General features: G+C 37.7%; 3 pseudogenes; all 3 read right to left on the bottom strand.

The window, feature by feature from the left end:
• Positions 1-30,265: 30,265 nt before the first annotated feature.
• LOC125845841 (bi-functional coumaroyl CoA and feruloyl CoA ortho-hydroxylase F6H2-1-1-like) lies at positions 30,266-32,114 on the bottom strand (annotated as a pseudogene).
• A 1,909-nt stretch (positions 32,115-34,023) lies between these two features.
• Positions 34,024-38,827, bottom strand: LOC125845840 (bi-functional coumaroyl CoA and feruloyl CoA ortho-hydroxylase F6H2-1-8-like; annotated as a pseudogene).
• Positions 38,828-42,506: 3,679 nt separating this feature from the next.
• Positions 42,507-45,800, bottom strand: LOC125845839 (feruloyl CoA ortho-hydroxylase F6H1-1-like; annotated as a pseudogene).
• Between the last annotated feature and the right edge of the window lie 26,289 nt (positions 45,801-72,089).

Genomic DNA, 72,089 nt, shown 5'->3' with positions numbered 1-72,089 from the left:
TTCTGATGGACCTCTAGTCTTACCCATTTGCCTCTGGGGTATACATTTCTGGTAACCAGTAGCTTAATGCAGATGCTTACAGCGAGGGGCTTGTTCTTAGGGTTGCCATCGGAGGACCCACATGCTCACATAGCCAAGATAAGGGTGGTCTGCAAGAGCTGTGTATGTCGACCAGACTTGGATATGGATGTCATCGGATTGCGAGTATTTCCTCTATCACTGACAGGCGATGCTGCTATATGGTTCACTGAGCTTCCTTATAAGTCAATCTATACATGGAACCAACTGAGAGATGTGTTCCTAGCAAGGTATTATCCAGTGTCCAAGAAGCTCAATAAAAAAGATAGGGTCAATAACTTTGTAGCATTACCTGGAGAGTCTGCGAGTAGCTCATGGGACAGATTCACTTCGTTTATAAGAGGTGTCCTAGATCACCGTATTGATGATGAGTCGCTGAAGGAATATTTTTATCGAGGTCAAGATGACAACAATAAAGCAGTACTTGATACTATTGCTGGAGGATCATATGGTGAATGCACATATGCGCAGATTGCAGAAAAATTGGAGAAGATCTCTAGCAACAATAAAGCATGGAGCACTAGGAGGTCGGATACTAGGAGAAACACATTTGCCATTCATGCTACGAATAATCAGTTTGCAGAGGAGATTCGTGAGGAGATGGCTCAGATGAGGACCGAGTTGGGGTTGGTATTGAAGCATCTGAGCGGAGGTGTAGAGAAGGTAAATGCTGTGAATTACTTGACTAGAAAGTCACCACCAGTTGAAGAGTATTACTATGAAGAGGATGCTTATGCAGTGAATGATCAGACGGGGGGTTTTCGACCTAATGCTTAAGGATCCAACACGGAAAATTGGCGTCAAGGTCAAGGAAACCAAGGTCGGAAATATGGAAATTACAACCGAGAGGGTCAATATGCCCGGGATGGAAACTTCAATCGCGACAACAACTACAATCGGAACAACTATGGCAACAGAAATGATCAGGTTAGACCTTATGTTCCCCCTCAAAATTGGAAATACGGTGCTAATGAAGCTGGAGGCAATCTGGCGCGTATTCAAGATATGATGCATAAAATGATGAGAAGGTTTGATGCAACTGATAAAAAAGTGAAGGAGATAAGAAACGACTTGTTTGGTATTGGTCAAAAGGTTGATGCCCATGTAGTGTCAATAAAGCATCTCGAGCAGCAGATGACTCAGTTGTCTACTACTGTGAACCCACGTCAACCTGTCACTCTTCCTAGCAACACCATTCAGAATCCAAAGAATGATGGTCATTGTATGGCAGTTACTACTCGAGGGGGTAAGCAAACCATAGATCCACCTATGCCGTCTATGGCCGATGTTGAGATTAGAAAAGAAAATAATGTGGTAGAGGTTAGAGAAAAGTCTGAGACTGTGACAGAGCAAGAAGCGGAGATATCTCAGAAAGTGATCCCCATACCTAGACCTCCACCACCTTTTCCACAGAGGTTAGTGAAGAAGACTGAAGATGGTAAATATCGCAGGTTTATTACTATGTTGAAGCAACTTTCTATCAATGTTCCTTTGACAGAAGCTTTGGAGCAAATGCCTGGGTATGCGAAGTTTATGAAAGACATGGTGACAAAGAAAAGGTCTATGAGTTTTGAAGATAATGATAGATTGCAGCATTGTAGCGCTATTGCTACAAGATCTCTTGTGCAGAAGAAGGAAGACCCTGGTGCTTTCATGATCCCATGCACTATAGGGTTGTTACACTTCTCTAAGGCATTGTGTGATCTTGGTGCTATCATCAATCTCATGCCATTATCAATCTATAAGAAGTTGGGCCTAGGGGACCCAAAGTCCACTACAATGCGGTTACTAATGGCCGATCGAACTGTGAAGAGGCCCATTGGTGTACTCCATGATGTGCTAGTAAAAGTGGAGTCTTTCATTTTTCCGACAGATTTTGTGATTCTTGACTATGAGGTTGATTTTGAGGTTCCCATCATCCTTAGGAGACCATTTCTTGCCACAGGGCGTGCATTGGTTGATATGGAAAAGGGACAGATAAAGTGCAGACTGAACAATAAAGAAGCAACTTTCAATATTTGTAGGTCCATGAAGCAGAGTGGTGAGCTTCAAACAGTATCTGCTATAACTTATAGAGTGGAGAGTGGGACAGAAGTGCAAATTGAAGAGCGACTAGGTGTTGAGGCATTAGCAGCAATTATGATGAATTTCGATAGTGATGGTATTGAAGAGTATGATGAGTTGGTAGCCGCACTCGATAGGTGTGAATATCGGTCCAAACCAATGAAATATGAGTTAGACATGAAGAATCGCGATTCCCCACCCGCAAGACAATCTATTGTGGAGGCACCGAAATCGGAGCTTAAGGCTCTACCACCGCATTTTAAGTATGTATACTTGGGCAGAGAGAATACTTTGCCGATCATCATTGCGGCAGATTTGAATGCGAGACAAGTAGAGTGCTTGGTGACTGTGTTGAAGAGGTTCAAGCGAGCTATTGGGTTGACTATTGCGGATATTATTGGGATTCCTCCCGGTATTTACTCTCACAAAATCCAACTCATGCCAGATCATAAACCCAGTATCGAGCACCAGAGAAGATTAAAACCACCTATGCAAGAGGTAGTTAAAAAAGAGATCATCAAGTGGCTGGATGCGCGAGTTATTTACACCATTGCAGATAGTAGTTGGGTATGTCCTGTGCAGTGCGTCCCCAAAAAGGGTGGTATTACAGTGGTTCCAAACGAAAGAAATGAGCTCGTTCCAATGAGGCCCATTACTGGATAGAGAGTTTGTATGGATTACCGAAAGCTAAATGCGTAGACAGAAAATGACCATTTTCCTATGCCGTTCATAGACCAGATGATGGATAGACTCGCAGGAAAGGGTTGGTATTGTTTTCTTGATGGGTATTCAGGCTACAATAAAATTTTTATAGCTCTAGAAGATCAAGAGAAGACCATATTCACTTGCCATTTTGGGACTTTTGCGTTCAAACGGATGCCATTTGGGTTGTGCAATGCTCCAACAACCTTCCAGCGCTGTATGATGTCTATATTTTCTGATATGGTGGAAGACACTATTGAAGTGTTCATGGATTGATTTTCAGTTGTAGGTGATTCTTTTGATCATTGTCTGGATCATTTGGCCGAGGTGCTTAAAAGGTGTGACGACTGCAACTTGGTGCTGAATTGGGAGAAGTGTCATTTTATGGTTAAAGAAGGTATAGTGTTGGGTCATCGAATTTTAGACAAAGGTATTGAGGTTGATAGAGCTAAAGTTGAAGTAATAGAAAAGCTTCCGCCACCCATTTCTGTAAAAGGTGTTAGAAGTTTTCTTGGGCATGCAGGTTTTTATAGGAGATTCATCAAAGATTTCTCAAAAATTGCACATCCATTGTGCAAACTGCTTGAGAAGGAGGGTAAGTTATATTTTGATGATGCTTGTCTTAGAGCATTTGGAGAGTTGAAGGAGAAGTTAATTACTGCACCTATCATTATTTCACCGGATTGTGGACAACCGTTTGAGGTAATGTGCGATGCGAGTGGAGTGGCGCTTGGTGTAGTATTGGGACAAAGGCGAGAGAAAATTCTTCACCCTATTACTATGCTAGCAAAGCTCTAAATGTGGCCCAGAAGAATTATACTGTGACCGAACAAGAACTTTCTGTGGTGGTTTTTGCATTCGAGAAATTTTGATCCTACTTGCTTGGTACTAAGGTCATAGGGCATACTGACCATTCTGCATTGAGGTATTTGATGGGGAAACAAGATGCAAAACCCAGATTGATTAGATGGGTATTGTTGCTGCAAGAGTTTGATTTTGTGGTGAAAGATAGAAAGGGGACCGAAAATCAAGTTGCCGATCACTTGTCCAGATTAGAGGAAGAGGCTATGCTAAAGCTTGGAGATGAGGCTGAAATTAATGATGTTTTTCCAGATGAATAGGTATTGGCTGCTTCTCATGAATTGATTCCTTGGTTTGCGGACTTTGCTAATTATGTGGCAAGCGATATTGTGCCTCTTGATTTGTCTTTTCACCAAAGGAAAAAGTTTATGCATGATGTGAAAAAATTATTTTTGGATGAGCCATACTTGTATCATAGTTGTACTGATGGGATTATTCGTCGTTGTGGGCCCGAAGTTAAGATGTTGAGTGTACCTGAAGCATGTCATTCGTCGCCTATTGGTGGGCATCATAGTGGTATTCGAACTGCACATAAGATTTTGTAGTGTGAGTACTACTGGCCTACCATCCACCAAGATACTCATGATTTCGCCAAGTCCTGTGATCGTTGCCAAAGAGAAGGTGGGATTTCAAAGAGGCAAGAGCTGCCTATGAATCCTATATTGGTGATAGAGTTGTTTGATGTATGTGGCATTGATTTTATCGGTCCATTTGTGAGTTCATATGGGATGAAGTATATTCTTGTTGCGGTTGATTATGTATCGAAGTGGGTGGAAGCAGTTGCGCTCCCCAACAATGAGGGCAAAAGTGTCACCGCATTCTTGAAAAAGAATATCTTCTCCAGATTTGGTACACCGAGGGCTATTATTAGCGATGGAGGTTCTCACTTTTGTAATAAGTTGTTCAAGGCACTATTTGACAAATATGGTGTCCGCCACAATGTAGCCACTCCTTACCATCCACAGACTAGTGGGCAAGTGGAAGTGTCCAACAGAGAAATTAAACAGATTTTGGCAAAGACTGTAAATGCTAATAAAACGGATTGGTCAAGGAAGCTTGATGATGCTCTATGGGCCTATCGCACTGCATACAAGACCCCCATAGGTATGTCTCCTTACCAACTTATATATGGGAAGTCTTGTCATTTACCGATAGAGCTAGAGCATAAGGCGATGTGGGCAATGAAGAAGCTAAATTTGGATTGGGGTGTCGCTTCAAATCAAAGAATGAATGACCTGAACATGTTTGATGAGTTTCGCCTAAAAGCTTACGAAAGTTCAGCCTTGTACAAAGAGAAGATGAAGCGGTATCATGATCAAAGAATTGAAAAGCGTGAATTTGTGGTTGGCGATCTTGTGCTTTTATTCAACTCTAGTTTGCACTTGTTTCCATGCAAACTCAAGTCCAAATGGACTGGGACATTTTTGCTCACAAAAGTGCTCCCCATGGAACGGTTGAGCTTGAGAATAGTGAAGGAACAAGGTTTATGGTAAATGGGCAAAGGATCAAGATCTATCTGGGAAATGCTGAAAGTGTGCAAGAAGTGATTGAGGCCTACAATCTTGATGAAGTCTGAGTAATCAAGAAACTTGCGTTGTGCCACGACGTTAAATCAAGAGCTGGTTAGGAGGCAACCCAAGATGTACACTCTAGCCAACGATAGGTTTCTGTTTTCAATTTAGTAGTTTTCTTTGCTTAATTGCGTCTCTATATCAACTTAGATAGGTGCTTTAGTTTTTTTTTTAGTGTTGGCTAGAATTAACATAGAGTCTGTGTCTAAAAAAATGTCCAGAAAATATAAAAAGAATAGCCTATTGGTTGCTACATGTGCAGGTACACCATGAAAAATCTGCAGAAAATGGTCTGGTGCATAGGTCTACAGACCCCGTCGACGGTCCGTCGTTCAATCCACGGACCGTGGATGGTGTCCGTAGACCCCAGGTAAGCTTCTAAATTTTTCTAAGTGTAAGAGTGATCAACGGTCCTAATCTACGGACCGTAGATGGACTCATGGACCGTAGAAGGGGTCTCGTGAGTCCAAACCCTAGTTCTGTCTGACCCGACCCGGACCCCCTCATTTAAAAACTCCCCTAATTTAAAATCACTTCCACTTCCCTCCATTCACTCTCCAACCATTTCACCATCCCATAACCTCCCTAAATCACTCCATAACTCCCCCATAAAATCATCCCTTCCATTCCCCCATAATTCCCACAATTCCTTTCCATTTACGAATACAACTCATTCCATATTCCACAGAAAGGGTCCGGTGTTGGGTTAGTAACGAAGAGGTGATTCCTTGGTCTTGCTAAAGCTTAGTGTCGTCACGCAATCACCCCACTCCTCGTTGCTTGTAAGGTAATATACTTTCCACTCACTTTGAATTTCGGTTCATAGATTGAATACAGAAAGTTGAGAGTTGGGTCTTGACCTTGGGTACTTGTTAGATGAAATTGCATGATAAAATTGGAATTTACAATACCCTTGGAACGATAGATAGTGATTGTTGCCTTTTTGTATGTGATTATAAGTCTACATGTAAGTTTTGACTTAGGGTTCCAAAAGTTTGTCTTAAATACTTGTTGAAATGATTAATCGAAATCCTGAAAATGCCAAACTAGCATGTTTCAATGTTGAAATGCATGGTTAGACTAGGATATTGTTGAAAATGGTCTAAGATGTGGACTTGCAAATAACGATTGGATGAAACCTGACACAGATTACATCCACGATACCCCATCTACGGACCGTAGATCAATCTACGGACTGTAGATTGGGTTCGTGGGTTGATGCACTTGAAAATATCACCGAGTGTGAAACCACGAATGTGGACTACGGTCTGTAGATCAATCTACGGATCGTTCTTTACATCCATGGTTTCCATCTGCGACTAATATTGTTGGCCCTCTGATCCACGGAATGGGTCAACGGATCGTAGACCGATCCACGGAGCGTAGGTCTCTTCCGTGGATAACCACTGTAGCATCTGTCTGAATTTTTTTTCTGGGTCTTTATTACTATTTGCTTTTAGTTCTAAAGTTTTTGTTTTAGTGTGTTCTTAGTAAGTTTTAGTACTAATATCTCTTTCACATGTACGATGACACCCAAGAAGCTTGTCACCTACTCAAAGCAGGGTAAGTCAAAATCTATTGCCCCTAGCTTCACATTGATCGATGAGGACACGAACACAAAAATAGATCCAACATACAGTCCTCCCAACACAAGGACTTCTCGCACTGCACCCCGAGCCACAAGAGGCACCCCCCGGAAGGTGATTCCCGACGTAGCCACTGTCTCCAGTCTGATGAGGAGCACACACTAATCAGGTCACCAACTGGGGCTGCTTCCAGTTCAGCTACTGGGTCTGCATCTGGCTCTGAGTCCAGCCATGCTTCAGAGTCCGAGTCCGCTCATGCTTCGGGGTCCAATGCTCAGTCAGCCACAAGGTCCAGCCAAAATGAACAAACTGCCTCATCTGATGAGGCCACTTGCTCAGAATCAGTACCCATACCAAGGAATGAGAACCCTACTCCAGTGGTTGGTGAGCCAAACAGATGGTGTGTTGAGGGCCAATGGCAAATCTATCGGGATGCCAAGATGATTAATGACAAAGATAAGATGGTCTGCATTGTTACAGAGGAGCGCAGAGTCCTCACAGGGAGCTTGCACACTGTCCCCGACATCCACCTTTTTAACCTTCATAAGTGCGACTGGATGGCTCGGGACCTAACTACTTATAATGAAGATATGGTACGGGAGTTCTACGCCTCCTATGCCGCCACTCTCCGTGGTTCGATTTCCAAGCGGTCAAAGCACACAGCCCAGGACCCTCTCACTTCCACTATGGTCCGGGGTTGTCCGGTGGACATATCACATGCCACCATCAACCGCTTTCTCTATCGACCCACCACAGGTCACTCTTGGTCACTAAACGCAACAGAGTTTGAGTATAGATGGGACATCGTGCAGAGCGGCGCTTTCCAGAGGAATGCTGATCAGCGAAAGCCAATAATACTATGGTTGGCTAAGTACATTGCTGCAGATGGCGAGCGTGCAGAGTGGGTCGCCGCACTTCGGTTAGGTATCCGAAAGGCCACATTGAATTTTGTGGCCAAGTTCTTTTGGTTGTTGGTGCGTAACAGGGTGTCGCCGACAAAGGCTGACAACCAACTCACATCGGACAGAGCGGTCATGGTTGCAACACTAGTAGCAGGAGTGGAGATTGAATTTGCCCGCATACTGCTGGAAGGGATTCACGAGAGCGCATTCAAGACCTCCACTACTTACCACTTTCCATGTTTGATTTTCCAATTGTGCAGGGACTCTGGAGTGCCGATCTGGCATTGTGATAAGTTAATCCACCCTACAAGGACTTTGGATATAGGCCTCATTAGAGATGAGGCAAATGTGGCAACACCTCGCAGAGAGCCCCAGGTTGACGTACCTCCCTTGGGCGCAGATCTTGCAGACACGGTGGGGTAGGCACAGGGCGGTGATCCCGTTATATAAGATCATTCTGATACTATCCTGACTTCCTCTTCCCAGGCCGCTAGTATTGCTCCTAGTTCATCTCGGTCCACACCACAGTTAGGAGCTACTGCTGTCCCATTGGCCAGAGTACAAAAATTAGAGGCTCAGATGGCCAGACTGCTGCATCACATCTAGCCGTGGATGCAAAAGTCAATAGCCGAGTCCGAGGGTAGAATGGAGAGAAGGATGGAGGGCATGATGGACCGGAAGGTCCAGGCTGTTAATAAGCGTCTTGATGCCTTTGAACTGCGAGTCCTCGAGCGATCAGACCCTACCATAGATCTATCTGCAAAGCAGGCTGAATTAGCTAGTCTCCGGACCGACGTAGATGCCATTCTTGCCGCCCCTACAGTTGACCCTCAGGCTGCACCTACTGCACTGGCTGACGACATAGTGTTGGATGCTTTATTCAGTGGGACCTCCCAGGAGGGGCTTGAGCCTACACATGCCAAAGGTTAGTGGCACCGTTCTAGTCGCACTAAGGAGGAGAAAGCTCAAAATAGACAGCGTAAGCAGGAGAAGGAGGCCATGAAGGCTTTGATTTTAGATGAAGAATTACGCCAGCGTAGGGTGTGTGAGAGTACTGCAGGGGCATCGAGTTCTGCCCTAGTTGTAGAGGTCCCGCTTGTTGTGAGGGACGTTGTGAGCACCACTGATGGTGCTATGATGGATGATGTTGGCACTACTAAGGGTGACCCTACTATTGTTCCAGCGGGCTGCAGGAAACCGGACCCACCCGCTTGTTCATGAGTCTTCGTCGCTATGCGCCACAGGTTTGCTTCACCCAATCTACTATATTTTACTGTTCTTGTATGCATTGGGGACAATCGCATCTATTTTTGTTGGGGGTAGGGTAAATGGATTATGAGTGATGAGGTGAAGTCTGAGTAACCCAACTCATAAATCCTCTCTTGGGGTTTTCTTGCCTATGTTCTTTTCCCAAAAATACTGTTTAATTTCTATTGAACCGGCATGTGTTAGGAATGTATGTATAGAAACATGAAAAATAATGAAGCATGATGGCTTATGAAAGCTATACCCGTCCAAATTTTGTGATGTGTGCTAGACTTGGTAGGCTAACACAAGTTGAATGTGTTGGCTTTGAGTATGACATGACAATGAATCAACTTGATGACATGAATTAAGCTGAAACTTGAACTGGGTAATCTGATAATCTGATAATGAAACTAAGTGTCAAGTGTGTGTGAGAATAGTGATTGTTCAAACAGTTACTGTGAAAAACTAGAACTTGCCCAATTAGTCCTGCTAAGACAATTCACTCTAGAAGCTAGGAGTTGATCATAGGCCCTTGTTCTGATAAGTCCACATATTGCCTATATAAGAAATCCAACCAGATGAAATAAATGCTCCCTTTGATCCAAATGCTTTGAGCCTAAAATTAGACCATTTCTTTCTAAACCCCAAACTCACCTTCCCAAGAATATACTATGTTGGCCCCGGTCCCTCCTTGGACATGTGCACCTTGACTTAGGTCAGAACCCTAAGTTGAGGGTGGCTAATGTAAAAGGTAACTTAAATCTTGGCCCTGACCCGATATTGGGCATTTTGCACCTCGACCAATGGAAAATCCATAAGTTGAGGGTGGCTATGAAAGAGGAAACTGAAAGAAAAATGGGTATGAAAAGAGTTTGATGCTGAGAAAAGAGAGGAATGGATGTGACTTGTGAAAACTAAAGAAAAAGCATAAAACGCAAGAAAAAAAGAAAAAAAAGTGAAAAATAGAAGGATCTACAAAACCTAAAGTCACATCCATGGTTGAAGAAAATCAAGGGAAAGAAGGTAAAACGGTAGGAGGACAAAAATAGGGCAGAAAGATGTTGAAAGCCAATTGTAATATCAAGGAGGGTAGAAAGTCACTAAGAAGTACCCAAATGTACCACACCTGACCCTGAGCCTACGTTACAAGGCAAGAAAGTCCTATAGTGATCCTAGAGTCTAATGTGGGGAGTCTAAGCAATGAAAATAAGGGCAAGACTATGGTATTGAGCACTAACTGTACTTGAAGTTGTTTCTGAGTGTGAGTGTTGAATGAATTCCTGTACTCAAAGTCATAGTCATTGTGTGAAGGAAAATAGATTTCTATTGAAGTAAGGGCACTAGTTGCATTTTTGGAAAATTGGTACTTTGGTGATAGTAAAACAGTGTATGTTGTGTGTTGGTTGGTCAATTGTTGTCATGGTTTGATCCACATGAATTAGCTTGTCGAGTCTAAGAGAACAAGTTATGCACCCAGAAAGTGAGTGGGATAGAGAGCTATATGATTGCTTGTGCTTGAAATGCTTACTTCTATACAAGTGTCATTTAGAGTCTTAGTGTGTCGCTCTAGGACAAACAACGAATTTAAGTTGAGGGTGTTGATATACCGTGCTTCACTCACAAGTTGTGTGTGTCTAGGGCCTTTCTGTATTAGTTTTCATGTGTTTTTATCATATTTTGTAGGAAAGATGTTCAGGCATGGAATGAAAGAGACAACTAATAGAAATACAGAAAAGGGCATCTACGGAGGGCATCTATGGACCGTAGGTCCATTGACGCTCCGTAGATGGTAGTCGTAGATCAGCAGCGAAGGCATAGAAGGAAAATCAGGGAAATCTGACCAAGTGTGGAACCATGGTGCCCATTGACGGTCCGTAGATTGATCTACGGACCGTACTGTTGATCCGTAGATATATCCAGCGAGGGTTCTAGTACCTGATTTTTGAAGATTCCAAGTGTGGAGCTATGGAAGGGAATTGACGGACCATAGATCGATCTACGGTCCGTACTGCAGTTTCGTCGTTGGCTTCAGAAAATCTGATTTTTGGAAGCTGAAATATTTTCTGAGTCTTGGCTGACGGAAGGGACTCACGGACCGTAGATCCATTGACGGTTCGTGAGTTAGTCTCGTGGAATGAAGACGCGTACCTGTGACAGACTTTCCTTATTTTTATTTCCCTTTTAATTTAGGACTTGTTTTCTATAAATAGGGAATGTAAACCTCGTTTTTAGGGGTTAGAGATTATTATGCTATTCTAGTTCTTGACTTGGGAGATTAACTTGCAACTTTAGCAATTATTAATTTCCTTAGATCGTTTTGAAGATTTTGGAGTTGCAATTCAAGTTGAATTTCTGGGTTTATTACACTTGTTATGTAGGTTTATAATTCTTTCATCTAAAACAATAAATTGTAGTCATATGATTATGGGTAACTAAACTCCACAACTAGGGTTGTGGGAACCATGAGCAATTAACAAAGTATGAATAGTAAATAAGCAATTCTTGAATAGTGTGGTGCATGCATTGATAATTCTTTCGTTTAGAAGTCTTTTTAGCAGTTGCAAACGTTAGAACTCGCCTTGTTGCTACTTGCCGAACCAAGGAGGTAATCAACAAGAAAATAATTATCAACATAGATTTAATGTGATACTATCTAATAGTCTAGTTTCGATTGGTGCGAAGTAATAACTAAGCCAAACATCAATTATGATGTCTAATATGAGGTAAAGGTAAGGGTTAGTTAAGTACACACATGTAGCCGGACCAAGGGGCGGGGTGAAATTCTCTAGATGCGGGACCAAGGATTTAGAGATACCTAGCTTATCACTTTGCATGTAGTACACTAAGAAATGACTGCTATTACTAGGATTACTGCATTATGAGCTTGTGGGGAACACAGATACCCTAGTTATTTCACTCATCTTGATAACAACCTAAACTGACTTTTGATTACTAATTATTTATTGAATTCTTACAATTTGTACTACAACCCCCCCCCCCCCTTTTATTACTTGTTTCTGAAACTAATTTGACTAATTGAATATAATTGTTGGTTAAAGTAAAGTCTAAACCATTTTCCTCGAGGGATCGACCCCAACCTACAAGTTGGATTCTTTACTTGATAATGATCGCTTATGCTTCTTTAGGGAGGTGTAATTTGAGCGTATCAAGGACCCACTCAGGAGTGTGTCGTGGCTCCACTGGTTGTTTCAATTGTGGTTAGAATGGTCACTTCATGAGAGAGTGCCCTAAGAATAAGCAAGGTAGTGGTAATGGGGGGAAATAGAGCCTAATCTTCTTCACTTGCTCCACCAGACAAATCTGCACCTAGAGGGGCTACTTCAGGAAACATGCAGAGGAGCAAACCATCTATATGCTATCACTTGTCTTCAAGAGCAAGAGAATTCACCAGATGTTGTCACTGGTATGATCAAACTCTTTTCTTTTGATGTTTATGCTTTGCTAGATCTAGGAGCAAGTCTATCTTTTTTGACTCCTTATATTGCCATGAATTTTGATATTCTTCATGAGCAACTTCTTGATCCCTTCAGTGTTTCTACACATGTAGGTGAGTCTATTCTAGCTGAGAGAGTTTATCGTAGTTGTACCATTTCTGTCAATTACAAAGGCAATGTGGCGGACTTAGTCGAGTTAGACATGGTAGATTTTGATGTTATTCTAGGAATGGACTGGCTTCATGCATTTTATACCTCAGTTGATTGTAGAACTCGAGTAGATAAGTTCCAGTTTCCTAATGACCCAGTTATAGAGTGGAAGAGTAGATCAGCAGTGCCTAAGGGTCGTTTTATTTCATACCTTAAGGCTAGAAAGTTAGTTTCCAAGGGGTGTATCTATCACTTAGTTCGAGTTAATAACTCTAGTGTTAAGACACCACCTATTCAGTCAATTCCAGTTGTGAGTGAGTTTCCAGAGGTATTTCCAGATTGTATTCCCAGAGTCTCTCCTGAGAGAGAAATAGACTTCGGTATAGATATTTTTCCCGATGCTTGTCCTATCTCTATTCCGCCATATAAAATGGCTCCAGCTGAGTTGAAAGAGTTAAAAGAGCAGTTGAAAGACCTTCTTGAGAAAGTATTATTCGACCAAGTGTCTCACCTTAGGGTTCTCTGGTCTTATTTGTGAGGAAGAAAGATGGTTCTCTTAGAATGTGTATAGATTACCGTCAATTGAACAAGGTTACTATCAAGAATAAGTATCCTCTATTGATAATTGATGATCTCTTTGATCAACTTCACGGTTTCACTTGTTTTTCTTAGATAGACCTCAGATTTGGCTATCATCGGTTGAGAGTAAGAGAAAGTGATAACTCAACACAGCTTTCAGGACTCGCTATGGTCATTATGAGTTCCTAGTTATGTCATTTGGCCTAACTAATGCTCCTGTAGCATTCATGGATCTTATGAACAGAGTATTCAAGCCTTATCAAGATATGTTTGTTATCGTATTCATTGATGACATTCTAATCTATTTAAGAAATGAGGAGGATCAAGCTAGTTATCTCAGAGTAGTTTCTCAAACTCTAAAGGATAGAGAGTTGTATGCTAAATTTTCTAAGTATGAATTTTTGCTTGAGTCTATGGCATTTTTAGGTCACATTGTTTCTAGTGATGGGATTCGAGTTGACAATTACAAGATAATGGTAGTGCAGAATTGGCCTAGACCCACATCTCCAACTGATATTAGGATCATTTTGGAATTGGCTAGTTATTATAGAAGGTTTATCGAGGGGTTTTCTTCTATTTCATCCCCGTTGACCAAGTTGATTCAGAAAGTAGTTAAGTTTCAATGATTTGAAGTTTGTGAGAAAAACATTCAAGATTTGAAAACTAGGTTGACTACTGCCCAGTGTTGACCTTACCAGAAGGTACACAAGGTTGTGATGCGTCCAGAGTTGGACAAGGTTGTGTATTGATGCAAAATGGCAAAGTTATAGCTTATGCCTTCAGACAGCTTAAGATTCACGAGAGGAATTACCCAACCCATGATCTAGAGTTGGTTGTTGTAGTGTTCGCTTTGAAAATATGGTGTCACTATCTTTATGGTGTTCATGTAGATGTGTTCACCGATCACAAGAGTCTTCAGTATGTATTCAGTCAGAAAGAGCTTAATCTCAGACATAGGAGGTGGTTGGAGTTACTCAAACATTATGATATGAGTATTCTCTATCACCCATGTAAGGGTAATGTCGTTGCCGATGCTTTGAGCAGGTTGTCTATGGGTAGTACTTCCCTTGTTGAAGAGGACAAGAAAGAGTTAGCAAAAGATGTGCACAGACTGAACGATTCAGAGTCCGGTTAATGGATTCCAAAAAGGAGGAGTGGTGGTGATTAATGGGGCTGAATCGTCACTAGTGTCCGAAGTGAAAGAGAAACAAGACCAAGATCCTATTTTGCTTGAGTTAAAGGAAAATGTTCATAAGCAAAAAGTGATGGCTTTTGAATAAGGGAGAGATGGTGTATTGAGGTATCAAGGTAGATTGTGTGTGCCAAGGGTGGATGAACTTCAAGAAAGGATCATGGAGGAAGCTCATAGCTCCAGATACTCTATCCACTCGGGCTCCACAAAACTGTATCGTGACTTGAGAGAAGTCTATTGGTGGAGTAGTATGAAGAGGGGCATTGCAGAGTTCGTTGCTAAGTGTCTGAATTGCTAACAAGTAAAGGTAAAGCACCATAGACTTGATGGTATGGCTCAAAACATAGATATTCCATAATGGAAGTGAGAGATGATCAATATGGATTTCATTACAGGTTTACCGCGGTCTAGCAGACAACATGATTCGATTTGAGTGATTGTAGATCGAATGACTAAATAAGCCCATTTCTTATCGGTAAAGATTAACCGTGCAACAGAAGATTATGCTAAGTTATATATTCAAGAGGTAGTCAGACTTCATGGAGTTCCGGTATCTATCATTTCAGAAAGAGGTGCGCAATTCTGGAAGTCTTTCCAGAAGGGTTTGGGTTTGAAGGTGAACCTTAGTACTCCTTTTCATCCTCAGACTAATGGTCAAGTAGAGCGTACAATTTAGACCTTGGAAGATATGTTGAGGGTGTGTGTGATCAATTTCAAGGGTAATTGGGATGATCACTTACCTCTCATAGAGTTCACTTACAATAATAGTTATCACTCTAGCATCCAGATGGCTCCTTATGAAACTCTTAATGGGAGAAGATGTAGATCCCCTATTGGATGGTTTAAGGTTAGTGAAGATTGATTGATAGGACCAGACTTGGTTCATCAAGCTATAGAAAAGGTGAAGACTATTCAAGAGAGATTGAAAGCAGCACAGAGTCGTCAGAAATCCTATACTGATGTTAGGAGAAGAGACGTAGAGTTTGAGATAGATGATTGGGTTTGTTTTATGGTTTCACCCATGAAAGGTGTTGTGAGGTTTGGCAAGAAGGGAAAACCTAGTCCACGATATATTGGTCATTTAGAAGATATTCGAGAGGATTGACAATGTAGCTTATGAATTGGAGCTACCGTCAGAATTAGCAGCAGTTCATCCGGTATTTCACATTTTAACGCTAAAGAAGTGTATGGGTCATCCTCCACTTATCATACCTATTGAAGATATTGGTATTAAGGATAGCTTATCTTATGAGGAGATTCCCATTCAGATTCTAGATCGACAGGTTCGCAAGTTGAAAACCATAGAGGTAGCTTTAGTCAAGGTCTTAGGGAGGAAATAGTTTGTTGAGGAAGCTACTTGAAAGGCTGAGGAGGATATGAAGAAGATATACCCACATCTCTTTGATTCTAGAGAAATTCCAAATTAAGGTACTAATCCTTTTCTTGGGATTTATTTTAGTTGAAATGTTGTGTTACTTTGCATATCGAGTGTTTGAGTTGGGTATTTATTTTACCACCCTTAGTCTACTTAGATTAATCTCATTCGAGGACAAATGTTCCATAGGGGGAGATATTGTAAAACCTCGGTATTTGAAAGAGCTAAAAATAGAAAGAATTAAATTGGAAATAGCAAAATCTGAAATTTCGCAAGTTATGCATAAGTTATGACTTTTGGGTCAACTTCAAACGACCATAACTTTCAGTACAGGATGAGTTAGGTGGCCCATAAGATATCAAATGAAAAGTATTGGAATCTTCTTTCCAACTCCACCAAGTTTTCTAATTTTTGAGCTCATATGAGGGAGATATGCCTATTTGAAGTCAGGCTATCCAATTAAGGAAAATTACTCGAAAATATGAGGGGTATTTTGGTCTTTTCTTTACCCTTTCATATTTAAGTGTTCTTAGTAAATAATAAGGGGTCTAATCTGATTTGGTTCAGTTTTCCCAAATCAATTTACACTTAGGGTTTTAGAAGAAAGTTCAAGAAGAGGAGAAAAGGAGTAAAGTACAAGGCGTTTGTCAAGAATCTTGAGTTTTGTTGCGGATTTCGCCAAGGGTTTGATCCCTAAGACGTATGTGAGTTCACATAGTGTTGGTTTCGTTCACCCACATGCCAATCATGCTATTTTAGCACAATTTCATTCTCAAAGTCTAAGGATTAGAGTTCTTGATTAGTATTCTTGAAGTTTTGCTTTCGTTTTTGAATTAGGATAGGACTGATGAGTTCTTGAGGTAATCATATTGAGTTTAAGAGTTGTTCTGAGTAGATTCTCATATAGTTGTATTGGGTAATTGAATCTAAGGAGAAATTGAAAAAAAGAAACGATTCTAGTCGAATTAAGGTCAGAAAACGAGTCTGGCGCTAGCATGCCATAATGTGGTCACTGAAATTTAGGGGCACCAGCAGTGCGCCAGGGTTGCCTGCCTCCACCCTTTTTCTGTCGTTCCTCCCGTTCGAGTCCTTTTACTGTATACATTTACTTCCTATCGATTCTAATTACTCTAAACTACTTCTAAAATATCTAGAAATCATTCACAACATGAATCATAACCTTGAATTCATAATTCAAATTCAAGGTAGAGATAAGAGTCAAGTCTTAACAAATTGTTTTAAAACTTGTTTTAAGACGTGAGAATTGAGTTGAGGAAGCATAAGAGTTGAGTTAATTTTATTTAAAATGATATATGGTAACTAAGCATTCCCAAGAGAAAATGCTTTTTATATTTAAGATGAGAGGAAACACCGATTTCCAAAGAGTTCATGAACAGTTTTCAGTACCATCTCTTTTTAGAGAAACCTTTTAAGTAATAATCTCAGAGTTGAGGAAGAGGAAATGATTTCTTTAAAACATAATGAGCTAAGTTTTATTTTGGGAGTATTATTGAGCACTGATATGGAGGAGAGTTCTAACAACTCACAACCCCCATAAAACATGTAGCCAACGTGGGTAGAAAAGGGTCATACTCTTTAGATGATTCTTTTATTTATTTTTAGCGTAGACTAGTGGATCCACTTAATTAAGGAGTTCTATACTTTTGAAAAGTATAGAACAGTCCTGGCAGTGTGGGCTAGATGATGTATCATCACACAACTCTTAGTGATGGTTGTCGGTTAGAGAATCTCCCAAACAGAGTTTATTTTGTATTTTTGCATCCAAACTAAGTTATTATTGTATTTTTTCAATATTAAGTTGTTATCTACTATTTTAAAGCTTTTCTTTATATTGCATTATTTCAATTGCTTTATATTGAAATGAGATTGAGTTGAGTTGAGATGATGTAAGTGTTTCTTCTATTCCGGTTCAAGCTTATGTCATGTTTTAGATTTCTCCTCACATGCTCGTACATTCTATGTACTGACGCCATTTGGCTTGCATCTTCTAGAGTATTGGTGAGCCTCCTTGCTTTTAGAGGATCCCTCATTTACTTTCAGTTATTTCAGTTGTTAGGATGAGCAAGGTCTTATCGCGACATCTAATTAACATTTCAAGCACTTCTCATCCAATTCTAGGTGAAAATAATCGTTAAGCAGTATAAAATCCAACGAAGAGTTTGGGTCGAACCCATAGGGAGATACATGTTCAAATTCTGTTATGAAATACAAAGGTGGTCCAAATAGTTATAGGAATAGAAATTATCGGGAAAAAAACATGTAAACAAGTCTAGGGGGTGACAACGAATGTCATATCGAGAGAGGGGGTTGGTTTGGAATTATCAGCTACAACACAATCAAATAAGAAAAAATAACAATATAAAGAGGAATTCTCGGGAAGTGATTGATTATAGGTAAATTTAGCTATATGGGTAATTGAGACTACTACTAGACAGCTACATATCAGTGGGTAGGCTGGACTATGATTGAAATAGTTTTCTCTCGAACAACTATCACGTTTCAAGTGATTTCTCTCGAACATCAAGAAGCTTAACAAATAAGAACAACCCACAACCTTACTATATCCTCTCTATCAAGCAAGATGGGTAGGATTAGGTTTAGGATTCACTCTCTGAAGATGAAACCATATCAACCAAATACCTAAAACCATTAATCAAAAGCTTTGGTTCAAAAACACTCTCTTAAGCAAGCTAAGAACTCAAAGTTAGAACCATATTTGCTACTACAATTAATAGATTAAGACGCATCTACTGATTAAACCCACTTCAATATAGCATTTAAATTAGTAATTAACAATACCCATAAGCTAATTCAACCCATAACCACATAATCACACCCCAAGAATTGGGGTTTTAGTCATACATCATAAAAATAAGAAAACGATTACCAAATACATTCACTATGATCTGGGTAAATGTTCTGAAGTCTTTACAATGGTCCAAATTGAAGAAGTTTCGAAACCCACTTGCAAATCCTCAAAATTGAGCTTCAAAATCCTCAAAGTCTACAATAAGAAACAAAACTAAGAGAAAACTTTAACTCTAGAATGGGAACTGCAATATCGGGCTCGCCGAGTGGTTTGGCGATCCGCCCTTTGCTCTCTTCCGTCACCCTTTTGTATTAGTTCTCAGCATCCCAAGTTCTGTAACTTTGGGCAATCCACTGTGTTGTCGCGGAATCGATCGCTGATTCACTGAATGCTCATTTTTGTCACCGACTTGGTTTCTTCCCAGGGCTGGCACACTAGAACATAAAGCAAGTTGAAGAGCCACTCGACGGTTCACCGAGTGGTCTTGGAGATCACCAAGATCTCCTTTCTTCCACTTCTTCAGCTTATTTTGCTCCTTTTTGCCTAGTAGCGTCCTTACCTTGCTCCTTAGCTCTTATACCTGAAAATCAATGCTTTAAAATCAGTTTATAGCATAAAGTAGGCATTTGAGGACACTAACACTATCAAAACAAAGCCCTAAATGAGTTCAAATCTCAGACTCATCAACACCCCCAAATTAAACTTTTAGTTGTCCTTAAGTAAACTAAAGATCAGCAGTTCAATAAGGATGTCTCAAATAGTACTGCATAAGACTCAACATGAATGCACACAAACGGTTCAAACTACACATACAATGCACAATTGTGCACTCAAAGATTCAAATTGTGACTCACCATTATCAAGGATACTTAGGTTCACAATACTTGCTTCAAATGCAAGTTCAAGCTCAACAAAGGTACTCAATTTCCCTCACAACAAAGATGATTCCACATTCACTCAGAATTCTTCAACAATTTTAAGTCCCAGAATCACATACAACTCTCTTTTTCAGTCTCTTTATTTTCTTTCTTCTATTATTTTTCTTTTCTCTTTTTTTTTTTATATGGAGTGGTTCCATGTTTTTCAAAATGGTCCATCAAAGTGGGAGCTCTTCACATTTTTTGAGTTTCTTCTTTTTCACCACACCCCCAACTTAGGCTTTTGGCCTAAGTTGGCTATTCAAACAAACCAAAACTTCATGAAGATTGAGGGTGAATGGATAAAGAGGTAAAAGTAGCTCAAGTTTCTTCCAAGAAAAGGATAGGCTCAAAAGGTGTCAAGTAGGTTCACACATCTCACAAGGTTAGCCACAAAGAGGTATATTGTCAAATTTGGCTCACTTTTCAAAAATTTTGCCTAAGATCATTTCAATTGTACACTTCACTCAATCAATCAGACCAATGGGGCAAGTTGTAGGTGTCATCAAATACAATGTTCAAATCGACCTCACCACACAAGAAATTGGTACCAATATCAAACAAGACTCCACACTTTCAAGCTAGCGTGCAATGTTCATTACAAGAGACTCATTCGACAACCGACTAGTCACAACGAGATGCTAAAAGTTCACATATTGCCTATGTAACTTAGTTTGCTTCATCGTAGCCGCACATTCATTTCATTCAATTAAGAGCAATAATCAAGTCATCGGTATTGATCACAACTGACACTTAACTTGCACAAGAACAACCACATTTATACACACAAGAGGTGGATTTTAAAAAAAAAATTGGTTCAAAGACCGCTTTCAATTCAAAAGCACCGAGTCACAAGCTAAGAACAACCGCAAAACCACAATGAAGATATAAATATATAAACCATTGGCTCAAAATCCACAAAAACATCATCTACATAAAACTAATATTCACAACACAGCCCAAAGAGGTAGGTATAGAAATACCTCACCCCATCCAACAAAAATAAGCAGTTGTCCTCAAATACAACTAAAACAGAAACAAAGTATAAAAAGGTAACAAAGAGGGAGGGAAAAAGTCATCCTGCTAGACTAAGCCTGGGTGAAGTCTGCATCTCAGCCACTCCATTCGTGTGGGCATCAGTGCCCGGTGTCTCATCAACCTTGGCTATACTGGAGCCTGCCATGGAAGTATCCCTCAGGGAGGCCTGTCTAGCTGTCTCGAACATGGCAACCTCTAAGTCGGACATGTCCTCATAAACAACCTCATCCTACACATCAAGCTACTCCTCATCTATCTCGGTCTCAGACTCAGCAGAAGCAACATCAGCCCTAATATCATCTTCGGTGGTAGCCAGAGGCACCTCAGAGCAGGCTGGAATATATGCACTCGAGTCATCTAGGATCTCCATCGTCGTGAATAATGAGGTAAAATATGTGGACTTTAGATTGTCCACATCCTATCTCAGCTCAACAACATCGGCATTTAAGGTCGTCACCTCCTCAGTAGCACCCTGTCCTATCTCACAAACCTCTACTCTCGATGTGAGGGCATCAATAGAAGACCTGATAGGCATCAATGTAGCAGTAAAAGCTCTCTCAATCATCCCGGGAACTGCGGTCTCTAGCCGGGAGGCAAGCATATCAACAAAATGGGCTAGGTTCCCTATCTTGAGAAGCATGGCTTGGGTGATCAGAGGCCTAGAGGTAGTAGTACCGGCAGCAGATCTAGGGGGTGGGGAAGCAGCAAAGAGCCATGAATGTCGGAAGGAGCGGAGCTAAAAGTACCTGAAGGCCTAGCGACCGGAGTAGTAATAACTACCTTTGTAGGTAGTGAATCAATATTGACCTCCGGGAATATGTCTACTGGAGCTGCTTTTCTCATGTCAGCCTCATCTCTCGTGTACTCGGCCTCTATGCGTCAAATGTCGGTAGTGGATGTGGGTGTAATCTCAACATCCTTCCTCTCATTATGTGGAACTCCAGCCCGATGACATAACTCGGTTATCAACACAGGAAAGGGAAGAGATGTCTGGCGCTGCTTGGCCCTTATGTCCATCTCCTGCTCAATGATCAAACCCAAATTAAGTCGATTCCTGGCTATGAAAGACCCGAGGAAGGCCGCCTTTGGGTGGCGGAGAATGGACTCATTCTGCGATGGCATGATCGTGTTGCTGATGAATCCAAACCAATACTGACCTGCTATGTTGAGGTCTTTCTTCTCTATCGGTGCTCCGGCCTCAATCCACCTTAGGGTGGTGTCAGAAATCAAGGGTGCCAGCTAACCCTTGAGGTCATCCAGAGTCTGGATCATGCTCTAGTAGTCATGCATGAACCCTGTAGCCCTCTCAAACACAATATTTATGTCATTGCTGCTGCATCTAACTTTCTTCCCTTAGACCATCACAAACTCCACTGGTTTGAAGGCACTAGCCTTCTTTTTCTCCTGAGATACCAGATCACTGTAGGCTGAGTAGAATTCTCGAACCAAGGTAGGAATGTATAGGCCACGAGGCTTGGTGAAAACCTTGAATCTGTGGAACCTGAGGGTGTCCCACACTTCTGGATGTTTGTCCACTACTCCGTCTGTGGACAATCTTTTTTCCTCTAAGATGGTCCTCAATCCCTCTGCCTTTAACCAGTTGAGTGACCGAACCTTATACCGGTGGTGCCGGAACCACCTTCTGTGCTGGAGATGAAAGAGGGGAATTCTGTGATATTGGATCCTAGACGGATCATGCGTCCCCTTGGAGCGAAGCTCTGCTCTTCGGGTTTACAGCAGCTGATCATCCTCAGGCTTAGAAAATGAGTCCTGAGAATCATGGGAATCTCCCTCACTACCGGAGTTGTACTCCGGTGTCTCGGCCATGGCGCTTTGCCCTTTTCCTTGCCTTCATTCGGAGGTAAGTTTTTGCCCTTGGCATTGGAAGCAATTGCATCCTCATTTATTACGAATCCACGTACCCACTTTCGGGGTGGCATGCCACTATTATTCGAATTTGTTCTAGCCATTCCTGCAAACTACATAGAAAAATGTTAGAAAAAACTCTAGAAAGAGCAGAAACTGAGTTGCACAAAGACTTGTTGAACCGTTCGGCGAGTCACCGAGTCACTTTGGCAAGCCAGATCGAGCTCACCAAAAGTACCATTGCAAAAATCAAGATAGATCGGTGATGTTCAGGCCATTCAGCGAATTGCTGACACCAATCGGCGAGCTAGGAGTAGCTCGCTGAAAGTTACATCATATTTTAGGGGTTTAGGGGCACAGAAAGGCGATCAAGAAGGCGTTTTAGTGAGTTGCTGAATGAAATCGGCGAGCTCAGGCATCTCGCTGAAAGTTACGGAACAAACTCAACCAATTTTTGAAATTAAGGGCGATTTGTGGGGGACTTGGCGAGCGCCGAACCACTCGGCGAGCCCGACTTGGCTCGCCTAATGGCATTTCATGCCAGTTTCAACCCCAATTCTCAAAATCAACCCGCGGCCACCAAAAAAAATTAAACACATACACCATTGAATTAAGGTTACACACATATTACCCAGGCCCACGGGATACTCAGATTTCCCCCAATTTGGCCAAAATTGGCCATTTGACAACTTTTTCCCTTAAAAATGACATTAAACTCTCCATCATTGGGTAAATTATGACATTTAGCACAGTTCGGGGTTACTTAGACTTGACCCCACTAGACCCAACACATTTACATCGCAACCGAACGATTTAGACTCAATTCTAACAAGCAAGAACACGGGAATCAACCAATTACGCACAATAAAGAACACATTTTAATTAATTATAGGCAATCCAACAATTAAACAATGATTATAATCAACTACCCAACAAAAATCAACAACAAATTAATGATTGCATTCGATTTAAACCACACAATGAAAGTAGAGGTTTCGGAAAACCAACCTTAATGCCGAAAATAAGAGTTGTAAAGCTAGGAAGCAAAGTTTCATAATCCGAGCAAAGAATTCACAAGATACGAAGGGAAAAACAATAAAATATGAAAGATCTAAAGTCGAGTGAGAGGGTACAGGAGTTAAAAATTGTGGAAGATGAAGGATTTTGAAATTTAGACCGTTTGGCCTTTAAATCCTTTTAGTTTGCGCTCCCTTCGGTGGAGTAAGTCGTGCTCGCCGAACCACTCGGTGATTCGCTAAGTGGTATTTTACCTCGTCGAGTTTTATAGGACTCCCAGCAATTTGGGGATTCAACTGGCGGACAAAGTCCAGGTTGCCGATTGAGCATGTAGCCCACCAAGTTTTACAAAGTTCCCCTTCAATCCTGGTGGTTCCAATAGCGGTCCAAGTCTGGGCTCACCGACCTGTTCGGCATGTCGCCAACTGGACTTTGGCTCGCCAAACTACCCATTTTCCAACATTTTTTACTTTTCAACCTGCACAATCAACACCTGTTATTCAAAATCAAAACTAAAGCATCTAAAACTTGGGTTGCCTTCCAAGAAGCGCCTTAGTTAACGTCGTGCCACGACAAAAATACTTGTTCAAGAATCATTCTTTGGGATTGCCAAAGTATCACTTGGAAGGCCCCCTTTTGGCCTTGGGTCCAAATGAGAAGAAATCTGACCCATTTGGGTCTTCAACTGCTTGATTGACACAGAATGGGAGGTGATCGTCTGATTGAGTGTAGAGACATCCTCCTTCATCTCTTTTAACATTTTTTCGACCCTTCAACTTTATTGAGAATACGTGAGACCATGTTTTTCTTACGAACATTTTCAAACTCCTTGGGCTTTTGATGCTCATGGGGTGGGACGTACCTATCCTTGTCACCCTCTCTTTCCTTCCAAATGGCATTACGATCACACCATTCTTTGTCACGGTCTCTCCATCCCTCATCTGTATTCCAACCCGGGTTTCCACCCGGCCTTGGATAGCTTGCTCGATATCCACCTCCTTGGTTAGCTAGTAAGTTCACTTCCTCATTATAAAGTGCCTCAAACTGAGCTTCTTTGAGGTTTGCTCCACAAACACCCACAACATTAACACCCTTCATAGTACTGCCCATCATATTTTTTGCCAAGATGTCCAGCTGGGTCATCATTTTGGCTATGTTTTGATCCCTCTCTTGATCTTTTTCGATCTGCTCTTATGTCATTCTAAAAGTGAGAGGGGACACTTGGTCCTCACGAGTATATCATGCTCTATTTATCTTGGTCATGCCATTAAGGAGTTGAGATGCTACTTCATAGGGTTGTTGCATTTTACCTCTAGGAACAAGTTGATCAGCAACTCTTTTGTTCACCGAGTGAAGGCTCTTATAAAATCACTGCTGCAATATATGATTTGGCAGCCCATGGGTTGGACAATGAAGTACCAACTTCTTAAACCTCAACCACGTCGCATGGATAGGTTCACCTTCCAAGCATTTGAAACATTGGATATTATCCCTCAGTGTCATAATTTTTATGGGGGAAAGAATCTCACATTGAATGTTGTTGTCAATTCATCCCAAGAGGTGATAGAATCCCCCAGAAACTCAACTAACAATTTACTATCCTCACCCATGAGAATGGGAATAACCTGAGACAGACTAATTCTTGTGATACGTTCTTGAATGAGAACAGACCACAAAAGTCCACGAAGTTCCGGATATGCTCATAAGGGTCTTCATGAGCCAATCCTCCATGCAGACCTTTTAATTTGGAGGATCGGTAGCATTGTGCTAGTAACATGGAAGACAGTATTACCTTCAATTGGAGGTAGACGTATTGCACCAACACCACCCAATTGGATTGGGTCATTCAAATCATTAAGATTCCCAATATTTTCTTGGTGTCCCACTTGGCTACCCTTACTCCCATTTACAATCATCTCTTCCTCTGTTCAACATAAGCAACACAAAATAAAAACTAAAGTAAGTCGATTAACTACAACCAAAAAGATCACAATTCAACTTCAATAAAAGAATTTTAAACAACACCACTCCTCGGCAACAGCGCCATTTTGATAACATTTCAAGCACACCTCATCCAATTCTAGGTGCAAATGATCGTTATGTAGTATAAAACCCAATGAAGAGTTGGGGTCAAACCCACAGTGAGCGATACATGTTAAAATTCAGTTATGAAGTACAATGGTGGTCCAAACAATTATAGGAATATAAATTATCGAAACAAAAACATGTAAACAAGTCTAAGGGGGTGACAACAAATGTCAGATGGGGGGTTTGGTTTGCAATTATCAGCTACAACACAATAAAACAAGAAAAAATAAAAATATAATGAGGAATTCTCGGGATGTGATTTATTATAGGCAAATTTCGTTATATGGTTAATTGAAACTACTAATAGGTAGCTAAATATCAGTGGGTAGGCTGGACTATGATTGAAATAATTTTCTCTCGAACAACTATCCCGTTTCAAGTTATTTCTCTCGAACATCAACAATCTTAACAAATAAGAACAGCCCACAACCTCAATACATCCTTTCTATCGATAAAAATGGGTAGGATTAGGTTTGGGATTCACTCTCTCAAGTTGAACCCATATCAACCCAATAACTACAAACCATTAATTAAAAGTTTTGGTTAAAAAACCCCTCTCTCAAGCAAGCTATGAACTCAAAGTTAGAACTGTATTTTCAACTACAATTCATAGATTAAAACACAACCAATGATTAAACCCATTTCAATATAGCATTTAAATTAGTTATTAACAAAACCCATAAGCTAATTCAACCCATAATCACACCCCAAGAATTAGAGTTGTAGCCACACATCATAAAAATAGGAAAACGATTACCAAATACATTTTCCATGATCTGGGTAAATGTTCCCAAGTCTTTACAATGGTCCAAATTGAAGAAATTTATAAACTAACTTGCAAATCCTCAAAATTGAGCTTCAAAATCATCAAAGTCTACAATAAGAACTACAAAACTAAGAGAAAACTTTAACTCTAGAATGGGAACAATAATATCTGGGTGAGAACTACTCAAAATCCAATTTATAGTTTCCCAAAATTTAGCCTGAAAAGCCATTAGGCGAGGTAAGTCGGGCGAGACGAGTGGTTCAGCGCCCTTTTGCTCTCTTCTGTCACCCTTTTGCATTGGTACTCAACATCCCAAATTATGTAACTTTGGGCGATCTAGTGTGTTGTCGCAGAATCGATTGGCGATTCGCTGAATGCTCACTTTTGTCGCCAACATGGTTTTTTCCTAGGGCTGGAACACTGGAACATTAAGCGAGCTGAAATTCCACTCGGCGGTTCACTGGGTGGTCTTGGCGATCACCGGGAACTTCTTTCTTCCACTTGTTCAGCTTGTTTTGCTCATTTTTCCCTAGTAGTGTCCTTGTCCTTCTCCTTAGCTCTTATACCTGAAAATCAATGCTTTAACATCAGTTTATAGTATAAATTAGGTATTTTAGGACACTAACACTATCAAAACAAAGCCCTAAATGAGTCCAAATCTCAGACACATCAACATCCCTCATAGTATTAAAAGCTTCATAGATAGATAGAAAAAGTTCATTAGTTTTTTAGTTTTCAGTTGTTTATTTTGAGACTTGAGTTGCCACTTTGGCTAGTTGAATGTTTATTTCTAAAACATTTTGAGTTTATATTTTGAGACAGTTGAATAAAGTTTATCTTTTGGGTGGATCTTATTTATGAGTAAGTATTCCGCTAAGAGTTAAGCCAGGCCAAGGAATGTAGGCTCGAGTGACAACCATGACCAAGGTGTAGGCTCAGTTTGTGACACTTATACCTTGTCGGGGTATGGAACTCCTCAACAAAGTGCATCCATTAATCTATGCTTAAAATCAATAAGGAATGATCTAAAAAGTATGATTCTTTCTATCCACATTGGCTACATGGCTTATGAGGACTTTGAGTTATCTGAACTCGTCCCCATATCGATGCTCAATACTACTCCCAAAATATAACTTAGCTCATATGTTTTAAAACATTTCCTCATCCTCAAGCTTTGAGATCATTACTCAAAGGTTCTCTTAAAAGATATTATACTCAAACACTCCTCATGAACTCATTCCGAATCGAGGTTTCCCCTAATTTTAAATGCAAAAACATTTACTCTTGGGAATACTTAGTTCCCATGTATTCACTTTGAAGAAATGAAACTCAACTCTCCTCATCCTCAAACTCAAGTACTCAAGTCTTAAACAAGTTTTAGAAAATTGTAAAAGACTTCTCAAAATGACTCAAAAGAACTCTCAAGACTTTGCTCTTAACTCTACCTTGAATTTGAATTACGAATTCAAGGGTTGGGATTCATGTTATAAATGAATTCTCGATGTTTATATGTATTTTAGAATAGTTATAATCAATGCAAAGTAATGGTACACTTTAAAAGAACTTCGACGAGCAAACATCGGAAAAAGGGTTGGGGCAAGAAACCTGGCGCACGGATGGGGCGGGGAGCCAACCCCTGAACATATAAGGCTGCCTTTTGGTTCACTGTTGGGATGCCACCCCATCCCATTTGGTGTATCTAGGGCGCGCCGCCCCAGCCCTCCCCCAAAACATTCCAACGAATTTTTCTTCTCATTTTTTGATCCTAATTCGTCTAGAATCGATTGTAATCCTCAAATTTTCCTTAGATTCAATTAACCAATACAAGTACATGAGAATATACTCAAAAACAACTCTCAACTCAATAAATTTGTCTGAAGAACTCATCAAACCCATCCTAATTAAAGAACGAAAGAAACACTTCAAGAACACTCATCAAGAACATTAACTTTCTAAATATTTATGAATAGATTCGAAAAAGAAACTTATGATGGGTGTGTGGGTGAACGAACCCAACACTATGAAAACTTACTTACCTCAATTTGGCGAAACAAATCCTCGATTCCCAAGAGATCTTGTTCGTTCATCTTTTTCTCCTCTTTTCCTCTTCTTGAACTCCTCTCAAAACCGTAAGTGTAATTTAGGATTGTCAAAACTGACCCAAATCAGTTTTGACCCCTAAAATAATACTAAAAACGTTTTAACCTGATGGGGTAAGGAAAAGACAAAAATACCCCTCACTAATTCAAGTAACTTTCCTTAACTGGACAAGCTGACTTCAAACAAGCATATCTCCCTCATCCGAACTAGAAATTTAACAAACTCGGTGGCGTTAGAAAGAATATTAAAAAACCTTTCATTTGATATCTTATGGGCTAGATAACTCATCTTGTACTAACAGTTATGGCCGTTTGAAGTTGACCCAAAACTCACAACTCAAACATAACTTGCAAAATTTCAAATTTGGCTATTTCCAATTTCTTTCTTTCTAAATTTAGCTCTTTCTATTGCGGGATGTTACAAACATGTAATTATATTGGGTTTTATGACCCATTTATGTAGTTTTCCCTATTTTTTGAAATAAATAGGAAAAAGCTTTAGAAAGTCATAAAAACGGTAATACTTAGATCTGTTAGAATAAAACAATTAATATGCTTGATTGCATTTCCCCATACATTACTAAATCTTCATCATATTTTTGTTCTTCGTTTGTTACAAAATCGACACATTAATTCGCCTCTCTACAAACATGTTAGATAGTGTCAAATGTGAAATTATTAAATTTCTACTATGCCAAATGCTCAAAATTTAAGAAATGTGAAATTATACACTAATTTATAATTATTAAAGGGTCGAAAAATTCATTCTACAACATATCAACACAATTTTTTAATGAGTTGAGCTAGTAAATAAATGGTTCAATGTTCAGGTAAAATTTGGATGGATTTGACGAATCATATTTTCATTAATGAGTTTTTCTTTTCGAGGTGAATTTTTTGTAGAATTTACGTAGTATTTGATAATATAAACTTGACATTTGATACCAGTTTTCGTCTTCGAGAGACTACGTATTACAATCATTGATGATTAGGGGGTTTCATCACCCTAAATTTGACACTAGTCTTAGGAGTGAAAGTAAATTCATTCTAAACTTGAAATCTATAGTTGATACTTGTCACAATCTTAGAAAATGATAAGTTTCATTTAAGTAGATGTTTTTCCCCTCATTTTCTATTCAGTATCTGATTTAAAACTAAATACAAATTCTTTTTTAAACTCGAGATCTTTAATTGACGGCACAGATAATTACTACCCATCATGAGTACATGTTGTTTCTTATTCAATATTCGATATCTGCTTTAAAGAAAGCACATTTTTCAAATTATAGAGTTTATGTTTAAAATTATCAAAGTGTTACACACCAACCATTAGAAGAATAAACATACAATATTACAAAAAAAATATATTGGGTAAAGTAATTATAAACAAAAAGAAGAATAAAGGGTAAAATAAGAGTATTAAATGATTAGAACAAAACAAGATAATGACACAATCATACCAACTCACTAGTTATGTAAAGAGAGAGTTTTTGTCATTCCATGATAACGAATTAGAAATACAATAACATTCACATAATAAAAAATTTGTAGATGAAAATATCAAATTTTAGCAAAATATAGTGATGCTTTACCAGAAGGCCTCTTACGAAAGAAATAATCTCAAAAATTAAGAAACTAGACATGTTTGTACACTGGTTTTTCTCTATCTTTCAGCATTTGTTGAAATGGACCAATGACACTATCAAGGCTATGATTCAAAACTACCGATAGGGATATTCGAGCCTAGCTCGAATCAATTGCTACACAATGCTCGATACTTTAGTATCGATCATTTTTCTTGGTCTGCAACGAGTCACCTATGTTCACCACTAAATCGTCTTTTATTGGATTTACGTGGATCCAATTATCGCCTTTAGTCCCTCAGACATATAGGCCTTCCATGTCATCCTGGAAGAGTAGAGTGATGCAAGACACGTCGCAGTGTCGGCAAGGCCCCAATGGTGATACTTGGATTTGGGAATGGTGGATAGTTGTTTCTGTTGATAGCCATAGTTTCCATCAAGAGAGGTTCTATAGATTCATTAATTTCATTGGCATTGAGACCCTTCAATAGCACCTCTAACGACTTTTTAGCAAGTAGTTTAGCCCATTTTTGATACTCCAAGACTTGGTTCCTATAAACAAGTGACAAAGTTAGGAATTTCCTTAAAAACATACGAAATTTAATGGCAAGGTAATATAATGTCAAAGTCAAGAATTTCACTAAGAGCGTTTCGATAGTCCATCAGAAATAACAATTTTACCCCCAGAAAGGTAGAAATAATATATGCATACATCCTATCATCTCCATACCATACTTGTGAAACTATAGAAGATATATTATGTTAAAAAGGATAAAAAAAAAAAAAAAGTTCCTACATATGCAATATAATTCTAAATTAAGTTATATACACTTTTATAAAAGTTAGAGCTAATGATCAAAAACATACCTGAAGTAACACATTTTTGCAAGTCTCCTATCTGACTTATCATCAACTAAATACCAAAACACATCTCAAAATAAATGAGTCAGTTGCCATTAGGATTAAATTTTATGCCTAACTAACTTGTGACACAACCTTTTGTGATTATATTTAGACACTTGGTCTAGTAAGTTTTGAGGTTTGTTTTGATAGATAGCTAACAATAATTCAGATAGAAAACACAAATACCTTACAGTTAAAGATATGAAACTCATGAAAAAAGTAATACTACAAGTATGTTTTTTTACTTACTCAAAAACATGTGACCTATAAATTACACAAAACGGAAAACCCAAAAAGTTACCTTGTTTGAGGAGGCCAAAGATTGCTATCATTTTGTGGATTACAACCATATTTTATACTATCCAACCAGTCCCAAACTTTATAATTTTTCTCACCAATAGCACTCCAAAACATCAACACATATTCACCATCACTATAGCTCTCTTTGTAATACATAATTTTTTCTTCAGCTAGCAATTCAAAGTACTTGTGTACTACATTTTTCAAAACTTCAAGAACTTGAATAGGGATCCTATGATTGATGTTTTGGAAGAAGCCTCACTTGCTTGTTGCTTCTTGAATTGATTTTTCAACATTTAAATCGTCAAAATTTGATAAAGTAATTGTTGGGATTGATTCTTGATTGTCAATTTGAGATTAGTCTAGTATGTGTTCTTTTGGTTGAATACATTGTGAGTTGAATCTTGATGAGTATGTACTAATGGAAGAAGGAAATTTTGGAGGTTTTTTATGGTGGGTTTTGAGAGGGGTGTGGGAGGGCGGATAAGGGGGGTTGGCTATGAAATGATGGAAGAAGGAGATTTGGGGTTTTTATAGTGGGTTTGAGGGAGGAGGGGCGTTGGAGTTTTGGCCTGATTTTCTTACCTTATTTGAAGTTTATTTTTCTCTTGAAGGAAAGTCAAAGTATTACCATAAATGCTTCAACTTTTCCTGAAAGGAAAATATAATTTTCTTTCATATTTGGTTTATTATTTACTTTAGATGAAAAGTATGGAATCATATAAATTGATTGCACACCTTCTCATACCAAGAACATTCACAATGTAGACGTTTAAGAGTTTAGCTTAGGGGGATATTTTCCCCAATATGCTTATGCTTTTTCCATACTAGTTTTATAATATGTAGGTTGTTAAGCCAAATCATATCAATAATATATTTTTCGTATGCTTTTACTTTTCATCTAATTTATCGACCATATGATTTGCAATTGTAAGCTTCTGCATAACGCCCCAATCACTTTCAAACGCAACAAGGGGGAGGGGGGAGAAGCGGGGTCAGTTTTGAATGGTGGAATAGAATGTATTTTTTCAGTTTTAACCATACATTTTAGATTCAAGTTTTTTGAATAAAGAGTCACCTTTGTTAGGGAGTGATTTAATCTCAATGTAAGATTTTCTGGCAAGGATTCAAATTTAGTTAGATTTAATATGACTATCAAAACATCAAATGAGGAAAATAATAATTTCTTCATTCTATTATTTCAAGGGAATGGGGTGTGGGTATATGGATGACTTAAACAAAATTCTTGAATTATATTTTTTATTTAGCGTTTCAATTTTTCTTTCTTTTAAGTTTAATCAAACATCATCATCATAACATATATCTTGTAGAAATGGAAATTTGTGAGGTGGCTTCTTGCTTTCATTTACATGAATTGGGATTTGTTTGAATAATTTTTTTTGAAATTTGTGTACTATATTATATCCATAAAAAATTATCAGTAAAAATAGTACTACTATAATTTAATATTCCATTTTACTTTTAATATTATAATTTTATAGCTATAAATTATTAGTACAATTGAGAAGATTTGATGGAGACATATACCAAATGTATATTATTATTATTTTTGAGTAAATACAAATTTTTTTTTAAATCCAGATTTTTGCATTAATATCCAAAAGTGTATTTACAAATCAGAGTAGGGCTTTGGCTACCTACTCTTTCATGAAATAAACCTCTACAACAATCTATGAATATAATAAGAACTAATCGTACAACATCAACTACTTCTGGCGCCTTCTAAGGATTGCAATCAAACTGTTGGAATAGGAAAAATCTTTAAAAAGTCATAGAAGCAGTACTACTGAAATCTGTTAGACGAAAAAAATTTCTTATGCTTGAGTGCATTACTAAATCTTCATCATATTTGTGTTCTTCATTTGCTAGAAAATCAACACATTAATTTACCTCTCTCCAAACATGCTAGATGGTATCAAATGTGAAATTATTAAATTTCAACTATGTCAAATGCTCAAAATTCAAGAAATGTGAAATTATACACTATTATGCTGGTTAAAAGGTCGGAAACTACATTCTACAACATATCAACACAGGTTTTTATGAGTCAAGCTAGTAAATAAATGGGTCAATAATCATGTCAAACGAGGATGGATTTGACGAATCATATTTTTATTAATGAGTTTTTGTTGTTAGGGTGAATTTTTTGTAAATTTTACGTTGTATTTGATAATCAAAAATCGATATTTGAAACCAGTTTTCGTCATTGAGAGATTATTCATCACAATATTTGATGATTTTGGGGGGAGGGGTGGTTACAACCCTACAATTCATACCAGTCTTAGTAGTGAAAGTAAATTAATTCTAAACTCAAAATCTATAGTTGATGATGGACATAGTTTCCACTGGTCACGATCTTAAGAAATGATAAGCATTATTTAAGTAGATGTTTTTCCCCTCATTTTTTGTATGCAGTATCCGATCTGAATGCAAATTCTTTTCTAAATTCGAGATCTTTAATTGATTGTTGAGATAGTTATTACCAATCATGCATACGTGTTTTTTCTTGTTCTATATTCGGTATCCGCTTTAAAGAAATCACATTTTTCAAATTATAGAGTTCAAATTTAAAATTATCACAGTGTTACACACCAACGATTATAAGAATAAACTTACAGTATTATAAAGAAAAAAAGATAGAGTTAAGTTATTATAAAACAAAAAGTAGGATAAAGGGAAAAATAAGATTATTGAATGATTAGAACAAAACAGGATAACGATACAATCATACCAAATCACTCGTTAAGTAAAGAGACACTTTTTAGCCTTACACAATAACAAATTTGACAATACAATACCATTTACATAACAAGATATTGGTAGATTAATACATCAAATTTTAGTAAAAGCTAGCGTTGCTTTAGCAGAAGCCTCTTACGGAAGAAATTATCCCAATAATCAGAAAACAGGACATGTTTGTACACTAGTTTTTCTTTATCATTAAGCATTTGTAGAAATGGACCAATGACACTATCAAAGCTAGCATTCACAAAAAGCAGTACGTATATTCGAGCCCTACTCGAATCAACTACTACATATTGTTCGATACTCTTGTATCGATCGTTACTCATTATTAGCAACGAGTCACCTATATATGTTGACCACTAAGGTGCCTTTGATTGGATTTACGTGGATACAGTTATGTCCTTTAGTCCCTAGGACATATAGGCTTCTTGTGTCATCTTGGAGGAGTAGAGTGATGAAGAACACGTTGCAGTGTCGGCGACAACCAATAGTGATACTTGGATTTTGACATAATTGATAGTAGTTTATGCTTATAGACACATTTCCCATCAAGAGAGGTTCTAAAGATTTATAAATTTCAATAATATTGAGACCTTCATGAAGGGAGGGTATGAGTTGTAATTATTTTTTAGAGAATGGGTATTTCTTGAATTACTTTCGGTTTGGGTATGAACATGTAACTATTTTGGGTTTAATGACCCATTTATGTAGTTTTCCTTATTTTGTTTTTGGAATAAATAGGAAAAAGCTTTAAAAAGACATAAAAACAGTATTACATAAATCTGTTAGAGTAAAAATAATCTATATGCTTCAGTGCATTTCCCCATACATTACTAAATCTTCATCATAGTTGTGTTCTTCATTTGTTAGAAAATCGACACATTAATTTGCCTCTCTCCAAACGTGATAAATACTGTCAAATGTTAAATTATTAAATTTCAACTATGTCAAATGCCCAAAATTCAAAAAATGTGAAATTATAGACTAATTTATAATGGTTAAAGGGTCACACGCTATATTCTACAACATATCTACACATTTTTTAATGAGTTGAGTTAGTAAATAAATGGGTCAATAATCAGGCCAAACTAGGATGGATTTGACGAATCATATTTTCATGAATGAGTTTCTGTTTTTAGGGTGAATTTTTGTACAATTTACATAGTATTTGATAATAAAAACATGACATTTGGTCTCAGTTTTCATCATTGAGAGACTACCTATCACAATCATTGATAATTGAGGGGTTTCGTCACCCTAAATTTGATACCAGTCTTAAGAGTAAAGTAAATTCATTCTAAACTCCAAATCTATAATTTATGAAGGAGATAGTTGATACTTGTCAGGATTTTAGAAAATGATAAATGTCAATTAACTTTGAGTTTTTCCCCTCATTTAGTATTCACTATTTGATTTAAAACTGAACGCAAATTCATTTCTAAACTCAAGATCTTTAGTTGACACCGGAGATAATTACTACACCTATCATCAGTACATGTTTTTCCTTATTCTATATTTGGTATCCGCTTTAAAGAAAGCACATTTTTCAAATTATAGAGTTCAAGTTGAAAATTATCATAGTGTTACACACCAACGATTACAAGAATAAACTTACAATATTACAAAGAAAAAAATATTAGGTAAAGTTATTATAAAAAAAAAGTAGGATAAAGGGTAAAATAATATTATTAAATGATTAGAACAAAACAAGATAACGACACATTCATACAAACTCACTGGTTATGTAAAGAGAGAAATTTTGTCATTACATGATAAAACATTTAACAATACAATAATATTATCATAACAAAAAAATTGTAGATTAAAATTGTAACACCCTGTAACTAGAAAGAAATTAAAAAGAGGAAATAGTCATTTTTGGAAAGTATAAAAAAATTCTAGAAAATATTAATTGTGTTAAAGTTGAGTTTTTGGTGAACTTCAAACGACCATAACTTCTAGATAAGGATGAGTTAGGTGTGTTTCTAGATATAATAGGAAATATCTTGGAACAATCTTTCCAACGCCGCTGAGTTTGCGTGATTTCGAGTTCGTATGAGGGAGATATGCCCATTGGAAGTAGGGTTGTTCAAATAAGGAAATGCCCAATCCGGATTTTAGAGGGGCATTATGGTCTTTTCCTTACCCAATTATTTTATTTCATTTTTAGGTAATTAATTGGGGTCTAAACTGATCTTAGTCAATTTACGCTTTTGGGAAAAGAGTTAGGATTTTGAGAAAAGAGAAAAAAAGAGGAGAAAGGAGGAAAGGAAAAAAGAATCGTCCAGATCTTCACGAATCGCATGTAGATTTCATCAAGGGGTGATCACTACGAGGCATGTGAGTTCATACAGCGTTGGTTTCGTTCACCCACGCGCCAAACATGTATTATTCAATGTAATTTTATCCTAAAAAGATTGAGAACTTGATGTTCTTGAGTTGTATTTCTTGAATTGCTTTCGTTCTTGAATTTGGGATGAGATTGAGGAGTTCTTGAGAGTTTAAGATTGATTATTAGAGATGTTTTGAGTTATATTCTTTTGTATATGCTATGGGTACCTGAATCTAAAGAGATATGGAGAAAAAGAATCGAACTTAGGTGAATTGGGGCAAGAAAACGAAGAAGGAACAAGTCGGGCAAATCTGGGTACCTTTTCCTCAGATTTGAAAATTTTCCCCTAACGTCGCGGAGCGGTCACAGACCATTCTGCCTCAATATTGATTTCGCGACCAAAAATTTAAATACATCTCCGCGTCACGGACCAACTTTCTGACAGTGAATTCTTGATATTTTCTCATGTTTAGCTATCTAAAAACACTCCTAAACGTCATGAGATCTTACATAACACAAATCTCAATCCTTGAATACAGAATTCAATTCAAGGATCAGTTAAGAGTCAATTTAAGAGAAATTCATAGATTCTTCCAAAAATCTTTTACAAATGATTTAAATTTGGTTTAAGACTTGAGTTTTGAGTTCAGTAAAAAGTAAAGTTGAAGTTCAATTCTTCAAAAGTATATGGGGACTATGTATTCCCAAAGAGTTTAAAATGTTTTAACATTTAGATAAGAACGGAAACTGGGATTTCCAAAGAGCCTTTGAGCTAGTTTTCAGAAAAAGAGTAAGTGCTTTCACAATTAAGCAAGAGAGGAAACTTTGATTTCCAAGATAGCCTTTGAGCTAAGTTTTTGAGAAATTATCTCAAATCACAGAACGAAGTATGTTTTTAAACATAAGAGCTAGTATCATATTTTGGGAGTAGTATTGAGCACCGATATGGGGGAGAGTTCAGACAACTCACAGCCCCCATAAACCATGTAGCCACCATGGGTAGAAAAGGGGTCATACTTTTAGATGATTCCTTTAGTGCTTTTTAGCATAGGCTAGTGGATCCACTTAGTAGTTCAGGGTCTATACCCTCGGCAAGGTATAGGATGGCCCTGGCAGTGTGAGACAAAACGTTGTATCATCACAATAGCTCTTACGTGATGGTTGTCGGTTAGAGAAACCCCATAGAATAAATTGTATTTTTATATACACAGTTATTTGTATTTCTACATACATTTCAGAGTTATATGTATCTTTGCATACACACAGAGTTGACATCATGTTTTAAACAACTTTTCTTTATATTGCACTTGTTTTTAAATTGTTTTATATTGAAATGAATTCAATTATGTTGAGTTGAGTTGAGCCAGGTAAGTTCTTCAATTATTTTCAAGCTTATGTCTTGTTTTAGAATTCCTCTTGCATACTCGTACATTTAATGCACTGATGTCATTTGGCCTGCATCTTATTATGATGCAGACACAGGTAACCAGGATCAGGATTTGGGCATGGTGGATAGTAGTTTATGTTAATATCCATAGTTCCCATCAAGAGAGGTTGTAAAGAATCATCAATTTCATTGACATTGAGATCCTTCAACGGCACCTCTAACATCTTTTTAGCAACTAGTTTAGCCCACTTTTGATACTCCAATACTTGACAAAGTTAGGAATTTCGTTAAGAGCGTACGAAATTTAATGGCAGCGTAATTTAATGTTAAAGTCAAGAATTTCACTAAGAGTGTTTTGATAGTCCATTAGAAACAACATTTTTACCCCACAAAGGTAGAAATAAGTTGTGCGTACATCCTATCCTCTCCATACCCTACTTGCGGAATCATACTAGTTATATTATTGTAAAAAGGATAAAAAAAAATTCCTACATATGCAACATAATTATGATTTAAGTTATTTACACCTTTATAAAATTTAGAGATAATGGTCAAAATTACACCAGAAGCAACACATTTTTTGCAAGTCTCCTATTTGATTTAACATCAACTAATTACCAAAACACATCTCAAAATGAATGATGCAGTTGCCATTAGGATAAAATTTTATACCTAATTAACTTGTGAGACAACCTTTTGTGATTGTATTTAGACACTTGGTCTAGTAATTTTTGAGGATTGTTTTTATAAATAGCTAATAATAATTCAGATAAAAAAATGCAAACATTTTACAGTTAAAGATATGTAACTCATAAAAAAAGTAATACTACAAGTATGTTTTTTTACTTACTCAAAAATACGTGACTTATAAATTACACAGAACTGAAAACCCAAAAAGTTACCGTGTTTGAGAAGGACAAAGATTGTTATCATTTTGTGGATTACAACCATATTTTATACTATCCCTCCACTCAAAAACTCTCATTTTTCTCACCATTAGCACTCCGAAACATTAACACAGATTAACCAGCACTATAGCTCTCTTTATAATACTTAACTTTTTCTTCAATTGGCAATTCAAAGTACTTGTGTGCTACATTTTTCAAATCTTCATAAACTTCAATTGGGATCCCATGATTGACCATATGATTCACAATTGTAAGCTTCTGCATAACACCCCAATCACTTTCAAACCCAACAAGGGGTAGGGGTGCGAAGCGGAATTGGTTTTGAATGGTGAAGTAGATTGTACTTTTTCAATTTTAACCAGATGTTTTAGGTTTGAGTTTCTACGAAAAAAGTTTCACCTTATTTAGGGAGTTATTTACTCTCAAGTAATATTTTCTGGCACGAATTCAATTTTAGTTAGATTCAACATGAATATCGAACATCAAAAGAGGAAAAAAATTATTTCTTTATTCTTTTATTTTAAGGGAGTGGGGTGTGGGTATATGGATGATATATTAATGAACTAAATAAAAATTCTTGAATTATTTTATTTTTGGTGTTTCAATTGTTTTTCTTTTAAGTTTAATCAAACATCATCATCGTAAAATATATCTTCTAGAAATGGAAATTGGTAAAGTGACTTCTTGGTGTCATATATATGAATTGTGGTTTGTTTGAATAATATTTTATTGAAATTTACGTACTCTATTATATCCATAAAAAATTATCAGTAAAAATAGTACTACTATCATTTAATACTTTATTTTACTCTAAATACTATAATTTTATAGCTATAAATTATTGTCACAATTGAGAAGATTTGATGGGGACATATACCAAATGTGTATTATTATTATTCAGTAAATAGGAAAATGTTTTTCGGCAAAATTCATATTTTGCATTAATATCCAAAAGTGTACCTACAAATCAGAGTAGGGCTTTGACTACCTACTCTCTCATGAAATAATCCTCTACAACAATCTATGAATACAATAAGACGTACCTATAAAACCTCAACTACTTCTGCGTCTCCTAAGGACTGTGAGCAAACTATTGGAATAGGAAAAACCTTTAAAAATTCATAAAAGAAGTACTACTTAAATCTGTTAGAAGAAAAAATTCCATATGCTTGAGTGCATTACTAAATCTCCATCATATTTTTGTTCTTCGTTTGCTAGAAAATCGACTCATTAATTTACCTCTCTCCAAACATGTTAGATAGTGCCAAATGTGAAATTATTAAATTTCAACTATGCAGAATGCTCAAAATTAAAGAAATGTGAAATTATACACTAATTTATATTGGTTAAAAGGTCAGAAACTATATTCTACAACATATCAACATAATATTTTAATGAGTTGAGCTAGTAAATAAATGGGTCAATGATCAGGCCAAACTTGGATGGATTTGAAGAATCATATTTTCATTAATGTGTTTTTGTTGTTAGGGTGAATATTTTTGTAGACTTTACGTAGTATTTGATAATCAAAACTCGACATTTGATACCAGTCTCGTCATTGAGATACTATTTATCACAATCTTTGATGATTGGGGGGAGGGGGGTTGTAACCCTATATTTCATACCAGCCTTAGGAGAGAAAGTAAATTCATTCTAAACTCAGAATCTATAGTTGATGATGGAGATAGTTTATACCGGTCACTATCTTAGAAAATGATAAGAATCACTTAAGTAGGTGTTTTATCCCCTCTTTATTTGTATTTAGTATTCGATTTAAAACTGAATGCAAATTCATTTCTAAACTCCAGATCTTCAATTGATGGCAGAGATAGTTACTACCCATCATGAGTACGTGTTTTTTCTTATTCTATATAAGGTATTTGCTTTAAAGAAATCACAGTTTTCAAATTATAGAGTTCAAATTTAAAATTATCGGAATGTTAACACCAAAAATTAGAAGAATAAACTTAACATATTACAAAGAAAAAAATATGGAGTAAAGTTATTATATACAAAAAGTAGGATAAAGGGTAACATAAGATTATTGAATGATTAGAATAAAACAAGATAACGACATAATCATACCAACTCACTGGTTACGTAAAGGGACACTTTTTGTCATTACATAATAACAAATTTGACAATACAATAACATTAGATAACAATAAATTTATATATTAAAACATCAAATTTTACCAAAATATAGTGATGCTTTACCAGAAGGCCTTTTGTTGGCAACATGATCAGACGTGGTTTAGTAGTTAGGTTGTTGCATTTGTTTAGGAGTCATTAAGTTGTTTCCTAGTCTTTAGGTTATAGGAGTAGTGGAGTCAGTTTTTATATTCAGAATTATTAGGAGAGTAAACGTGTTTTTTTTATCTATAATGTTTTCTATTTAAGGACTCTTGTAACTGAGTATTAAGAGAATCGATACAGAGAAAATTTCCACACTTGCGAGTCTTTTCTTTTCATCTNGACTAGCATTCACAAATAGTGGTACAAATATTTGAGCCCAACTCTAATCAATTTCTACACATTGCTCATGATCTTCAACGAGTCACCTATATATACTAACTGCTAAGGTGCCTTTGATTGGATTTACGTGGATCCAGTTATCACTTTTAGTCCCTAGGATATATATCCTTCCCGTGTCGTCCTAGAGGAGTAGAGTGATGCAGGACACATTGCAGTGTCAGCGACAACCAATGGTGATACTTAGATTTGGGCATGGTGGATAGTAGTTTATATTGATAGGCATATTTCCCAACAAGAAGGTTTCTAAATATTTATCAATTTCATTGACATTAGGAACCTTCATGAAGGGAGGGTATGAGCTGTAATTATTTTGAGAGAACGGGTTTATCTTGAATTACTTTGGGTTTGGGTATGAACATGTAATTATTTTGGGTTTTATGGCCCATTTATGTAGTTTTCCCTATTATTTTTTTTGAATAAATAGATAAAAGCTTTAAAATGTCATAAAAGGGTATTACTTTACTATGTTAGAGTTAAAAAAATTAATATATTTGAGTGCATTTCCCCATACATTACTAATCTTCATCATATTTGTGTTCTTCGTTTGTTAGAAAATTGACACATTAAATTTGCCTCTCTCCAAACGTGTTAGGTAGTGTCAAATGTGAAATTATTAAATTTCAACTAAGTCAAATGCTCATAATTCAAGAAATGTGAAATTATACACTAATTTATAATGGTATCAACCCGTGTCGGAAATTACATTCTACAAGATATCAACACAATTTTTTGATGAGTTGAGATAGTAAATAAATGGGTCAATGATCAAGACAAACTTGGATGGATTTGACGAATCATATTTTCATGAATGAGTTTTTATTGTTAGGGTGAATTTTTTGTAGAATTTACGTAGTATTTGATAATCAAAATTTGACATTTGATACCAGTTTTCTTCATTGCGAGACTACCTATCACAATCATTGATGATTGGGGTGTTTCATCACCGTATATTTGATACCAGTCTTAAGAGTGAAAGTAAATGCATTCTAAACTTGAAATCTATAGTTGATGATGGAGGTAGTTGATACTTGTCACGATCTTAGAAAATGATAATTTTCATTTAAGTAGGTGTTTTCCCCTCATTTTGTATTCAGTATCAGATTTAAAACTGAATGCAAATTCATTTCTAAACTCGAGATATTTAATTGATGGCTGATATAATTACTACCCATCATGCGTACATGTTTTTTCTTATTCTATATTCGGTATCCCTTTTAAAGAAAGTACATTTTTCAAATTATAGAGTTCAAGTTTAAAATTATCGCAGTGTTACACACCACGATTACAACAATAAACTTAAAATATTACAAATAAAAAGATATTGGGTAAAGTTATTATAAACAAAAAGTAGGATAAAGGGTAAAATAAGATTATTAAATTATTAGAACAAAACAAGATAACAACACAATCATACCAACTCACTAGTTATGCAAAGAGAGAATTTTTTGTCATTACATGATAAAACATTTGACAATACAATAACATTCACATAACAATAAATTTGTATATTACAATATCTAATTTTAGAAAAATCTAGTGATGTTTTACCATAAGGCCTCTTACGGAAGAAATAATCTCAATAATCAGAAAACAAGACATGATTGTACATTGGTTTTTCTCAATCTTTCAGCATTTGTGGAAATGGACCAATGACACTGTCAAGGATAGAATTCAAAAAAAGTGGTACAGATATTTGTGCCCTGCTCGAATCAACTGCAACACAATGCTCAATACTCTTGTATCGATCATTACTCATGATCTGCAACGAGTCACCTATGTCAACCGCTAAGGTGCCTTTAATTAGATTTACGTCGATCCAATTATCGCCTTTAGTCTCTCAGACATATAGCCTCACGTGCCATCCTAGAGGAGAAGAGTTATGCAGGACACGTCGCAGTGTCGGCATGCCCCATTGGTGATACTTGGATTTGGGCATGGTGGAGAGTAGTTTATGTTGATAGCTATAGTTCCCATCAAGAGATGCTCTAAAGATTCATCAATTTCATTGACATTGAGCGTTAAGAGTGTTTTGATAGTCCATCTGAAACAACATTTTTATCCCACAAAGGTAGAAATAAGATCTACGTACATCCTATTATCTCTATACCCTACTTGTGGAATTATACTAAATATATTTTTCACGACCCAGGCCTACACCCTAGATGTGACTGGTACACGAGAACCATTTTTATCCCCAAGTGAACGCTTGGCCTTACTACTTGACTTACATGACATTAAACAATATGTGAAAGCTTAAATAGGTGAACAATCAGATATTTAAAAGAGCCTTAATAATACCTTCTTGAAAAATACTTAATATGAGTCATGAGTTAAACAAAACATCATGTTAAAATACTGGGAACATCTAGTTCAATATGTCTATAAGTCCTCTAACAATGCAAGATAGATGTCGGCACAAGACCTATGACACCCCCAAAGCTACAAATCGAAAGGAAACTGGGTCTCCTATAAGCAAGGAGGCATCACCAAAAATCTTTCTGTGAGTGAATAGTGATATCAACGAAGCGCATGTTAATGATCCTGAGTACATGTATTTGCATCATTTCATGATGCAGGTCAAATGCATTGAATGTTTTGGTAAGTGATAAGGTAAGAGTAAACAACTTACTGGCTTGAATGACTGAAAGCAACATAACGGAATCAATACATGAATATGAAGTGAAAACCAATTAAGTTTTACAGCATAATATACAATGAAAACGACATGAAAATAATATACTTTACTTGTGGGGAGTTTCTCTAACCGACAACCATTACCATGAGCCTAGCAATGATACAACGTTTCGCCTTACGTTGCTAGGGCATCCTATACTTTGTTGAGGTATAGGATTATATCATGACTATGGATCCATCTAATTGTCCTTCTCAGAGGCAGTGAGGAGTCGCATGAATGATCAATGCTATCCTATCCTATGCTGGCTACGTAGTTTTATAGGACTTCCAAATCATAAGAGACTCTAACCTAACTCGGTGTTCGATACTACTCCCAAAATAATTGATATAACTTTATGCTCAATTCACCCATTACAAGGAATGGACTTTTTACTTGATTGAAATACTTTTCAAAACAAAGGATATGTTTACATTCTTGAAAACATGCACTTATGAATGAACTTATCTTTCAAGTACAATAATCAATATATATTTGTAAGTATATATATATATAGATATATAAATAACATTTGAATCTCTTAAGTTTTTATGAAATAGAACCTTTGAACTTTCCTCTTAACTTTACTTCAATTTTAAAATGTGAATTTAAGAGATATGATTAGGATATATATAAGATCTCTCAATGATTAATGGAGGCTTAGATAGTTGGTAATAACAAGAGAGAGAAGACACGATTCAAAGGAATGCATATGGGACGAAGAACGGAGGCGAAAGGGGTCTCACGTCCCTAGCGCATCAGTGGCGCACTGCGCCAGTGCGCCAGCCCTAAATTAATTGGGGCTTGTTTGGGGTGGAATCCATCACCCCCCCTGACGCTACGGGGGCGTGCCGCCCCAGCCTTAACCCAGAAAACCCGATGAATTTTTTTTACTCAATTCAAGATCTAACTCATCTAGAATCGAATGATTTCCTCCCAAACTCGTTTGGATTTATAAACCCAACAAAAATTAATCTAAAACCCACTCTAATTCCCTCAATAACATCACTCATTCGCAAAACCCTCACCTTAAGAATTTAACAAGACTCCATTAATAAAGAATAAAGCAAAACCTCAACAATTCCTCAAGAACCTTTACATAAATTATTTCATGGACAATTGAATGAACGAAATACATGCTTGGTGTGAGGATGAACAAATCCATCACTATGAGAAACCTCATGTACCTCGAAAGAACTAAGTTCTTGGCGTTTTCCCTGAATCCTTGAAGAACTCTTGAAACCTCTTTTTTTCACTTCTTAAACTTTTCCCTAACTTTCTTAAACATTTTTTAAAGAATGGAAAACTAATCTCAATCAGTTTAGATCCCTATTTTGGAAATAAAAACATTTAGGCCTAGTGGGTTAAAGAATGTACCAAAATACCCCTCCTTAAAACAGATGAAAGGCTCTATCTAGAGAGGTTGCACTCAAATGGGCATAACTCCTACATCGAAACTCAAATTTTAACAAACTCTGCGGTGTTGGAAAGCGAATACCTTTGATTTAATACCTAATGGACCACCTAACTCATCATGTGCTGAAAGTTATGGTCGTTTGAAGTTGACCCAAAACTCACAATTGAAGAGTAAATTGTACGAATCTCAGTTTAGCTCTTTCAAAGTCCAATGTGTTACAATATCTCCCCTTTGGGAACATTTGTCCTCGAATGAGATCACTCTAAGTTGAAAAAGGTGTGGGAAAACATCTAACATTCAACTCAAACACCAAACATGCAATTCACATAACTTAGCATATCATCTTAAAGAGTTCTTTATAAAGAATTAGTACCTTGGTCTGGAAATTCACCGAAAGGGAAGAGACGTGGGTATTTCTTCTTCATATACTCCTCATCCTCCCAAGTAGCTTCCTCAACAAATTGGTTCCTCCATAAGACTTTGACTAATGCAACCTCCTTGGTTTTCAACTTGCAAACCTGACGATCAAGAATCTGAACGGATATCTCCTCATAAGATAGGTTGTTCTTAATACCAATAATTTTAGTAGGTATAATAAGTGAAGGATCTCCCATACACTTCTTTAACATAGAAATGTGGAATACCGAATGAACTTATGTTAACTCTTTCGGTAGCTCCAACTCATAAGCTACATTGCCAATCCTCTTGGATATCATGTAAGGACCAATATACGGGGTGATGGAGCTTCCCCTTCTTACCAAATCTCATAAAACCCTTCATGGGTGAAATCTTCAAGTAAACCCAATCATCAACATCAAATTCTAAGTCTTTTTCCTAACATCTGTATAGGATTTCTGATGACTTTGCGTTGTTTTTAACCTTTGTTGAATGATCTTAACTTTCTTCATAGCTTGATGAACCAAGTCTGGTCCTATTAACCCAAATTCACCAACCTCAAACCATCCAATTGGAGATCTACATCTTCACTCATAAAGAGCCTCATAGGGAGCCATTTGGATACTAGAGTGAAAGCTATTATTGTACGTAAACTCTATGAGAGGTCAGTGATCACACAAGCCCTCAACATATCCTATAAAGTCTGAATCATGCACTCTGCTTGACCATCTATCTGAAGATGAAAAACAATACTCAAATTTACCTTTGACCCAAACATTTCTGAAAAAAAAATCAAAAAACATGCGGTGAATTGTGCACCTCTATCAGATATGATAGACACAAGAACTCTGTGAAGTCTGACTATATCTTGAATATATAATTTTTCATAATCTTCTGTTAAATAGGTAGTCTTTATTGGAAAGAAATGGGTTGATTTACTTATTTGATCTACAATCACCCAAATCGAATTATTCTGCCTGCGAGATCGTGGCAACCCATTAATGAAATACATATTGATCATCTCCCACTTCCATTCCAGAAGATCTATGTTCTGAGCTATACCACCGGACCTTTGGTGCTCTTCCTTGACTTGGTGGCAATTCTGGCACTTAGCAACGAACTTTGCAATACACATCTTCATACTACTCCACCAATAAACTTCTCTCAAGTCATGATACATCTTTGTAGAATTGGGATGGATTGAATATCTGAAACTATAAGCTTCCCCCAAGATCCTCTCTTGAAGTTAATCCACCTTTGGTACACACAATCTTCCTTGATACCTCAACACACCATCTCCCCTTTGTTCAAAAGCCGTCATTTTTTGCTTATGAACATTCACCTTTAATTCAAGCAAAATAGGGTCTTAGTATTGTTTCTCCTTTACTTCAGACACTTGTGATGACTCAGCTCCATTCATTATCACAACTCCACCTTCATTGGAATCTAATAATCGAACTCCCAATATTTCAAGTCTATGCACATCTTTGGCCAATTCTTTCTTACCTTCCTCAATATGGGAAGTACTACCCATAGATAACATGCTAAAGGCATGAGCAACAACATTAGCTTTGCCTAGGTGATAGATGATACTCATATCAAAAGCCTTTATTAACTCTAACCATGTAACACCTCACATTCGAGAAAGGCTAAAAAGAGGTCTAACAGGTTTGTCAAGAACACAAGTTGGAGCATAGGACCCTCCACAAAGCCCTAGATGGGCCGTGAAGTTGACCACGACCCATTATGGTGCTTGTGAAAAGAAGGCAGAACATGTCCCAAGCAGGTTCCCTCCCACGAACTGTTAGACTGACCGTGAAAAGGGAGACGAGTCGTTAGGGTGATCATGAAGGGGGTCAAGTCAGTAGGAGTTCTCTCCTAGCAACTGGTCAAGGTCCATGGGTGTCAAAAGAGCACGCGAAGCTTCACACAGATCCTGAAATTGTCTGTGAAGGGTTTTTATCAAGCTTAGAGTTTAGGGTCAACTTCAAACGATTATATCTTTTAGCACAAAATGAATTAGGTGTCCCATGACCTATAAAATTAAAAATCTCTGAGTCATTTTTCCAATGCCATCGAGTTTGCCTAATTCCAATCTCGAAGTAAAATGTTATGCCCAAAATAGTGAAGGCCTATCAGGCAGGATTTCTTCATAACTCGTTTAACGAGCTGTGGTGCTGATGACAACCCATTTTGGGCTTTTAGTGACCCAATTCGGTAATTTTAAGTCAGAGGTTGTAGGGTCTTTTCCTATTTATTTTAACTCAATACTATGTCATTTTTTCTTCTACCCAAACCCCTATATTATGATTTTAAACCCCAAAATCATCCAAAATCTATTCATTCTCTCAAATTCTCAAAACAAGATCATGCTCCTCCTCTCAAATTTTCTCTCTCTAGAAGTTGAATAAGAAATCTAGGTTTTGAAGATCAAGCCTCCTAATCCACCATTGCTTCCAAGCTTTTGGTATCAAGGTATGATAGTCTTTATCCATAGAGCCCTTTGCTTCATCGAGTAACTAAATTCTCCAATTTTCAAGCTATAAATCTCCAATTGAAATTAGGATTTTCTTCCATGTCATAGGTTCCTTTCAATGTTGATTTATTTGATTGATTTGTGAACTTTAATGCATGAATTGAAGTAATTGCATGTTTTTAAGTTGATTTCTCGTGAACCCATGTATAACCCATGTTTTTAATCATAACCCATGAAAGATTAATTTATGAAGATATGTGTGTCCTTTTTATGAGATTTATGTAATGAAGTTGAGGATTCTTTGACTTTGAAAATATAATGAAACTTATGAATTATCGAAAAGAATGCATGTTCATGAAAGTATCTTTATGATTCAAGAAAGCTTATAGATGAGATTGTCTATATTTTTTAAGAAGCTTGGCCACATGACATCAAGATTTGCCCTCAATGATTTTCGAGATATTTTTCTAAATTAGGTCTTGATTAGTATGGTATCCTAATATACCATCAATGATTAGAGATCATGATTTCAAAACTATTTCCATTTGTATTAGGAGCACCTCTAGCATGAAGTTAATGATTATGGGCTTTAAAAGCTATTATGAAAAGATCATGGACGGTAAAAGCTTTTTCACGCATGATCTATGGATCTAACCTATGATAAGACAATTGGAAACTACCCACATCTTTTAAAGATAAGACAAGTTAAGATTAATAACTAATCTGTGGGATTTATGCTTAACACCGAGATAATATTAAGATGGAAGCTCCACCGTGTTGAAGTCGGGTTTCTAGTAGCAATCTCCATATCCCTTACCTATGTGCCCCCATAGAATGATTGTCCACATATACAATAGCTAGTGGATCCACTTTAGCTCAGATTCATGGTTCTACCTTGGCAAGTAGGACAACCCTTTTTTGGTGTGGGAGACACCGAGGTTCCATGTTATACCTCACATGGTTTCTATATCAGTTAAGGCTACTTTCCACAATAATGAACCAAGGTTACCTTTAAGTATCACACATGTGTTCAAAGATGATTTTACTTGCATTGATCATGATTACGTTTTATGTTTTCTAACCCTCCTATCTTATGTTTTAGCTTTGTCTTTGCATATCAAGAAAATGTCTTTTTTAGCATGATTTCATACTTTTATGCATAGCTATAATACTTGGTGAATGTTTGTACTAATGCATACTCTTTCCTACATTTTTTTTCAAATGTAGAGACCGGCCTTACAGATTCAAACTTCTGTGGCAAGGGACCTTAAATATAAGATTGAAGATTGAAGAGTCCGAGGACCGAGCTTTGTTTTCCCTTTTGTCTTTACTTTCAACTTTTGAACTTGATGTACGGGCTATGCCCTGATCAATCATATGTACTAAATGGCTTTAAAAATGATGTTTAGAGTTTCGCTTTTCTCTATAAAAAATTTATATGTTGAAATTGTCTTTTAAATCTTTTTAAACTTTATTGTCTTGTATTATGTATGCTAAGTGAATTGTGTAGGACCTCTCATGGTCTTGTATGCCATGTCACATCTATAGTATACTTTGGGTCGTGTCAAACTTAATATTCAGAGCACAAGGTTTAGAAAGTTCCTAGGATGTCTCATAAGCCACGTCGAGTAGTCTTGTTCATGAGTGTGAAGCGTGCCACATTTATGAATGAGAGGTTATAAGATTTTTAGGAAGTTCCACTTATTTCATTACTCCAAAGTCATGCGATAGAGTGTAACTCTAGGTGTCTTTATCTCCTAACCACTATTTATGCTTTTCAGAATATGCCTCCACGAAGAAATCCCATGAGAAGGATTAGGAATGTTTGTGAAAATGTGAGACAAGAGGTTTCCCAAGTGTCAGTCAACCCTTTGGCCGATCAAGTGACTAATGATGAGTTTCGAGCCGTAATTCATGTGTTGGCCCAAGCTATGATGGTTCAAGAAAATAGAAAGGTTGTGGCTCCCATGAACCTAAGGGTGGGTAGGACGGCAGCAAGGGTGAGGGACTTTATTAGAATGAATCCTCCGAAATTTCATGGGTATACTGTTGAGAAAGATCATCAAGAGCTTATTGATGAGGTGTATAAGGTGTTTATCATCATGGTGGAAAAGGAGAAATTGGCCACTTATCAACTTAAGCGTGTTTCTCATGTTTTGTTCAACCAATGGAAAGAAGAGAGGGCAGTAGATGAGGGTCCTTTTGATTGGGAGAAATTTAAGGTTCTTTTCTTGATAGGTTCTTTCCCCTTGAGATGAGGGAGGCAAAGTTACTTGAGTTCATTAACCTTCGCCACATACATATCAGTGTGAAGGTGTATTTTGAAATTTACAAAATTTCTCAATTTGCTCCAACTATGGTTGCTGATCCAATGGCAAGGATAATTAAATTCATGTCGGGTATTTCCGACTTAGTGGTCAAAGAATGCCTAATTTCCATGCTTGTTAAGGAGATGGATGTCTCCCATTTGATGGTTCATGCACAAAAAATAGAAGAATAAAAGCTTAAAGGGAAAACTAGGGATTCAAAGAGGGCAAGAAAGGATAATGGTGAGTTTTCACATTCAAGGTCTGATGGAGGTGATCATTCTTAAGATAAGAGTGGTAGTGAGAAAATGTTGCCCGAGTGTTGGGAGTGTGGGAGAAGACATAAGGGTGAATGTCTAGTTGGTTCAAATGTGTGCTTTGGGTATGGAGAAACAGATTATAAGATAAGGACTTATCCTACGGTTTCTAGGAATAAGGTCTATAATCGTCGATGGGCACAACCCTACCCTTTCTCCAGTCCGAATGGGGATTAGAAACAAGATAGGTTCTATACTCTTCAGACTCAACAAGATCATAAGGGTTCCCCAGATGTGGTAATTGGTAAGTTAAGGTCTTTTAGCTTGTGGTTATGCATTGTTGTATATTGAGTGTTTCATTGGATATGGTAAGACTCCATGTATGGAGATTGTGTTTGGAATAGCCCTTGAAATCCTTGTGAAAACTTCTTAAGAGTTTGCTTGTGTCAATCGTTTAGTGGTTGTTAAGACTTTTGTGTTATGTTTAGGATTGAGGGAGATAGATTTGAAAAGACTAGTGGGGTTTGCTCTCAAGGGGGAGATAGTGTGCTTCATGGTTAGTACGTGAGTAGAACTATGTTGGTTTTGGAAGAACTCCTTCTTATGATTTGGTGGGTGAAAGTTTGGAGGGGATGTGACTTCATAGTATCCCTATCTCTTTCTCCTATCTTCGAGTCTAGCTTGAGGTCTTAGCTCCTCATGGTTCACTCGTTAGGATTCTTGTGTCTTAGTTATCCTCATGTTTTCTCATGCATCCATGCTCATGAAAAAATTGATTTTCAAAATTATGATTTAGTTTTATTGATTGCTTCATGATTTTATGCATTTGAGTATGAGTTGTATATAGACCTTATAAGAGGATGTTTTGAATATGTTTTAGCTTGGAGTTGAAATTTCAACCTTGGATATATGCATTTATGTGATTGCATTCATGTTCAGCTTCTAGGTCTAGTTCAAATCTTTCTTATGATGTTGTGAATATGTTTTATCTTTGAGTCGAGGTTCCTCCTTGGTTTTGTGCATTTTGATAAAGTTGCATTAATGATTGGTTTGTTAGTTTCTCTTTTATTCTTTTCGTGCTAGTTGAGTTCTATTTGAGGATGAATGTTCCCAAGGGGATATATTGTAACACCTCGGCTTTGAGAAAGGTAGGAAGGGGTCTAAAGGGCTTTTCAAGAACCCAAACTGTACCAGGGGACCCTCCACGGAGCCCTAGACAGGACGTGAAGGGAACCATGACTTGTTATAGTGCTCGTGACAAGAAGCCAGAACCTACCCCAACCAGGTTCCCTCTCATGGACCCTTAGACGGGTCGTGAAGAGGGAGACAGGTCATTAGGGTGATCGTGAAGGGGGTCATGTCAGTAGGAGTTCTCCCCTAGCCACTGATCAAGGGTCATAGGCGTTAAAACGGCCCATGAATCTTTACATGGACCCTGAAGTCGTCCGTGAAGGGTTTTTATCATACTTAGAGTTTAGAGTCAACTTCAAACGATCATATTTTTTATCACAAAACGAATTAGGTGGCCCATGACCAATCAAATTTAAGATCTTTGAGTCCTCTTTCCAACTCCACCGAGTTTGCATAATTCTGATCTCAAAGTAAAAAGTTATGCCCAAAATAGTGAAGCCTTAACAGGAAAGATTTCTTCACAACTCGTTTGGCGGGCCGTGGTGCTGATGACGACCCGTTTTGGGCTTCTAGTAACCCAATTCGACAGTTTTAAGTTAGGGGTTATAGGGTCGTTTCCTAATTGTTTTAAATCGATACTATGTCGTATTTTCTTCTACCCAAAGCCCTATATAATGATTTTAAACCCCCCAAATCATCCAAACTCATTTCATCCATGAAGCCCTTTCCTCCATCGAATTCCTAAATTCCCCAATTTTCAAGTTAGAAATCTCTAATTGAAATTAAGGTTTTCTTCCATTTCATAGATTTCTTTCAATGTTGATTTATTTGTTAAGGTTTTCTTCCATTTCATAGATTTCTTTCAATGTTGATTTATTTGAATAATTTGTAAGCTTTTTGTTCATGAATTGAAGTAATTGCATGTTTTTAAGTTGATTTATCCTAAACCCATGCATAACCCGTGTTTTTTTTTTCATAAACTATGAAAGATGAATTTATGAAGATATGTCCTTTTGATAAGATTGATGTAATGAAGTTGAGGATGCTTTGATTTTGAAAATATGATGAAACTTATGAATTATTGAAAAAAATACATGTTCATGAAAGTAGTTTATAACTCAAGAAAAGCTTATAGATGAGATTGTCTATATGTTTTATGAAGCTTGGCCATATGACATGAATGGCATCTAGATTTTCCATCAATGCTTTGCGGGCTATTTTCCTAAATTAGGTCTTCATTAATCTGGTATCCGAATATGCCATCAATGTTTACAGACCACGATTTCAAAACTATTTCTATTAGTATTAGGGGCATATCTTGCATGAAGTGAATGACTATGGGATTTAAACGCTATTATACAAAGATCATGGACAGTGAAAGGTTTTCTCACGCATGGTTTAGGGAGCTATCCTATGATAAGACAAGTGGTGACTACCCACGTCTTTTAAAGATAAGACAAGTTAATATTAATAACTACTTCATGGGATATATGGTTAGCACCGAGAGGATACTGAGATGGAAGTTCCACCTTGTTGAGGTCGGGTTTCTAGTAGCAATCTCCTTATCCCTTACCTATGTGCCCCCATAGAATGATTGTCTAGATATACATTAGCTAATGGATCCACTTTATCTCAATTTCATGGTTCTACCTTGGCAAGTAGGACAACCGTTTTTTGGTGTGGGAGACACCAGGGTTCCATGTTATAGCTTGCATGGTCTTTATGTCGGTTAAGGCTACTTCCTATAATAATGAACCAATGTTATCTTTAAGTATCTTACAGGTGTTCAAAGATGATTCTACTTGCATTGATAATGATTACGTTTTATGTTTTCTAACCCTTCTATCTTGTGTTTTAACTTGGTGTTTGCATATCATGAAAATGTCCTTTTTAGCATGATTTCATACTATTATGTGTGGCTATCATACTTGGTACATGTTTGTAATAACACATACTCTTACCTAAATTTTCCCAAATGTAGTGACCGACCTTACAAATTCACACTTCCGTGGCTAGGGATCTCAGATAGAAGATTAAAGATTGGAGAGTCCTCATAGTCGGAGGACCAAGCTTTGATTTCCCTTTCGTCATTACTTTCAGTTTTTGAACTTTATGTACGGGCTACGCCCCGATCAAACATATGTACTAGATGGCTTTGAGATGATTTTTAGACTTTCGCTTTTCCCTTTAAAAGTTTATATGTTGAAACTGTCTCTTTAATCTTTTTAAACTCTATTATTTTGTATGATGTATGCTAAGTGGCTTGTATAGAGCCTCTCGGGGTCTTATACAATGTGTCATGTCTAGGGTATACTTTGGGTCGTGTCAAACTACATCCTCTGTCTGAGATTAAGCTCTTTGTAATTGAAGATATACTAAAGACTCTTTTGATTAGTGAACTCATCTATATGAACACTATAGATATATTGACACCATATTTTCAAAGCAAACACTACAACAGCCAACTCAAGATCATGAGTTGTGTAATATTTCTCGTGAATCTTAAGTTGTTTGGAGGCATAGGTTATAACCTTACCATTCTACATCAATACACAACCAAGTCCAACTCTGGATGCATCACAATACACAACAAAGACTTTTGTACCCTCTGGTAGGGTCAACACTGGGGCAGTAGTTAACCGGGTTTTTAGTTCCTGAAAACTTTTCTTACAAGCTTCAGACCATTGAAACTTAGTCGTCTTCTTAGTCAACTTTGTCAATGGGGACAAAATATATGAGAGCCCCTCAACAAACCTCTATAATAAATAGCCAATCCTAAGAGACTCATTATATCAGTTGGAGATGTGGCACTGTCTCAGTTCTGCACTACCTCTATCTTTTGAGTGTCAACTTGAATCCCTTCTGTAGATACAATGTGGCCTAAGAACGCCACGAACTCAAGCCAAAACTCACATTTGGAAATTTGCATACAACTCTCTATCTCTGAGAGTTTGGAAAACTACTCTGAGGTGACTAGCATGATCATCCTCATTCCACAAATAAATCAGAATGTCATCAATACACATGATAACGAACATGTTAAGATATGGCTTAAATACTCTATTCAAAAGATCGATGAACGTTGTAGGAGCATTTGTCGAATCAAAAGACATAACAAGAAACTCATAATGACCATTACGGGTCTTGAATGTTGTCTTACGCATGTCACTTTCTCTTACTCTAAACTGAGGATAGCCAAATCTGAGGTCTATCTTATAAAAGCAAGTGGCACTGGAGTTGATCAAATAGATCATCAATTCATGGAAAGGGATACTTATTCTTTACAATAACCTTGTTCAATTGGCGGTAATCAATACACATCCTAAGGGAACCATCTTCCTTCCTCACAAATAAGATCGGAGAGTCCCAAAGTGAGACACTAGGTCGAATAAAACCTTTATCCAGAAGATCTTTCAACTATTCTTTAGCTCTTCTCAACTGGAGCCATTCTATATGGCGGAATAGAGATAGGTTGAGTATTAGGAAGAATGTTTATGCCAAAGTCTATTTCTCTCTCAGGAGGGACTCCTGGAAGATTATCTAGAAAGACCTCTGGAAACTCACTCGCAACTAAAACTGATTGAATAGACGGTTTCTCAACACTAGAGTCATTAACTCAGACTAGGTGATAGATGCACCCCATAGAGACTAACTTTCTGGCCTTAAGGTATGAAATGAATTGACACTTAGGCACTGCTGAACTACTCCTCCACTCTATAACTGGCTCATTACGAAACTAAAACTTGACTACTCGAGTTCTACAATCAATTGAGGCATAACAAGCCTGAAGTTAGTCCATACCCAGAATAACATCAAAATCCACCATATCTAGATCAATTAAATCAGCCATGGTGTCCTTGTTATTGAAAAATATGGTACAAGCACGATAGACTCTTTCTGGTAGAATAGAATCACCAACCAGTGTGGAAACACTGAAAGGCTCAAGAAGTTGTCCAGGGGAAATGATGAACTTCATAGCTACATACAGTGCTACAAATGACAAACACGTACCGGGATCAAGCATGGCATAAACATCGTATGTAAATACTTCAAGCATACCCGTGACAACATCTGGTGAGTTCTCCTTATCCTATCGACTAGTTATAGCATACAGACAGTTTGCACACTCTCATATTCTTGGAGTAGCTCCTCTCTGGATATTTCTATCTGCTAGGGCTGCTGAAGAAGATTAGTCTTTATTGCCCCATTTGCCTTCCTATTCTTGGGGCACTCCTTAGAAAAGTGACCCGTCCTCCCACACTTGTAGCAAAGATTCGTACCAACACGACATTCTCCCAGATGGAGCTTACCATAGACTGGGTTGCAAGGGAACCCTTGCGATACACTGCCCTGCGATTAAGAACCTTGAACACTAAAATTTTAGGAGTTCTGATTCATCTAATCATTTGTATTCCTTGGTGCAGGTGAACTAGTTGATGATAGAGCGGGTCCAGATGACCTCTGCTAAAAGGATGATCGATTCATCTTCCAAGTTTTTTACTGGCCGGACTCATGACTTGCTGTCTTAGCCCTCTGGCTATGAAATTTCCTTATTGAAGAAGTGGGTGGGTAATCCAGCATCGATCGTACCTTTAGAGAGTGTCGCTATGAAGGATAGTCTCACCTATATGAGATTCCAATTGAAATTCTTGACCGTCAAGTTCGTAGGTTAAGAAACCAAAAACTCTCTTCAGTAGAAGTTTTGTTGAGGAGTTTGTCCGTAGAGGGAGCCACTTGGGAAGCAGAATTAAACAGCCATGATGGCTAAGTATCCTCACCTTTTTCCTTCTGATTATGTTTTAGCTTGAGGTAATAGTTCCTCTCCAGTCTTTCAGTTAATCTGTTCAGTCTTAGTATCTCATTCCCTCAGTTATTATTGCATTTCAGCATATTTTGCATGTTCGTGGAACTTAGTTCAGTTAGAGATCAGATTCTAGTACTCAATTAGTAGGGATTGCAACTCTTTCCTCCAAACTCAGCTTTTTTAGACTTCATTCGAGGAGGAATGATACCAAGGGGGATATATTGTAACACCGCAAAAGTCAAAACAAAGATTGAACAAAACATAAGGGAAAACCACAAAGGGGGACCACAGATCGTGAAAAGGACCACGACCCGTCACCCTGCTAGTGGTTGTGCACCCAGCAAAAGCTGGAAAACCACGAACCATTAGATGGTCCATGGAACCTCAAACGAGTCATGGAGTGGCTCGTGAAAGGGACATAGGATCACTCAAGCCACTTTGAAGGACAACGAACCACTAGACGGTCCGTTGAACTTCACATGGGCCGTGAAGTGACCCGTGAAAGTGATAGAAAACCCCTCAGACCACTGTGAAGAACCCAGTCGCCTAAACGGCCCATGGAGCTTCTGATGAGCCATGAAGTGGCTCATGAAAGAGGCTTGCCAGACTTGGAGGATTGGGTCAACTTCAAACGAACATATCTTTTAGCACAAAATGAATTAGGCGGTCCATACCTATCAAATTAAAGATCATGGAATCCTCTTTCCAACGCCATTGAGTTAGACTAATTCCAAGCCCAGAGTAAAATGTTATGCTTGTTTTAGTGAAGCCATATTGGGCAGGCAGCATGACAACCCACTTGACAGGCAGTCATGCCTTAGATAGCCTGTCAGGCCTCTAGTGAAGATCACTTCGTCTGCTTTAAGTCAAGGTCATTTTGGTATTTTCCCTTAAGAGTTGGGCACTTAAACTACATCGGTTGGTGCCTAAACTACATCGTTTTACTCAGTATAAGTGTAATAATATAGTCAAAAACCACCTAGAACCTGCATTCTACTATCATCTAACTTAGAATGAAAAGAATATAAAAGAGGCGATAGTTCTCCCAAGCACCGGCAGAGGTCATCTTCAAGTTCAGTTCCAAAATCCAAAGGATATCTCTGTATTTTTAGTCACTAGATATGTGGGATTTCACTAGTGGGTTCCTTTCATCCATTAGGTCCTTAGAATTCAGTCAGTTCTTCAAGTTCTCATAAATTGTTTAGGCCTAGGGTTTCCAAAACCTTGGGAATTCATTGTGACTTTAGCTGCTATAGTTTCCACGATCTAAATAACATGTTTCTTGGAAAATTTGCATAGGTCCATGTGTAGAATTCAGTGAGAAAATCATGCTTTAGACTTCAAATGCCATATCTATAAGTATATTTATGTTGCATTCCCTGATACCATGTCAGTATTTTAAGTTATTCAATATTCTAATTGCATTTTAGGTTTACATTCAGTTGGGAGTAAACTTAGCACCGAGTTGGAATAGGGTTTAGCGTACCGTCAAAGTCCTAGAACTAGGTGCAAACGCAGGTTCATAAGTCTCCTCTGTTGGGAATTAGTTTTTAGTGATCACGCCACATCCATGCCTCTATACCCCTTTCAAGGTATATTAGGTCCTCTCGATAGGCTGTATACATCGGACTCCACATTTAGCTCACGTGATTTATGTCGGTTAATAGTACCTCCCACAGTCATACTCTTATTTCATTGACCATATTATCAACATTTACTTCAATATTTATTTTAGCATGTTATCTTCATGATTAGTACTTGGTCATCGCATCAAGCTTAGTTTTCGGTTATACTTCAGTATAGCCTATTTCTATGTTTAGATTATCTTGTTCAGTTTATATTGTTCAAATCATGAGTCAAATAATTCTTTTCCTATACATTTAATTGCCTTGAAGAGTAAGAAATAACTTTCCTATGTTGCATCAAAACACAACCAAGACTAATATGTTAAGCATCACAATAAACCACAAAACCATCTGATATTTCTAGTAACATCAAAATAGGGGCCGAAGTGAGTCTATCTTTTAACTATTGGAAACTCTTCACTCAAGCTTCCGACCATAAGAATTTTACGATCTTTTGATTCAATGTCGTCAAAGGTGAAGCAATACAGGAATATCCTTCCACAAACCTTCTATAGTAACCGGCCAAACCTAAGAAATTGTGTATTTCTGAAGCAGACAAAGGTCTAGGCTAATTCTTAACTACCTCAGTTTTCTTTGGATTGACTTAAATACCTTCACCAGAGACAATATGTCCAAGGAAAGCAACGATCTCAACCAAAATTCACACTTGATAAATTTAGCATACAATTCACAGTCCTTAAGAATTTGTAACACAACTCAACTGTTGAACATTCTCATACTTACTCTGTGATTAAATCAAGATGTCATCGATAAACATGATCACAAACATGTCAAGGTATTACTTAAATGACCTATTCAACAAATCCATAAATGTCGTTGGGGAACTGGTCAATTCAAAAGACATCACCAAAAACTCATAATGATCATACCAAGTTCAAAAAGTCGTCTTCGGAATGTCATTTTCTTTCACCCTCAATTGGTGATAACCTGACTAGAGGTCAATCTTAGAGAAGTAACTTTCTCCTTGGAGTTGATCAAATAAATTATATATCCTTGGAATTGTGTGATTATTCTTAATGGTAACCTTATTCAATTGTCGATAGTCAATATACATTCGGAGAGAACCATCTTTCTTTTGAAAAAACAACACCGGAGCACCCCATGGAGAGATACTCGGTATAATAAACCCCTTATCCAACAAATCTTTGAATATTTCCTTTAACTCCTTTATTTTTGTTAGGGCCATACGATAAGAAGAAATAGAGAAAGGTTGTATATTTAAGAGAAGGTCAATACCAAAGTTTATTTTCCTTTCAAAAGTAATACGAAGAAGGTCATCGGGAAAGACTTCTGAAAACTCATTCACTATTGGGACTAACTCAAGAGTTGGGGTTTCAGAATCTATATCCCTAACCCGAACAAGATGATAAATGCAACCCTTAGAAATCATTTTCTATCTTTTAGGCAAGATGCAAACTGACCCTTAAGAACAAATATTCCCTTTTCGCATGACATGATAGGCTCATTCAGAGTCTTGAATATAACCAATCGAGCCATGCATGAAGTTAATCCATCCCAAGAATAACATCAAAATCTAACATATCAACCTCTACAAGATCAACATGAGTGTCTCTATGAGAAACAAAAATATGACAATTTCTATAGACTCTCTTAGCTACAATAGTATTACCCACGAGAGTAGAGACATGAAAGGGATGAGAAAGGATTTCGGGACCAATATCAAATCGCATGGACACATTAGGAGTAACAAGCTATAAGGTGGCACCAGGATCAAGTAAAGCATAAAAATCAAGATGAAAGACTTTCAACATACTGGTCACACATCCAGAGAACCCTCACGATCATGTCAAGTCTGAAGAGCATAGAATCTATTTTGCTTCGGAGCACCCAAACTAGAACATTTAGGTTGAACTTGTCTACCATCCTTAACCTTGATAGCTTAAAATGTACAATCATTCACCTTGTGACCACTCATCCCGTAACTAAAGAAACCATCTGTAATGTCTAGGTACTTCCCTGAGTGTCACGGCCCAAGGGTACCCCCTAGATGTAACATGGAATACAAGACCCTGAGAGGCCTCATATAAGCCACTAAGCTTTGAGAGTCAAGATAATAAAAAATTGGTAAAATTTAAAGCATTTTCAACATATTAAAAGTCTTTATAAAACGAAGCGGAAGCCTAATACACTTGTCTGAAAAATCACCTACTACAGCAAATTCTTGGGACACAACCCATACAACAATGTTAAAAACTTAAAATGAAAAGAACAAAAGGAAATGGTGGCCAAATCCCCGAATGGTCGCCTCTTGTTCAACTTCAAGGAATAAGGGTAATCACCTCTTATTCTATTCAAAGGAATATGGGTAATCACCTCATATCCTTCTCTTTTAGAGGTCATGGGTAATCGCCTCTAGCCTCATCAATTTCCTAGTCGTTAGCTTAGATTCATTTTAGGTGAGCAATCCTTTCAACCTAGAATTATTCAATGTGAGAAAACCTTTCACAATCATACATAAGCAAATCAAGTGGGGAACTATCCCTTCCTCAACAATTATATCAGTAATCATCAATTCATAACATATGCTTCNGTTCAAAACTTAAAATGAAAAGAACAAAAGGAAATGGTGGCCAAATCCCCGAATGGTGGCCTCTTGTTCAACTTCAAGGAATAAGGGTAATCAGCTCTTATTCTATTCAAAGGAATATGGGTAATCACCTCATATCCTTCTCATTTAGAGGTCATGGGTAATCACCTCTAGCCTCATCAATTTCCTAGTCGTTAGCCTAGATTCATTTTAGGTGAGCAATCCTTTCAACCTAGAATTATTCAATGTGAGAAAACCTTTCACAATCATACATAAGCAAATCAAGTGGGGAACTATCCCTTCCTCAACAATTATATCAATAATCATCAATTAATAACATATGCTTCACTCTCGAAAAAATACTTATCATGATCATCATACATGCTTCAATCTCAAAGCAATTCATCATGTACCTTATTTATCCTATAACAATACATCTAAATCCATAAATTCTCCTTTCATGGATCAAAACTCATTTACATCAATTTCACCTTAGAAACTGTCACAACTTATGGGTAACCCCTAGATGTAACATGGCGTATAGAACCCCAAAGGACTCCATACAAGACACTTAGGTCTCATAACATAAGAAATAGAACGATAAGAGTAAATCAGTTTAAGTCCAAAACATTTTATAAAATGAAAAGCAAAAGTCTAAACTTTTGTCTCATCATAGCCATCTAATACAATAGAATGAAATTGAGGCTAGCCCATACATCATGTTCAAAAGAGAAATACATGAAATAAACTAAAACAATAACTCCGTCCATGAAGCATGAGGACTAACCAAAGCTCAGGAAATCACGAACTCAACTACTAGCCATGAGACTCGGAAACCTGTCTGTCGGACCCCACATTTGTGAAAAATGTAGGCAAGAGTATACGTTAGTACAAAACAATGTACCAAGTATGATAATCATGCATAAAACATTTAAAACATGCTAAGAAGGGACATTTCATTTCATGACATGCAATTGACCAAGTTAAAACATGACATTAAAGAGTTATAAAACATACTTCATAAAACAAGGTCAATGCAAGCTAACATCATCTTTAATGCCTTTGAAAAAAATAAGATACTCTTTGAGTAACCTTAGTTCATTATTAATGTGGGGAATTAGCCTTAAGTGACATTGAGACCATATGAGCTATAACATGATCCCTTGGTGTCTCTCACACCGGAAAGGGTTGTTCTGCTTGCCTAAGGTAGAACCATGAACTTCTAGCTTAAGTGGATCCACTAGCCAATCAACCTATGGGGGTACATAGTTAAGGAATAAGGAGATTGCTACTAGAAACCTGACCTCTACTAACGGGAGAGCTTCCATCTAAATGTCAATATCCACTCATTGCTAAGCATAAATCCCACAGAATAGTATTTTCTTACTTATTCTCATTGTCCATGGAAAGGCGTGTCATCTTGCCAATCCAAGCAAGTTCATTATGATAGCTCTTTTTCTTTGATTCAATTAGGTGAGAAAGACTTTAAACCTAAGAATCTTTTCTATGTGAGAAAACCTTTCACATCATGCTAGTATGTGTTTATGAGAATGTCCTTTCACAACACAACATCATCATGGTACTTTACTCTCAAATTACCCTTAAAACATTTGCATAATTCTCATGAAAACATTCATAATTCCATAATCACCTTTCAAGGCCAAACCCCTCTTCCAATCATCAACATATAGAAAACAAGGGTTAGTTATGGATTTCATCATAAATTCATGCAATTCTCTCATTACATGGATAATTTCATAAAACTCTTATGTTTAGATCAAAATCCCACCACATATAGTTCATAACTTGAAAATATGGGGATTACATTGTTTCATAGCGGAAAACATCATAAAACTATTGCAATTCATCAATTCATGCTTAGAAGATCATAATTCATTCATTTAAATCAATAATGAAAAGAACCCATGCTAATTGAAGAAAACCCTAACTCAATTAGGGAATTCTATCTTTTGAAGTAGAGGAATTTAGAAACTCCAAGGATGAAAAGAATCCATGGATGATAACTATCATACCTTGAATCCAAATGGTAGCCATCAATGGAAGATGTAATGACCCGGGAGCACCCCCTAGCCGTTACATGCGTATGCGACCTCTCGGAAGTCTTATACAAGCCTTAGCATTCATTCATCGCATTCGGTAATAAAAACCGTAAGGAATAAGAACACTTTTTAAAACAAATCCATAATACTCATAAAATCTTTCAAATGTAAAGAAGTAGAATTTCTAAGTCTCATGTACCATCTTAGACACGAATAGAACATCTTAGGGACACCGCCCTTTACAACAATAGAAAATATAAGTCTTATACAATGTCTAAGTGGAAATACTAGAAAGATAACAACTATGTCCTCAAATATATGAGGACATACCAGGCTTCTTGAGAAGAGTCATTATCCCAAGCTTCCTCAAAAGATCTCCTCACTTCCCACCACCTACACTTATAACAATAGAGAAATATGGAGTTAGTACAATAAGTACTAAGTATGATGACCATGCAAGAAAACATGCACAATGGACATTTACAAGGAATGTATGCTTTTAAGACCTTCTTTAACAAACCTTTACAACCACAAGCATAAACCCACATTTCAAGTCACCATTCACAATTAAGACCATATTCACATAATTTACCACTCAATTAATACAAGTGTACAATACTTAAACAAGATAGCAAAGTAATTCCTTCATTACCATTTAAGCCTCTATCTCAAGTCACCCTAAGCCACACTTAAGTGAATAATGAAGTGACCGCCCATACAACCTCTTCATATACACCTAAGTGTTCCTAAGAGTTACCATAGACAAGGGTTTTACCATTACATTATAACATACTAAGTCAACATTCTTTATAAAACCATTTAAGAGACACACAAGCATATAGGGGACAATCACATAATAGCCCTAAGGCTTAGGGAACTCACTTTAGCATCGTTTAAGCCTACTCGTGCCATGTGTAAATAGCATCCCATACTACTACCTACACATTGTATAACCTATCCAATACTAGAGTGCATATCCCACATGATGGAAATATGCCTTAACCGACATAGACCACACTAGCAAGGTATGAAATCCGGAGTCTATCCTACTCCATGGAGGTTGTTCTACTTGCCAAGGGTAGAACTAAAAGCAACCCATCAACGCACATGGTTTAAGAGATGTCCAAGGATGTTCATTATGCCTAATCTCATGCTCAACTAGGCTACCATCCTAACCACATCCACTCGGTACTTAGCCTTGGTTTCCAAAGAGTATTCAATCACAGATGTACTAGAGAGGGTTCCTTTTCTAGTTCAACCAACTCATAGTACCTCTTCCTAAGAAAGGCCCCATTACTTAGTCATAGCCAATCTAGGTTCATAAGGATAGCTCATTTGACTTTCTTAGATAAGGATTCTCATGCCGTTTCGGCTCCATCCATCTCTAAGTCTATCATTTCACTCAAGAAGGGAACATCGCCCTAAGGCCCATCCTTCAAGGTTATACATTTTCTTAGGAAAGCTAGACTCATAAAAAGGCACTATGCTTAAGTCTACCAATTCAAGTCTTGGCCTAGAATTCCTCTTTTAGCATTTATAGGAAGAGCTCCATGACTAAGTCATAGCCCAACCAAACATTCATATATATAATCAAGCTTCCATGACACAAGACAAGATACTCAAGTCTAGCATATGATCTACAACATCATCTTATGAAAACTCATCATAGTCCATCATCACCACATATCACCATTTTGAGAGAGACATGCTTTCACATTAGCATAATAACATTTTATACATTATCACATTAACACCATTAGAACATCTTCACATTATACGTTCACACAAACTTTACATATAGCTTCATATAGGACTTTACATATAGCCTCATATATGTATAAAAATACAACAATATAATAACACTCATTTATTGCCCTTCATGGCTCCAATTCCCAATAATACCACACAAGAATAAAATATAACACTTCCACCAAAGGTGGGTTCAACCTACCAACAACAATCAATTCCATAAAGAGAGTTCAAGCTTTCTTACCATAATCCAAAGCCATAGCCAAAATCATCAATACTTCACCCATAAGGCTTACCACCCTTAATTCATCCATTATCAACAATTAATCATAAATAAACATTAAACAACACTAGAGAAAACCATACAATTCACTTTACACATAATTCCATCAACTTTGAATTTATAGAAATAGACCCACTTCATAGCAAATTTAGGGTTTTAGTGAAAACATGGATTCTTGAAGGAAGTTCATATAAAATCATCAATTCTACTTGAATTCACCAATATAATGCTTTTGAAAACAATTTATCAATGAACCCATGCTTAGAATAGAAATTAGGCTTTCTGTGCTTTGAAGACTTTTGAAACCCTTTTTGAATGGACTCCTTGAAAGAAAGGATAATCAAGGATCAAGGGTCACCATACCTTAGACTTGATGAATCCCACGAAAATTTAATGAAGAAATCTTGAAATCTAAAACCCTAGGTTCCACTTCTCCTTCTTCCTTGAGTTGAGAGAGAAGAACTTTGGACTTTAATTTGGGAAAAGAGAGTAGAATGACTTGTTAAAAGACTTAAACCTTATATATTTATCATATAAACCATTTAAAATCAACCCCACATAATAAACAATTAAAACGAATTTACTTAAAAGCCCTTCACTTGGGCAGCCCCGTTAGGGACCACGCCCACTTGGATGGGTCGTGAAGGGTACCACGGCTCGTGGTGGTGCCCGTGGTCCCTTGACCAGTGGGCCTCTCCACCATTTCAATCCCTCAAGGGCCCAAGGCATCTTCTTGGATGCTCCCACGATCCGTGGTGCACACTACGAGTCGTGGTGGAGCTCGTGAAGATGAGGCAACACCTAGGCAAAGTTGTCTTGCCTCCCTTGAGACCAAGTGATCTTCACGCCCAAGTATACAGACCGTCTAGGGCACCACTGTCCGTGGTGGTGCCCGTAGTCTTTGGGGCAGTGGGCAGCTAACTTGGGAAAGCCTTGGCTTTTTGGCTAAGGCATGCCCCTTTTTGGCTTGGCTCCTTGTCTAGCACCCTCAACCAACCTAGAGTAGGTCTCAAAGCATGGAGTCTAACACGTGCCTTGACGTGGACTCACTAAACTCTTCAAACTAGACCTTAAGAGTCAAAACTCAACATTTAAACAAGTTACTAATGCACAAAACCCATGTGAGGCTCTACTTTATCCTACTTCATTTTGAGGGGCGTTACAGAAGAATTGGAACCTTAGATTGAAACTCTTGGTTGAATCTTCTTCTTCAAGTTCTAGAGAGAGAATATTTAAGAGGAGTTTTGGGAATTCTTTTTGTGAATTTGGAAGAATGAATTAAATGGGGTGAATTTGGGGGTAAAAAGACTTATATAAGGGTCCTAAACATAGACAAAACGACATAGTATAGGAACTAATTAATTAGGAAAAGATCCAGTTGCCTCTGAAAAATATTGTCAGTTGTGACCCACAGACCTAGTCGACGGACCGTGGTCTGACCCACAGCCCATCCTGGTGGACCGTCGTTCATGGTCAGAAAGAGTGATCTTGGGGTCTCGAACCATAGACTGTGGTCTGACCTAAGGTCTGTAGGTTTTGTCGTGGTCCTGGACCCTCAGACTCTAACCAGGCTGGTCAACCACAGACCACACCTACGGTCCGTGGTCCACTCCATGGGCTGCAGGTGGTCGGCGTGGTTTGGTACCTACAATAGCTGGAAAGCTGCTATTTTGGTCTTTTTGAATATGGGGTGTTACAATATCTCCCCCTTGGGACTATTCGTCCTCGAATGAGATTTAAACTGGTTCTAAAAGAGTAGAAGGGGAACTAACAACCCAACCTAACAATGCAATGCATACTACCGAGGAGGAACTATCGACTCCAAGCTAGGATGCTCTCAAAACATCATAAGAGGGGTGAAACTAACTCTAACAGGCCATTATCCATGCAATGCACAAAACCAAGGAGGAAACATCAACTCCAAGCTAAACATACTCAATGCATCAAAAGGAAGTAGGAACTACATCTATCAACCCAATATTCATGAAATCTCAAAATTACTCATATTCAAGGAGAAACTACCTTCTCCAAGATAAAATCATGTTCAACACAATCTCATGGAGCTCATATGCAATTTACTCTAAAAAATCAATTCATCTCATGAAGTCTATAGGCAACTCATACTCAATGCACAACAACGTGAGGAAAATCAATCATATAAACTCATATTATTTCAAAACACAAGGTTTCATGAACATGCATAATCATAAGGAAATCATGGAAACAAATAAAAACACATGACTCCAAAACAAAGAATAGCTTAAGAGGAACTCTTTACCTCAAGCTAGAATACAAGTAGAAGGAAAGAAATGAGGATATCAGGACATCATATCGGCCTCGGCCTCCCAAGTTGCACCCTCAACTAAATCATTCCTCCACAACACTTTCACGTAAGCTACTTCCTTATTTCTCAACTTCTTGACTTGCCGGTCTAAAATCTCAACCGAAACTTCATCATATGAGAGACTCTCATCAACTCCCAAACCCTCTAAGGAAACTATGGATGTCGGATCACCAACACACTTCTTCAACATGGAGACATGGAAAACTGGATGCACTGTTGCCAACTCATTTCACAAATCTAACTCATAAGCAACCTTACCAACATGTCTCAAAATCTGATATGGGCCTACATATCGGGGACTAAGCATCCATTTCTTACCAAACCTCATTACACCCTTCATAGGTGAAATTTTCAAGTAAACCCAATCATGAACATCAAACTCAAGATCTCTTCTTCTCATATCGGCATATGACTTTTGTCGACTTTGAGCCATTTTTAACCTTTCTCTTATAAGTCAAACATTCTCAATGGCCTCATGTACCAACTCGGGACCAATAAGGTCAACTTCACCCACCTCAAACCAACTTATGGGAGATCTACACCTCCTACTATAAAGAGCCTCAAATGGAGCCATACCATTACTCGAGTGATAGCTATTATTATAAGCAAATTCAATCAATGGAAAATGGTCATCCTAATTACTTCTAAAAATAAATCACACAAGCCCTTAACATATCTTCCAAAGTTTGGATAGTACGCACCGCTTGCTCATCGGTTTGGGGGTGAAATGTCGTACTAAGCTTAACACGAGTACCAAGACCCATTTTGGAAAGACTTCAAAAATTGAGAAGTGAATTGGTTACCACGATCGGAAATAATGGATAAAGGCACTCCATGCAACTTTACCATTTCTCTTATGTACAACTTAGCATAATCCTCCGCCGAATAGGAAACCTTGACGGGAATAAAGTGAGACAATTTTGTCATCCGATCTACAATAACCCAAACAGAGTCATGTTGTCGCCAGGTGCGAGGCAAACCAACAATAAAGTCCATATTCAAGTCTTCCCATTTCCAAGTAGGAATGACAATATCTTGGGATATACCTCCCGGTCTCTGATGCTCAACCTTTACTTGTTGGCAGTTTGGACACTTAACCACAAATCCCGCAATATCTTTCTTCATCCCATTCCACCAATAGATTTCTCACAAATCACGGTACATCTTGGTGGCTCCCGGGTGAATAGAATACCACGAACTATGAGCTTCTAACAAGATTTGTCCCCTCAAGTCATCAACATTTGGAACACATAAACGGCCTTGATATCCAAGCACACCATCTCCCCCTTGAGAGAAAGCCTTAACGGATTTCTTAATTACCGTCTCTTTCAATTTTATCAAAATTGGATCAAGACCTTGCTTGGCTTTCACATTTGCCACAAAAGATGATTTGGAACCATTGTGAACCATAACACCACCCTTGGTAGAGTCCACTAACTGAACACCTAATCAAGCCAATCTATGAACATCTCGAACCAACTCTTTCTTTTATTCCTCAATATGGGAAACACTACCCATAGATAACTGACTAAGAGCATCCACCACAACATTTGCTTTACCGGAGTGAAAAAGAGCACTCATGTCATAATATTTCAATAACCCAGGCCACCATCTTTGGCAAAGATTCAAATCCTTTTGGTTAAACACATATTGCAAACTCGTGTGGTCGGTAAATACATCAACATGAACACTATACAAGTAATGCCTCCAAATCTTTAAGGCAAAAACAACCGCCGCTAATTCAAGGTCATGGGTAGGATAATTCTTCTCACGGATCTTAAGTTGCCTTGAGGCATAGGCAATAACTTTCCCATTTTGCATAAGCACACATCGTAACCCAATTCTAGAGGCATCACAATAAACCACAAAACCATTCGTTCCTTCCGGTAAGGTCAACGCTAGAGTGAAAGTAAGTCTATCTTTCAATTCTTTAAAACTCTTTTCACGAGCTTCGGACCATATGAACTTAGCCTTCTTTTGAGTCAAAGTCGTCAAGGGAGAGGCAATTAAAGAAAATCCCTCAACAAGCCTTCTATAGTAACCAGCCAAATCCAAGAAGCTTCTAATATCCGAAGGGGTTAGAGGTCTAGGCCAAATCTTGACCGCATCCGTCGTAATGGGATCTACCTCAATACCCTTGCTTGAAACAATATGACGAAGAAATGCTACGGACCTTAGCCAAAATTCACATTTTTTAAACTTAGCAAAGAGTTGTTGGTCCTTGAGAATTTGCAACACAATCCTCAAATGATCACTATGATCATTCTCAATTCTTGAATAGATCAATATATCATCAATGAGCACAATTACGAACATATCAAGGTATTTTCTAAACACCCTATTCATCAAATCCATAAATGCCACCGGAGCATTATTCAACCCAAACGACATTACCAAAAACTAATAATGACCACACCGAGTTCAAAAATCCATCTTTGGAATGTCATCTTCCTTCACCCTTAATTGGTGATAACCCGATCTATGATCAATCTTAGAGAAGTAACTTAATCCTTGAAGTTGGTAAAACAAATCATCTATTCTTGGAAGAGGATACTTATTCTTAATAGTCACCTTGTTCACTGGCGATAGTCAATACACATGCGGAGAGATCCATCTTTATTTCTAACAAACAAAGCTGGAGCACCCCATGGTGAAATACTCGATCGAATGAAATCCTTATCCAACAAATCCTTCAATTGTTCTGTCAACTCCTTAAGTTCTGCCGGAGCCATTCTATAAGGAGGAATAGAAATAGGTTGCATATCTAGGAGAAGGTCAATACCGAAGTCTATTTCCCTTTCGAAAGAAATGTCGGGCAAATCATATGGGAACACTTTTGGAAACTCATTAACAACAGGGATCGACTCGAGAGAAGGGGTTTCGGAATCAATATCCCTCACCCTAACTAGATGATAAATGCAACCCTTAGAAATCATTTTTCTAGCTTTTAGACAAGAGACAAACTGACCCTTAGGCATAGAATTTCCTTCCTTCCACTCTAGGATAGGATCATTCGGGAACTGAAACTTGACTACACAAGTTCTACAATTAATAAAAGCATAACAAGAGTGAAACCAATCCATACCAAGGACAACATCAAAGTCTAACATATCAAGCTCTACCAAGTCAACAAGAGTAACTTTATGGGACAAGGAAACGGGACACTTTATATAGACCCTCTTAACCACAACAGAAGCACCAACATGAGTAGGGACAGAAAAAGGTTCTAACAACACATCGGGAAGTACATTAAACCTCATTGCCACATATGGCGTCATAAAGGAAAAAGTAGCATCGGGATTAAGAAAAGTATATACATCTATTTGGAAAACTTTTAACATATCGGTGACCACATCCGGAGAACTCTCTCATTCTCCTCGGGTTTGGAGAGCATAGAAGTAGTTTTGCTTAGGAGCATTGGAATTAAAACCACTAGGAGGAGCTTGCTTGCATTCCTTTCCTTTTTCCGCAAGCATTGGGAAATCCTTTATTTTGTGACCACTCTTACCACAAGTAAAGCAACCATCTGTGTCGGCTAGACATCTATCCTCATGCTTCTTACCACACTTAGCACAAGTAGACATAGGCAACAAAGAACTACCACCATTACCTCCTTGAGGCGCAGGTTTAGACACCCTATCTTTGTTGAACTTAGGAGGAGCATTGGAGGAACCTTGATCGAAAAACCTTTACCGAAATCTAGGATGACCTTGTCCATTGTACCTTGCACTAGAGAAATTTCCATTACCGATCTTAGCCCTTTTTACCTCTCTAGACTTTTCCTTGTGTTTCTCCTCCTCAATTTGTTATGCATGCACCATGAGACGAGAGATGTCCATGTCATGAATGAGCATTGTGGTTCCCCATTCTTTAACCACCATTTTGGACACACCCGAAACGAACTTACTCATCCTAGCCCTTGAATCTACAACCATTGTTGGAGCATATTTGGACAATTGAGTGAACTTACGAGCATACTCCCTCACACTCATACTCCCTTGTCGAAGGTTAATGAACTCAAGCACCTTAGTTTCCCTCATCTCAAGGGGAAAGAACCTATCAAGAAAAGCACTCTTAAACTTCTCCCAATCAAGAGGACCTGCATCTTTTGGTCTCCCTTCATTCCATTGATTATACCAAATTTGAGCCACATCTTTTAGTTGATAAGCGGACAACTCTGCCTTTTCCACCACTGTAACTACCATGATTATCAAAATCTTATAGATCTCATCAATAAACCCTTGAGGATCTTTCTCAACTTTAGAACCATGAAACTCTGGGGGTTTATCCTTGTGAAGTCCCTCACTCTTGAAGCCTTCGCGTTCATACATGAACTTGCGGGAACCACAACCTCCCTATTGTCTTGGGCCATCATGGTTGAGCCAACACTTGAAAAACAACCCTAAACTCTGCATTAGACACATGCTCGGCCAAAGGATCGACCAAAACTTGAGGAGCTTGGGGAGGAGGTTCTTGTTCCACATTCTCCCTCGCATTCCTTCTAGCATAAGCTCTTCAAGTAGCCATATCCTGAAGAACATAGGATAAGGATTAGCAGAGAGACATTATAGAGTTAAACTCTATCGCAAGACTTAAGAGTAATGAAAGAAATGGAGTTTCCTAATCATTTTGTAGCTTCTCATTCATAAATGTGGTGCGCTTCACATTCATGAACAAGACTCTACTAGACGTAGCTTAGGAGACATCCTAGGACCATTTTAAACCTTGTGCTCTGATTACCAAAGTTTGTCACAACCCAGGGGTACCCCCTAGATGTAACATGGCGTATAGAAACCCGAAGGACTCCATACAAGCCACTTAGCTCTCATAACATAATAAATAGAACAATAAGAGTAAAACAATTCAAGTCCAAAACATTTTATAAAACGAAAAAGGGAAGTCT

This window comes from Solanum stenotomum, chromosome 11 (genome assembly GCF_019186545.1).
Source record: "Solanum stenotomum isolate F172 chromosome 11, ASM1918654v1, whole genome shotgun sequence".
Taxonomy (NCBI): Eukaryota; Viridiplantae; Streptophyta; class Magnoliopsida; order Solanales; family Solanaceae; genus Solanum; species Solanum stenotomum.
Note: the sequence above shows the minus strand (reverse complement) of the source record. Positions and strands in the feature narration are given on the sequence as shown.